Below are 72,089 nucleotides of genomic sequence, written 5' to 3' on the forward strand. Positions count from 1 at the left end.
TAATTAGCCTTTCCGATTTTGTATATGCAATCTTCCACGCGAGGGAGAGGGTAAGTGTCTGTTTTGGTTATCTGATTAACACGTCTGTAGTCGATGCAAAGCCGCTGTGACCCACCTGGCTTAGGGACTAGAGTGACAGGAGAACTCCACTCACTCTGACAGGGCTCAATCATCTTGTGGTCCAACAGGTAGCCAAGCTCCTTCTGGATGAGAGGAACTTTCACTGGGTTCACACGGTATGGAGGCAGTTTAATTGGCTTTGCGTCTCCAACATCGACATCATGCATCAACACAGTGGTTCTTCCTGGAGTGGCATGGAACACTTGCCGTTACTCCTGCAGTAATGCCGAAAACTCCTGCCTTTCCTCAGGAGCTAGATGAGAAAGCTTAGTCTGGAGATCATTCATGATATCAGGATTCTTCCCCAAACTATCACTCAGGCTCATACAGCATGGGAGAACTTCACTTGCAGACTCGGGTGGAACAGCTACAGTGCAGACTTGGTTATTTTCATCCCGCCTATGATATAACTTTAGCATGTTGATGTGACAAAGTTGCTTGTTCTTTCTACAATCTGGTGTGGCGATGACATAGTTGACATCACTGAGTTTCTTCTCCACGAAATAAGGACCACTAAACTTGGCTTGAAGAGGTTGCCCATGCACCGGTAGCAGAATCAAAACCTGATCTCCTGGCTGAAAGTGGCGTAACCTGGACTTCTTATCATACCAAGTCTTCATCTTCTCCTGAGCAGCTCCTAAATTCTCTCTCGCCAGCTGTAAAGCAGTGGACAGCCATTCTTTGAACTTCATCACATACTCCAGCAGGTTGACGTCATCTTCCTCCGACAGCCAGCATTCCTTGAGTAGCTTAAGGGGTCCTCTTACTTCATGGCAAACAGTAGTTCAAAGGGTGAGAAGCCCAGTGATTCATTTGGAGATTCTCTTGCGGCAAATACAACGAATGGAAGACCTTTATCTCAGTCTTTCTGATGTTCCAAACAGTATTTCCTGAGCATCGATTTGAGTGTTTGATGATATCTCTCCAACGCTCCTTGGGTCTGGGGATGATAAGCTGAAGACGTGATCTGTGTGATGCCCAACTCTTTCAGAGACTGCTTGAAAACATTTGACATGAAATTACTTCCCCGGTCTGACTGTACCTCCTTGGGGAGACCAAACTTGGTGAAGAACCCCAGTATTTCCTTAACCACGTTCTTTCCAGAGATATTTCTAAGTGGAATGGCTTCAGGATAACGAGTAGCCATATCAATTAGGGTCAACACATAAGAAAATCCTGAAGAAGTCTTAGGAAGAGGGCCCACAATATCCACCAACACACGGGTGAAAGGCGCCTCAAAAGGAGGAATGGGAACTAGAGGTGCAACCTTTTCGGTCTGATTACACTTCTCCACAACTTGACAGGTGTGACAAGACTTACAATACCAAGAAACATCTCTGAAGATACCTGGCCAGTAGGAGTGTTTCAAAATGCATGCCACAGTCTTCCTCACTCCAAGGTGTCCTGCCAAACTGGAATCATGAGCCACTCTGATGATATCCTGCCTACAAACACGAGGGATGACAACTTGATGTACAACCTTCCATTCACAGTTGGCTGATGCTGTTGGGGGTCTCCACTTCCTCATAAGTACTCCTGACTTTATATAATAACAGGTAGAAGCACCAGCTGACTCTTCCTCACTGCAAGCAGAGTTAGCTAGACCTTTCAACTCAGTGTCAGCAACCTGCAACTCAACCAACTCTTGACGAGACAAATTATCAACACTACGGGGTACTGCCTCATCTGGTGAGTGGTCCAAATTAGCAAGAAAAGTGTCAGCTAGGATAACATCATCATCATCATTATCCTCTAAGTCACCAGTAACCTTAGACTTAGCCCTAGTGACAGCACATGCACAGAACACATCAGGGACATCACAATACTGGGTCGCAGTCACTGGTTCACTAGACAACTGAGGAGCTGGACACACTTGACTTCCACCAATATCATTTCCAAGTAAGAAAGTTACACCTGACATTGGGAGTGTCTCAACCAACCCAACCATAACGGAACCGTTAACAAAACCACACTCTAAATTCACTCCGCACAGAGGGACAGAGAAGTAATTATTCCCTACACCTTGTAAGATTACAGTTTCATCAGAGGAATTAACATTAGAGCCTAGAACACTGGTCAGCATAAGGGATTGGCAAGCACCTGTATCACGATATATTTTAACTGATTTCCTGTCATTACTGTCCAGAGGACTGACAAAACCATCAGACAGGAAATTAGCACATGAACTCTTGAGAGTGTCACCCACGTTACTGCTCAAAAAAGGAGCTTCATCATGAGAATTTAATTTACCCCTCAAAGCAGGTTCAGTTAACTCGGTTAAAGAATTCTGGGAACTCTCAAGGGTGGACACTAGACCAATTGACTGAATATTTAAAGACTCCTTTTTGTTCACATCACGCTGTCTCCTGAAACATTTCTTCGTAGTATGATCAAGCTTACTACAATAAGTACATTTACTTTTCTAAAATCTAGAGGTGAAGCTGGTATTTATTTCCTGAGAAACATCATCTTTATTCTCTTTCCTGTTACCTGTACTCTGAGTAGAGGCAACGTACTTACTCTCAGCTTTCCTTTTTTCTTTAGAATATCTCTTGTGAGTGAGAACATATTCATCAGCTTAAACTGCAGCATCAGACACATTATCAATTCTTTTCTCATCAAGATATAGGCTTACATCTATATTAATACACCTTTTGAAGTCCTTCAGTAAAATCATCTGCTTAAATTTATCAAAATCAGAATTTACATTCTTAGAATTTAACCACTGCTCTAACAGATCTTCTTTGATTTTTGCATACTCAACATGGGATTGCTTATCTTGCTTATAAGTTGTCCTAAAATTAAAACCTGTAGCTACCCTCTCAAACAACTGAAAATACTTTGTTAAATTAGTTTCATTAGAAGGAGGGACAAGTTTAACATTTTTAGCCACATCCAAATCATCAGAGCTAGATGATCCAGTTCCACTTTGTTTCATGCAATACTCATGGTCTGCCTGAATCCTAGCAATTTCAATTTGTGCCTGTGCCTCCTGAATACGAGCCTGAGACTCAGCCTCGCTAGCACGAGCCTCCTGCAGGGCTAGTTGTAACTTAGCTATTTCAATCTGCGTTTGCTCATCTGGAGGAGTTACATTAAACAAGCTTTGATTAATCATGTCAACGATTTGATCTTTAGACTGATGAGAGCGAACAGCAATTCGCAATTGTTGAGCAACAAGCTTAAGTTCATTCTTTGTTCTGTTTTCTACATCACACACTGTTTGCACATTTGACAAAAAATCTTTGGCTTCATCAAGAGTAGTAATAGTAGACATCATGAATAAATCACAGTCACAAAATATCAAGCAATATCCTTATGATAATATCCTGAATATCCTGATAAGAGGTCACCAAATTTATGTTACGGAACAGAGAGAGATAATGAACACTTCAAGTGAGAATACTAAAATCACTACTCTCCCGGAACGGTCCAGGTTCAAAACAAAAGACTTAGGTAAAATTACAAGTTAAAGTTTAATGCTCAAACTAACAACAAAACATTCAGGACTCATAAGGATAATGTAATGGCAAAACAGGTTACATATATAGTTAACTGCAATAGCCTCTATTAACATGAATTTAGCAAGAGCAAATTTATCTAAGTCAGCCCCGATAAATGAGAAAACCGGATAATGCTCAGTTAAAGCAAGATATATTATTACAGATACAAAATATTTTTAATAATGGCTGACATTAAAAACTCTACATGAATCACAAAAAACTTTACCAGGGCTACGAATTAACGCCTTAGGCCATACAGCACAAGAAAAATGGTAACAACACTTATACTCGAATTATACAGCAGCTAGTTGGTTGGAGACTTCCTGAGCACTCACAAATATAATACTACACTATACAGGGGAGAACAGAGATGTGAACAAAATGAGGAGTATATCTAAGTGGCAATTATTACTGCAGAGACTGAGCTCATTATATAGGGGCTGGCAGAGCTTGATACAACTTGTAAGAAGGGCACGCAAATGAAGCCATAGGGGACAAAGAGTTGACAGTCCTGCTCTGAACAACAGAAAGAACGACTTACTCTACTATAAGGGGAGAAGGGGGGAGTGAGGTAGAACATGCAAGCCTGGTCACTATGGAACCCACGAGGCGAATCGTGATCAAACATGCAGCATACTGTATGTTAGAATTATACAAAGGATGATGAAATCATAGGCTATATATATATATATATATATATATATATATATATATATATATATATATATATATATATATATATATATATATATATATATATATATATATATATATATATATATATATATATACACTGCTAGAGGAAGAAGAGGTAGAGGTAGGCCGAGGGAAACCTGGCTGAGGACAATGAAAAAGGAGAGGAGTGTTGATGGGACCTGAAGGAGATGGCAAGAGACAAATATTGGTGGAGAGAGTTCATCGAGGCCCTATGCATTCCGTGGGGTGTCACAGGAAATGATTAATTGATTGTTTGATTGATATCAATCTATCTATCTATCTATATATATATCTATATCTATCTATCTATATATCTATCTATCTACCTATATATATATATATATATATATATATATATATATATATATACATATATATATATATATATATATATATATATATATATATATATATATATATTTTATCCCTTAATTCACGCGACCTTTTTTCACGCGATTTCGGTTATCCACGAATTTTTCGTACAATAATTAAAACAAAATTATAGTATTCAAATAAGTAATTTCAATATAGAAAAGAAATAAATAAAATATAAAAAATGCCTACCTGCTGCCCGTGTGCACACATATATGTATGTGTGTGTGTGTGTATGTGTGTGTGGGAGCCTGGGAGATTGGTCTACCACGCACACCACACAGTCAGTTTGAATCCGACGGTCGAACCATGCATGACTTGCAAATCGTTATTTGTGGCTTATTTTTCTGCCTTCCAGTAACTGCTTGCCTTGTCTGTCAACATGGGGCATAAGCGTAGTGCTAGTGATGCATGTGGTAACACACCAAAACTAACTTGTAAAGTGATGTTGCTGACAGAGAAAGTTAAAGTGTTGGACAAACTTCAGGGAGGAATGTCGGCGACAATTCTCCGTCAGGACGATTCCCTGTCATTTATTTACATACCAGTTTATTTAGCAAGTACAGTACACTAGTTTTTTACTTATATGAGTTATAAAATCCCCCTGAAAATTAGTTATTAAAGTATTAATTAATCAATAATAAGTATATTAATAGAATGACAGGGAATTGTCCATGTTTTGATGGTGAATTGACTTGATGGTGAATTGTCTCAGAACCGTATGTTTGGGGTGAGTCAACTGTTCATACAATAAAGAAGGAGAACGTAGCATACGGAAGACAGTGAGGGCTAGTGCACCAGACTGCTAAAGTGTCTCCACCTACGCCTGTGAATTGTCTTGTAACCGCATGTTTGGGGTGAATGAGTCAACTGTTCATACAATAAAGATGGCAGAAAGTAGCATACGGGAGGCAGTGAGGGCTAGTGCACCAGACTGCTGAAGTGTCTCCACCTACGCCTGTGCTTGTCAGGTTTCAGTTTTAAATGTGTTACATTTTTGTTGTTTTTAATACTTAATGCTAGTTTATAAGGTGTATGTAATGCATAAACAGTATTTTCCAGATGTAATATACGTATAGACATGCGTAATTATGTGCACACAAGGGCAGAACATATACGCGAATTTACCACATACGCGAAGGGTCTGGGAACCTAACCCTCGTGTGAAGTAAGGGATTACCTATATATATATATATATATATATATATATATATATATATATATATATATATATATATATATATATATATATATATATATATATATATATATATATATATATATATATATATATATATATATATATATATATATATATATATATATATATATATACACAATATAGATAGATAGATAGATATAGCTCCAGGTGCAGGATCCTACTGCTACATACAGCATAACCGGGTGGCGGATAGAGGAATGACTTGTAGGAACGTGAGTTACTGTCTTAGACGGCATGGACCATGGTACCCTCTATAGATATATAGGGCTCCGCCGAATATACTGAATATGGTGGCACGAGAATTATATCTAACCAAAGACTCTGGCGGAGAGGTTAGATTATTTGCCACAATCCCCAACCAACCGTGATTTCTACTGGTAATGAATATTCGGACGTTCGTTATTTACGTTACAGGCAGATTATGAAATCAGTCATTTCATGAATTAAGGTAAGTTTAGATTAATTTTGGTTGATCTAGAATAAGGTTAGGTTAGGTTAGGTTAGGTTAAGGTTAGTTTAGGTTTGGTTGTTAGGTTAATTTAAGCTAAACATAGAAGGAAACAGTAACTTCCAGCATGTCACTACATGCATACGACAACAGTGCCGTCCTCTCCCTATGGGCATGTTTCCAAAACTTGTTGGTTTTAAGTAGTACAAACCTGCCCATGACTACGCACACATAGTCAAGGGCATGCCCTTAAGCAATTATTCCCTCCTTCCTCCTCCCATCAGTGTGCAGTACTGGGCATGCCCTCAAGCAATTCCCCCAAACCCCCCTTCCTCCTCCCCCTTGCCCAATACTACACGTGCGTACACACGTCCACCTTGTACTGTAGCTACTTTGTTAATGCCCAAGCAAGGGAGACCAAAATGAGTGGTCTTGCCCAACTTTCATACCCGGGTAGCTTTCACCTAGCGAAATACTCTCTCTCTCTCTCTCTCTCTCTCTCTCTCTCTCTCTCTCTCTCTCTCTCTCTCTCTCTCTCTCTCTCTCTCTCTCTCTCTCAAGGGTTGCAACCGATATGATTCGCCAAACAGATATCTCGTCGATATTTACATTTTTCCGATGTGGAACTGATACGGATATTTACTTTCGACATCGGGATATCGGATATGGATGGAAGAAATCTTAACATGACTTTTGCTGAGGATCTCGTCCCTCTCTCCCTTCCTCTTCCCCTTCCCCCCCCCCTTCCTTCATTCCCATCCTCCACACCTTCCCCATCCTTCATTCCCATCCCCCACATATCCCCTTGCCCAATACTAGGCGTGCGTAGTATTTGGCATGCCCACATGCAAACCACCCAACCCCCACCCTCTCCCCCTCTGATTTTGGGCTACAACCTCCTGCCCATAGCTACGCAGGCCACACCTACCCCGTCCCTAGTCCAAATATACGCAGGCTGAAGATGTTTAATCATGAGAGCACACACGTCCACTTCGAACAGTAGCAACTGGTTAAATGACGAAAGGAAGGAGAGACCAAGGTGAGTGCTTGACCAACTTTCATGCTCGGGTAGCTTTCACCTACCAAAATGAACAACAAACATATTCGTTTCCTGGATGCTTTACCTGACCTTGACCGTGGTAGGATACTTTCACCAAGGCGAGTGTACTGAAAAAAAAAGTAAAGCTTAGTTTCCTCTCTCTCTCTCTCTCTCTCTCCTCTCTCTCTCTCTCTCTCTCTCCATTCTGTTTTCTCCCTAATTTCTTCTTATTCTCTCTGTTACGAGTCACATTCACTCAATAACTACAGTAACTACAATTAACGCCATCACCACTATTACCTGATTTACGAGACGTCTTTTCATACTTATGTAGGACAAATTAAAACAAGATTTTGTTCTGAAGTGTGGGTCGTCACCTTCATTCTAGAAGTTGGGCAGATCAAGAGCAAACGTAAAATACACACACACACACACACACACACACACACACACACACACACACACACACACACAAAATAAACAAATAAACAAAATCATAAACGTGGTCATAAATTCCCTAGTTTTGCGTATCACTGCCTTAAAATGTGGAGAAACACTAAACCTATAAAGTTGGATTTGCGGAGCTTGCAGAAGTGCTTTTGATTAGTGAGTAAAAAGATAAAATAATTTTGTCTTGATTACTTGTTTACAGAGAACTGGTGAAATAGGTCAGAGGTATTTTATTTACACTTTAGTGTCTTGATTAAGTAATGTTTAAAGAGTACTGGTGAGGTAGGTCAGAGGTAGGTTATTTACACTTTAGTGGCTTAATTAGGTTTTGTTCTGAAGTATGGGTCATCACCTTCATTCTAGAACTTGAGCAGATCAAGAGCAAAGGTAAAACACACACACACACACACACACACACACACACACACACACACACACACACACACACACACACACACACACACACACACACACAAATAAACAAACAAACAAATAAACAAAATCATAAACTTGGTCATAAATTCCCTAGTTCTGTGTATCACTGCCTTAAAATGTGGAGAAACACTAAACCTAAAAAGTCGGATTTGCTGAGCTTGCAAAAGTGCTTTTGATTAGTAAAAAGATAAAATAATTTTGTCTTAATTACTAGTTTACAGGGAACTGGTGAGATAGGTCAGAGGTATTTTATTTATACTTTAGTGTCTTGATTACGTAATGTTTAAAGAGTACTGGTGAGATAGGTGAGAGGTAGTTTATTTACACTTAATGGCTTGATTAGGTTACATTTACAGAGAGCTGGTTAGATAGGTCAAAGATGTGTCCAGATATTTCCAAGTGATTTTTTGTATGACTGGCTGTAAAAAGGCAACATGCTATGGATAGGATAAAGGATTGTATGCCGAGTGGCACAGGAGATTTCAGTAACGCCTAGAGATTTATTCATTACACTTCAGTATTGTCTGTCAGTTACTTATGCATACACGGTCGAGATCATAACCATACAGTCAGCGCACAGGAGAATGGTAAGTTGTTATAGCAAAATAGATTGCTGAGAAGATGGTGCAAATCTTCCAGTGCCATCCAGAATAGGGCAGAAAATGATGAGCAGTTCTCAGTAATGATGATGATGATGGCGTTCGAATAAGTAACGTAGATAGTAAAAAAAAAAAATGAGATTGGAGGATATGGAAATGATGATGATGGTAATGATGACAAGTTGTCGAATAGGTTGTGAAATATTGGTGAAGGGAAAGGCGAGAAAGGTAGGGTGATATGGTGCTGATGTGCAGTTAAACTGCGCTGCATTATCAGTCGTTAAAGAAGAAATATGGGAGACGTTCAATATAATGATGATGATGATGCACTTTTAGGTTACGTGATCAGTCGCAGAGAGATGGGAGCAGTTAGGTATGATAAAGATGATGGTGACTTTTTCCGCTTAGTGGTAAATTACTGAAGACGGCCAAAGAAAGGCGAGATGGTGGATGGTAGATGATGGTTTTCTTCGACTGAGTACAACAGTAAATTGATGAAAGGGGGGCATGGAGTAGGTTAACAGTATTTCTCTCTCTCTCTCTCTCTCTCTCTCTCTCTCTCTCTCTCTCTCTCTCTCTCTCTCTCTCTCTCTCTCTCTCTCTCTCTCGTTTTTGCTACCACCTGTAGTGCTGTAACCGATACTATTCGCCGAAACCATATACCGCCGAGTTTTGCATTTTTCCGATTCAGAACCGATACTGATATTTACTGTCGATATCGGGATATTGTGTATGGACGGAAGAAACATTAACATGACTTTTCTTGAGGATTTCGGTTATTTTTTACTTGACTCTGTGTGAAAGAATGTTCTTACCTTGACACTGTTTTGCAGCCTAATAGTCTTACTCAGAATCATTAACGGTTCACAGTAAGTGGGCGAGTGGGAAAGGAGGGAAAAAAAACACTGAAGGCGGAAAGCAGGAAGTTGAGAGTGAGGTATACTGTGTTCGTGTACTGATGGTGTGTGTGATGGCCATGTGGGTTTATGTACTGTACGTAAATAGTGTACACTCGCTGGCGAAATGAGCGCGAAATGCCCGCACCTATTTGCCACTGTATTCTTTATCTAGTAAGTGAATCCTCTCACTGTGGTCTAAATACGAAGATATTTCCTGCATATAAGGAAGAAGGCAATAGATGGTGCCAGTAAGAGGACAGTGACTCTGAGACATGGGATGAACGACATTTGGCAGCTTTGCTGAAGCTCAGCATAAACAATGAAACAATACTTGATGGAAAAAGTTACATATACTGTAGATCTTCCTTAGGGTTCTTCATCACTACTCTTTATAAGTACAGGTTTTGCAATTTGGTACGTGTGTGCGTGTGTGTGTGTACACTGAGAGATAGATGATACCGAATACAAAAAGGAAAGACGGTAAATAGAAGAGTGTGAACGTCTTTTGATGTGCATGTATGGTCGATTCTGTGTAAGCTACTATTGTTTGTGTACGTAAATCATGCCTAGATTCGAGCGTCATCTCAGAACGAATATGTAGCATGGATGAAGTGGTGATCCATAGCGTCGCTCTCTTTAACCACAGAACCCTCAATGCTTAGCTTTTCAAAATAAGATATACATGACTGAATACTGTGTTAAAATCTACAGAAGCATAACATTTTGTATGTGTAATTAGAGCCACTACAGTACCTACGTATGTGGTTGACATACACTGAACTTGGACATTTCCCAGCAAACACACAACGTATGTACAACGTTGTGGAAAAGTTGTCTATAAGCTATATTAGCTATAACTTTGTAACAACGTTATAAAAACGTTTACTCGCAACGTTATCTGGCAACCATGTGGCAACATTATCCTGAAACGTTGTCTAAATGTTGCTGCTACGCGTTCTAAGTAATGTTATGTAAATACGTTGTTCTAACGTTTACATTATATTGATTTATATATGAATATTAAGGTGTGCTCAGAAATATCCCAGCAAACCAGGAAAGGCGGAGCGCTGCAGGCAATAGAGAGGGAGGATCGAGCTGTCATATATAGGGGTAGGGGGCAACCTCTCACGAGCCTGTAACTATCCGCAGGGGACTGGTGCTCGGCGCTCCGTGGCGACGTGTGTTAAGTCTAAATTTGCTTGGAGTTTTCGTCTCTGAGAATTTTCTTGCATTTGTAAATTACGAGTCTAAATATACCATAATAAGCGAAACATTGGAGAGTATATTCCACTATCGACGTTGCAGTAGCAGTTTTCATTTATGCAAAATAATATTAACGCCGAATAGTTTGGTAACGAAATGAGTACACGAAGGTATCATTTGTTCTGTCATTACTGATAATTTTTTGCTGTTCTTTTTGTTGCATGAACTCATAATGTTGTAAAATATCTGTTTGATGTTTTCATGAATATTTTTCTTGCATCGTGACTGTATACTAGGGTATAAATATAATAACCACGTATTCAGTGCCAAACGAGATATGGCATCCATGTGTTTACAAATTCGAACGCCCAACAGCACTGAGCACAGCTACTGGGAGGCAATATTCTGTTGTGTCTAAAGCCCTCCAAATTTCATCGTTTCTCATTGAAAGGCAAGTAAATTTCATTGTTCTCTTACGCCATTTAAGACGTAGTATATTACACATGAAAAGTAAGCAAATTTTTAGGTAAAACGGAGAAATATATCACCCGTAGGAAGGGAAACCAAGGTTTTGAAAGGTGGTAAATATTCACTCATCTACTTGGCTAGTTGTGGTATGTTATGAACGTACATTAATGTTATCAATTGTTATGAACAGTATTTCTATGCAAGATAAAGCTCATATTTTCTGCTTACTTCAGGCACTTTTGGTACTGGCCAAAACCAGAGTGAAGAGAGATGGCAGACAAGGGATGGTGGACCAAATATGAAATCAGGCTACTATCCTATCCAGGTAACTCTCTAGTTCCCTGGACTTTGTGCATTGGATTTTCCAGCAGGGTTTGTGAGTACTGGGTGTTGGAAATTACAAGATTCCTCATGAAAACTTCCTTCATGTTTGAAGTTAGTATTTTTTTTTTTCTTTTTTAGTGCCCAAAACTAACTGGAACTATTTTACAAGCAGTTAGTGTTGAAATGCATGACTAGGCTCCTTGTGCTGCTCATTGATTCACTGGAAAAGAATGAGTTCCCCACTACAGTATATTTGATGTACAATTCCCTAATTGCTATGAGCTAGAATTTTTTTTGGTATAATCTATGACCCATACGACACCAAAAAATTAATGATGTTAACCAGATGTTTTAGCAAATGTAAAGTACAGTTACCTCCACTTCTAACGAGCACAGCGGGTGATGTGTGATGTGTGTGGCACCACTGTTTGTTTACATCGTTGTAATAGTACATGAATGGGCAGACCCGGCAGAGCTTCCCCTCCGCTACAGTATCTAGTACCAACAGAAACAATGTTCTATGAGGTCATACCCTGTCTGCAAATACAAGTGTTTGACACGTATGTATAGTGGAAGCTAGAGAGAAAAACAAATAGTAGCCTAATGCCATTGGCTCCCTTTGTTTCTCTGACAGGACATGACTGTGTGGCGAGGTGGAACAGAGGGGAGGGGGGACAGGTGGTGGGGGCGCATGTATCGAAACTTCATGTTTCGTTTAGAAAAGTGATTGGTGTGATTATACAGATGTTCTGAGGTGATCTGTAACTCCGTATGCAATAATCGTGTATTCAATAAATGTTGGAGTTTTAATATTCGTCATACAATGTGGTGAACAACTGTAGTTGAGCATAAATGTTAGAAGGTGTGTTGTCCGGTGTCTTGAAACGTGATTCATCTGAGTTTAGTGAGTGTGCGACTCAGCTGCTGCAATATATTTGTGGCTGAACCAGGGTGGCCACAAATTATTCATGATTATGCATGTGACACAACGGTCATGCCATGTTGTGCATCATCCAGTCTGTTATAGTGTGAGGAAAAACAATCATTATACTGTATTTGCAAACCATGGCATAAGTAGATATCCTGTTGCATAGGATTATAGCTACGTTGAGTGTTGGACAGCTATTGGCTTGTTGTGCGAAAATGTTGTTCAGTCATCATTCTGATGGATCATGCGGAGGTAATGGGATACTGTCTTTGCATAATGAATGGATATCTTGTGTTAAAATAATTGAAATAACGGTATTTCGGGTGTCCAGTCCACAAATGATGTCGCTTTCTTCGAGGTGCTATTTCATTAGTCTGGATAGTTGTGACACAACATCCGCAAACATTGATCATCGTTTATTATATTCTCCTTAAAACATTCATACATTAGTTCTCATACAAGTATTACGCATTCAGGCCTTCCTTACCTCCAGACGGATTATACTACTTAATTGCGTATATAGTCACACACTGTTCATCCAGAGGGAGCAATATTTCCTTTATCATGCATGTCTGTCCGTTGTCTGCCATTATAACACAAGGTTTTAGTATGTGGTCACGACTACACAACATATGTCGGTGAAGTGATGCTGCTGGTAGAGTGTAAAACTGCGTATAGTCTATGTGTGTTTGTGCAGGGAGTGTGGTAATACACTTCACTGACTTATTCACACTTCTGCCAAGATGGCAGCCAAAGTCGCTGTTTTAGTGACTATAATAACTGACCATTGAACACACTTTCACCTCCCAGCAGTTTGAATGAGGTCTTGTTTTCAACCCATAGACTCATTAAGTAATACAGTGAACAATACAATTTTATATATAAAGTAAGGAATGTTTTATGCACCGTGTCATCATACAGGCTTATACAGTATAACACAACAAAGAATATGCTAGGCCAACGGTTGGATAAAGGCTGAGTGCTGCTGGAGCGTCCAAGCAACATTGGTGCACCAGCACCTGGATGGTTAAACCTAACCACCGCGCTGTAGACAAATGCCCCCGGGTTCTGAAGCTCTCCTCTCTCTCTCTCTCTCTCTCTCTCTCTCTCTCTCTCTCTCTCTCTCTCTCTCACACACACACACACACACACACACACACACACACACAAAATTCCGGCTCTTCCTCGTATAATGTTTAACAAGACCTGATACTGACTTCCTCATCATATAGCATCATTACGACGAGATTGCAGCCTTATCAATGACCCTGTGTATGTCTACTGGATGACGTGGGGTAGCTCCAGAACCCGGAGGTATTTTGCCTAAAGCACCGTGAACCTACCGTAAACCTACTTAACCGTAAACCTACCGTAGTTCCAGCTTATCCTTTATGTGTTATACTGTATAAGCCTGTATGATGACACGGTGCATAAAACACTCCTTACTTTACATATAAAATTGCATTGTTCACTGTATTAATGTTTTTATTGATTGAAAACAGGACCTTATTCAGACTGCTGGGAAGTGAAAGTGTGTTCAATGGTCAGTCACTATAGTCACCAAAACAGTGACTTCGGCTGCTATGTTGGCAGAAGTGTGAGTAAATCTGTGATGTGTATTACCAGACCCCCCGCACAAACACACATAGACTATACGCACTTTTACACTATCCCAGCAGCACCACTCCACAGACATATTTTGTGTAGCCGTGGCCACATACTTAAACCTTATGTTATAATGGCAAACAGGCAGATATGCATAATGTTGCCAGTGTTGCAATTCATTTTATGTCCTTTTTTCACACACACACTTTGCAGACGTCATCTACTGTGTTAAAATGGATCTGGACTGGCCAGTTGCATTACTGGATCCCTGCATAAACGAGGCTAGATTACACAATTTTCCTAGCAACACCACACTACCGAAATGCCTCTGTAACAGTGAATACTGGCCCGATAATATCCTTGCAGTTTCAATTACAGACAATGGACACACATAGTAAATCTATCGTAGGACAAAGGGAAGCAGGACCTAAAATATCATGACGTGTAATGTGTATCGGACACTGTGCTGGTGGTGACTAGACGGGAAGTGAAATGTCGTTATGGTATAGTTGTTTAGTGCCATCATACGAGATTCATAATAACCTGAAGTTCGACAATAGACTTTGATATTACGATTATCTGTGATGCCTTGTCCCATGACGCTGAAAATTGAAAACAATATTCCCAAGGTAATTAGAAATAGAATAGAATATTTGGTAGGTAAGGGGGGACTGGAGGAGAGGTTGGTCAGTGGGACGGAGTATTAAGAGAGCAAGGAAATGCTGCAGGAAAAGAAAGGGTGGGAGGGCTTGACGACCTTGCTTGGTGGCAAGGTGTGTGTGGAAGTGGACTGTTGTGGAGTAGGAGCGAGTGAGGAGGTGGGCACGTGGAAGTAGGGTCATCACCAACATATGTGATATTTGGTGCTGGAAAGGAAAATATCCCTCCCTTTGGATGAACAGTGTGTGAGTGTAAACACACAATTAACAAGTATAATGCGTCTGGAGAGAGAGCGCAGGTGTGTCTCTCTCTCGTTATATATATATATATATATATATATATATATATATATATAAGGAAAGATGGAGAGAGAGAGACCCTCTCTCTCTCTTTATATATATATATATATATATATATATATATATATATATATATATATATATATATATATATAAAGGAAAGAGAGAGAGACCGTCTCTCTGTCTCTGTCTCTGTCTCTCTGTCTCTGTCTCTGTCTCTCTCTCTCTCTCTCTCTCTCTCTCTCTCTCTCAAATAGCCTGTAAACAAAGAGGTTTGTTATGCTTACACTGTCACAGGTGGGTGATATGAGGCAACTGTCACTGTAGAACAGGGGTGGGGAACGTCTGGTCTCCGGGCCGTATAAGGCCCACAAGACCATTTGATCAGGCCTGCGAGGCAATTCATAAATGCAATTTCATACACTCATGAATGAATACATATATATATATATATATATATATATATATATATATATATATATATATATATATATATATTGTTACATAGCCTATGATTTCATCATCCATTGTATAATTCTAACTTATGATACAGTTTTGTTCATGATTGCATCATCCTTTGTATGATCCTAATGTACAGTATGCTGCATGTTTGTTCACGATTCGCCACGTGACTTCCATAGTGACCAGGCTTGCGTGTTCTACCTCACTCCCCCCTTCTCCCCCTTATAGTAGAGTAAGTCGTTCTTTCTGTTGTTCAGAGCAGGATTGTCAACTCTTCGTCCCCTATGCCTTCATTTGCGCGTCCTTCTTACAAGTTGAATCAGGCTCTGCCGGTCCCCTATATAATGAGCTCAGTCTCTGCATTAGTTGCCACTTAGATCTACTCCTCATTCTGTTCACATCTCTGTCCTCCCCTGTACAGTATATTATTATTTTTGTGAGTGCTCAGGAAGTCTCCAGCCATCTCGCTGCTGTATAATTAGAGTATAAGTGTTATTACCATTTTTCTTGTACTGTATAGCCTAAGGCGTTAATTCGTAAGCCTGGTAAAATTTTTATGATTCATATTGGTTCCATACTGTCAGCCAGTATTGGTAATATTTTGTATCTGTAATTATATTATATCTTGCTTTAACTCAGCATTATCCGGTTTTCTCATTTTATCAGGGCTGACTTAGATAAATTTGCTCTTGCTAAATTCGTGTTACTAGAGGCTATTGCAGTTAACCATATATGTAACCTGTTTTGCCATTACATTATCCTTATGAGTACTGAATGATTAGTTGTTAGTTTGAGCATTAAACTTTAACTTGTAATTTTACCTAAGTCTTTTGTTTTGAACCTGGAACTTTGTGGGACAGTAGAGATTTTAGTATTCTCACTTGAAGTGTTCATTATCTCTGTTCCGTAACATTAATTTGGCGACCTCTTATCAGGATATTCAGGATATTATCATAAGGATATTGCTTGATATTTTGTGACTGTGATTTATTCATGATGTCTACTATTACTACTCTTGATGAAGCCAAAGATTTTTTGTCAAATGTGCAAACAGTGTGTTATGTAGCAAACAGAACAAAGAATGAACTTAAGCTTGTTGCTCAACAATAGGAAATTACTGTTCACTCTCATCATTCTAAAGATCAAATTGTTGGCATGATTAATAAAAGCTTGTTTAATGTAACTCCTCCAGATGAGCAAACGCAGATTGAAATAGCTAAGTTTCAGCTAGCCCTGCAGAAGGCTTGTGCTAAGGAGGCTGAGTTTCAGGCTCGTGCTAAGGAGACTGAGTCTCAGGTTCGTATTCAGGAGGCACGGGCACAGGCTCAGGCACAAATTGAACTAGCTAGGATTCAGGCAGACCATGAGTATCGCAAGAAACAAGGTGGAACTGGATCATCTAGCTCTGATGATTTTGATGTGGCTAAAAATGCTAAACTTGTCCCTCCTTTTAATGAATCTGATTTCACAAAGTATTTTCATTTGTTTGAGAGGTTAGCTACAGGTTTTGATTGGTGCAAAAAGTATTGGCCAGTACTCCTTCAGAGTGTTCTCACCGGTAAAGCTCAAGTAACTTATGCATCTTTGCCTCAGGATCAATCTGATAATTATGATGTAGTTAAGAGCTTGATTCTTAAGGCCTATGAGCTTGTTCCTGAAGCCTATAGAGTAAAATTTAGAACAACTTATAAGCAAGATAAGCAATCCCATGTTGAGTATGCAAAAATCAAAGATCTGTTAGAGCAGTGGTTAAATTCTAAGAATGTAAATTCTGTTTTGATAAATTTAAGCAGATGATTTTGCTGGAGGACTTCAAAAGGTGTATTAATAAAGATGTAAGCCTATATCTTGATGAGAAAAGAATAGATAATTTGTCTGATGCTGCAGTTTTAGCTGATGAATATGTTCTCACTCACAAGAGATATTCTAAAGAAAAAAGGAAAGCTGAGAGTAAGTACGTTGCCTCTACTCAGAGTACAGGTAACAGGAAAGAGAATAAAGATGATGTTTCTCAGGAAGTAAATACCAGCTCCACCTCTAGATTTCAGAAATTGTAAATGTACTTATTGTAGTAAGCTTGGTCATACTACGGAGAAATGTTTCAGGAGACAGCGTGATGTGAACAAAAAGGAGTCTTTACATATTCAGTCAATTGGTCTAGTGTCCACCCTTGAGAGTTCCCAGAATTCTTTAACTGACTTAACTGAACCTGCTTTGAGGGGTAAATTAAATTCTCATCATGAAGCTCCTCTTTTGAGCAGTAACGTGGGTGACACTCTCAAGAGTTCATGTGCTAATTTCCTGTCTGATGGGTTTGTCAGTCCTCTGGACAGTAATGACAGGAAATCAGTTAAAATATATCGTGATACAGGTGCTTGCCAATCCCTTATGCTGACCAGTGTTCTAGGCTCTAATGTTAATTCCTCTGATGAAACTGTAATCTTACAAGGTGTAGGGAATAACTTCTTCTCTGTCCCTCTGTGCCGAGTGAATTTAGAGTCTGGTTTTGTTAATGGTTCCGTTGTGGTTGGGTTGGTTGAGACACTCCCAATGTCAGGTGTAACTTTCTTACTTGGAAATGATATTGGTCGAAGTCAAGTGTGTCCAGCTCCTCAGTTGTCTAGTGAACCAGTGACTGCGACCCAGGATTGTGATGTCCCTGATGTGTTCTCTGCATGTGCTGTCACTAGGGCTAAGTCTAAAGTTACTGGTGACTTAGAGGATAATGATGATGATGATGTTATCCTAGCTGACACTTTTCTTGCTAATTTGGACCACTCACCAGATGAGGCAGTAACCCGTAATGTTGATAATTTGTCTCGTCAAGAGTTGGTTGAGTTGCAGGTTGCTGACCCTGAGTTGAAAGGTCTAGCTAACTCTGCAGTGAGGAAGAGTCAGCTGGTGCTTCTACTTGTTATTATATAAAGTCAGGAGTACTTATGAGGAAGTGGAGACCCCCAACAGCATCAGCCGACTGTGAATGGGAGGTTGTACATCAAGTTGTCATCCCTCGTGTTTGTAGACAGGATATCATCAGAGTGGCTCATGATTCCAGTTTGGCAGGACACCTTGGAGTGAGGAAGACTGTGGCACGCATTTTGAAACACTTCTACCGGCCAGGTATCTTCAGAGGTGTTTCCTGGTATTGTAAGTCTTGTCACACCTGTCAAGTTATGGGGAAGTGTAATCAGACCAAAAAGGTTGCACCTCTAGTTCCCATTCCTCCTTTTGAGGCGCCATTCACCCGTGTGTTGGTGGATATTGTGGGCCCTCTTCCTAAGACTTCTTCAGCATCTTCTTATGTGTTGACCATGATTGCTATGGCTACTCGTTATCCTGAAGCCATTTCACTTACAAATATCTCAGCAAAGAATGTGGTTAAGGAAATGCTAGGGTTCTTCACCAAGTTTGGTCTGCCCAAGGAGGTACAGTCAGACCGGGGAAGTAATTTCATGTCAAATGTTTTCAAGCAGTCTCTGAAATAGTTGGGCATCACCCAGATCACGTCTTCAGCTTACCATCCCCAGACCCAAGGAGCGTTGGAGAGATATCATCAAATACTCAAATCGATGCTCAGGAAATACTGTTTGGAACATCAGAAAGATTGGGATAAAGGTCTTCCATTCGTTGTATTTGCCGCAAGAGAATTTCCAAATGAATCACTGGGCTTCTCACCCTTTGAACTACTGTTTGGCCATGAAGTAAGAGGACCCCTTAAGCTACTCAAGGAATGCTGACTGTCGGAGGAAGATGACGTCAACTTGCTGGAGTATGTGATGAAGTTCAAAGAACGGCTGTCCACTGCTTTACAGCTGGCGAGAGAGAATTTAGGAGCTGCTCAGAAGGTGAAGACTTGGTATGATAAGAAGTCCAGGTTACGCCACTTTCAGCCAGGAGATCAGGTTTTGATTCTGCTACCGGTTCATGGGCAACCTCTTCAAGCCAAGTTTAGTGGTCCTTATTTCGTGGAGAAGAAACTCAGTGATGTCAACTATGTCATCGCCACACCAGATCGTAGAAAGAACAAGCAACTTTGTCACATCAACATGATAAAGATATATTACAGGCGGGACGAAAATAACCCAGTCTGCACTGTAGCTGTTCCACCCGAGTCTGCAAGTGAAGCTCTCCCATGCAGTATGAGCCTTAGTGATAGTTTGGGGAAGAATCCTGATATCATGAATGATCTCCAGACTAAGCTTTCTCATCTAGCTCCCGAGAAAAGGCAGGAGTTTTCGACATTACTGCAGGAGTACCCACAAGTGTTCCGTGCCACTCCAGGAAGAACCACTGTGTTGATGCATGATGTCGATATTGGAGACGCAAAGCCAATTAAACTGCCTCCTTACCGTGTGAACCCAGTGAAAGTTCCTCTCATCCAGAAGGAGCTTGGCTACCTGTTGGACCACAAGATGATTGAGTCCTGTCAGAGCAAGTGGAGTTCTCCTGTCACTCTAGTCCCTAAGCCAGGTGGGTCACAGCGGCTTTGCATCGACTACAGACGTGTTAATCAGATAACCAAAACAGACACTTACCCTCTCCCTCGCGTGGAAGATTGCACAGAAAAGATCGGAAAGGCTAGGTACATAAGTAAGTTTGATTTGTTAAAGGGATACTGGCAAGTACCTATGACTGAACGTGGTAGGGAGATCTCATGTTTTTAACACTAGGAAAGGCTTTTGCATGTTCTGTAATGCCATATGGTATGAAGAATGCACCAGCCACTTTTCAGAAGCTCATGAATGTTGTAACAGAGGGTTTGGCAGGGTGTGTTGTTTATATTGATGATGTATTAATCTTCAGTGACAACTGGAAAGATCACCTATGCCATGTCAGTAAATTTCTTGAGCATTTGGTTCAGGCTAATCTTGTAGCTAATTTATCAAAGTGTGAGTTTGGTCAAGCTAAAGTTCAGTACCTTGGGTACGTAATTGGTGATGGACACGCTGCACCACCAGGAGCTAAGGTTCAGGTTATAAGTGATCTTCTCAGACCTAAAAGTAGGAAAGAGCTACAAAGATTTTTGGGAATGGTAGGTTATTACAGGAGATTTGTTCTTAACTTTTCAGTTTTTGTATCACCACTTACAGACCTACTGAAAAAGGGAGTTAAATTTGTCTGGACCGATAACTGTGAATCTTCTTTCAGTAAACTTAAAGCTATCCTATTAAGTCAGCCAGTGCTCGCTACTCCAAATTTTCCTAAGCCTCTTAAGATGGCTGTTGACGCAAGTGATGCAGGAACTGGGGCTGTTTTGCTGCAAGAGGATGATCAGGGTATTGAACACCCTGTATCTTATTACAGTAAGAAGTTCACTCCACCTCAAAAGAACTACTCCACTATTGAAAAAGAGCTTTTGGCCTTGATTTTGGGTTTACAACATTTTTCATTTTATTTGTGTTCTGGTTTTGACCCCATAGTCATTTATACTGATCATAACCCACTGAAATTCCTTAGTAAGTTTAAAAATAAAAATCAGAGATTGACAAGATGGAGTCTACTTCTTCAGGAGTATTCATTAGACATACAACATGTCAAGGGGAAAGAAAATGTTATTACAGATTGCTTATCTAGACTTTAGACAGATTGTTTTAGAGTAATAAGAAATTTCCTTTGTAAATTTCTTTTTCTTTGTGGGGAGGTGTTACATAGCCGTTGATTTCATCATCCCTTGTATAATTCTAACTTATGATACAGTTTTGTTCATGATTGCATCATCCTTTGTATGATTCTAATGTACAGTATGCTGCATGTTTGTTCACGATTCGCCACGTGGCTTCCATAGTGACCAGGCTTGCATGTTCTACCTCACTTCCCCCTTCTCCCCCTTATGATAGAGTAAGTCGTTCTTTCTGTTGTTCAGACCAGGATTGTCAACCCTTCGTCCCCTATGCCTTCATTTGCGCGTCCTTCTTACAAGTTGAATCAAGCTCTGCCGGCCCCCTATATAATGAGCTCAGTCTCTGCATTAGTTGCCATTTAGATCTACTCCTCCTTCGGTTCACATCTCTGTCCTCCCCTGTACAGTATATTATTATTTTTGTGAGTGCTCAGGAAGTCTCCAGCCATCTAGCTGCTGTATAATTTGAGTATAAGTGTTATTACCATTTTTCTTGTACTGTATAGCCTAAGGCGTTAATTCGTAAGCCTGGTAAAGTTTTTATGATTCATATTGGTTCCATACTGTCAGCCAGTATTAGTAATATTTTGTATCTGTAATAATGTTATATCTTGCTTTAACTCAGCATTATCCGGTTTTCTCATTTTATCAGGGCTGACTTAGATAAATTTGCTCTTGCTAAATTCGTGTTACTAGAGGCTATTGCAGTTAACCATATATGTAACCTGTTTTGCCATTACATTATCCTTATGAGTCCTGAATGTTTAGTTGTTAGTTTGAGCATTAAACTTTAACTTGTAATTTTACCTAAGTCTTTTGTTTTGAACCTGGAACTTTGTGGGACAATAGTGATTTTAGTATTCTCATTTGAAGTGTTCATTATCTCTGTTCCGTAGCAATATATAATGTACTGGGCTATAGTTGATTTTAAGTTGATATTTTGTATGGCCCGCGAATGATGTATGGCCCTTAATAGGAGAAAGGGTCCCCAACCCTGCTATAGAAGGACCTTCAGGGAGACAAGGACCACGATATCCTCCCTTGGGTCTATTGTGTCATATTGTAGCGACTTGTAATGACACTATGAATGCACCAGTCTGTCTGTGTGTTTGTTTCTCTCTCTCTCTCTCTCTCTCTCTCTCTCTCAATTCCGGCCCTTCCTCGCATAATGGGTAAAAGACCTGATATTGATTTCTGTATCATATCGCATCACTACGACGAGATTGCAGCCTTATCAGTGACCTTGTGTAAATCTATGGATAACGTGGGGTAGCTCCAGAACTCAGGGGTAATTTGCCTAAAGAGCGGTGGTTTGGTTTTACCATCTAGGTCCTGGTGCACCAATGTTGCATATGTTTACCTGGAAGCTCCAGCACCACTCAACATTTATCCAACCGTTGGCCTAGCTTATCATTGGCTGTGTTATACTGTTGAAGCCTGTATGATGACACGGTGCATAAAACACTCCTTACTTTACATATAAGATTGCATTGTTCACTGTATTATTGTTTCTATTGGTTGAAAACATGACCTCATTCAGAATGCTGGGAGATGAATGCGTGTTCAATGGTCAGTCAGTACAGTCACCAAAACCGCGACTTTGGCTGCCATGTTAGCAGAAGTGTAAGTCGGTGAAGTGTATTACCAGACTCCCTGCACAAACACACACAGACTATACGCAATTTTACACTCGCCCAGCAGCAGCACTCCACCGACATATTTTGTGTAGTTATGGCCACATACTAAAACCTTGTGTTATGATGGCAGACAACGGACAGACATGCATGGTAAAGGAAATATTGCTTCCTCTGGATGAACAATGTCTGTGTTGACACGCGCTTAAATAGTATAATTCGTCTGGAGCTAAGGAAGGCCTGAATGTGTAATACTTATATGAAAACTAATGCATGAATGTTTTAAAGATAATATAATTAACGATGATCAATGTTTGTGGATGTTGTGTCACAACTATCCAGACTAATGAAATAGCACCTCGAAGAAAGCGACATCATTTGTGGACTGGACACCTGTAACACCGTTATTTCAATTATTATAATACAAAATATCCATTCATTATGCAAATACAGTACCGTATCTCATTACCTCTGCTTGATTCACCAGTATGATGACTGCACAACATTTTCACACAACGTCAATAGCTGTCCAACACTCAACGTAGTTATAATCCTATGCAACAGGATATCTACTTATACCATGGTTTGCGAATATAATGATTGTTTTTCCTCACAATAAAACAGAATAGATGATGCACAACATGGCATGACCGTTGTGTCACATGCATAATCATGAATAATTTGTGGCCAAACTGGTTAATGCCACATATATAATACAGCAGCTGAGTCGCACACTCATTTGACTCTGGCGAACCACGTTTCGAGACACCGGACATCACACCTTCTAACATTTATGCTCAACTACAGTTGTTCACCACACTGTATGACGAACATTAAGACTCCTGCATTCATTCAATACACGTTATTCCATACGGAGTTACAGACCACCTCAGAATATCTGTATAATCACACCCTTCACCTTTCTAAACGAAACACGACGAAGTTTCGATACATGCACCCCCACCACTTATCCTACCTCCCCTCTGTTCCACCTCGCCTCACAGTCATCTCATGTCAGAGAAACAACGGAAGCCAATGGCATTACTATATGTTTTTCTCTCTACCTACACTATACATACTGTACGTGTCAAAAACTTGTATTTGCAGACAGAGTACGTCTTGATAGAACATTGTTTCTGTGGGTACTAGATACTGTTGTTGAGGGGAAGCTCTGCCGGGTCCGCCCATTCACATACTATTACTGCGATGTAAACAAACACAGTGGTGCCACATTTCACCACACACATCACCCGCTGTACTTGTTAGAAGTGAAGGTAACTGTACATTATTATATAGATGTTTGTTGTACATTTTACAGAATTAAGTTAGTATAATATCATTTACATATCAATCATATAGGTATGAATTACTCCAGAGTTCATGGACAATGCAACCTTAATGTACCTTGCACATTGTTTCCAGACACCTATGAACAGGCTTTTTGTCGTGCCAAACATGCAGAGGACACTTCTGACACTGAGACGGATGACAATATTCACAAAGAAAGAGGAGGAAACCCCAGAAGTATGAGCAGGAGGACTTCTGCGTGGTGATGGTTAGTATAAACAAAGTGGTTAGGATTACAGCAGCCGTAGTTATACGCATACTCACGGACTATGATTCAAGCACTTACAGAGCTTGTATACATGAATGATAGAGTTGTTAGGTTAGGTTAATACCTCTACAATTCAGTTTAAACCGTTAGAATTTAGCGATTATGTTTGGTGGTATGGTTAGGTTAGAAATAGATTAGGTTACGTTAGGTTAGATTATGGCTGCCGTAATCGTAGTTCGTGAGTTTAGGTTACGGCTGCCATAATCGCAGTCTGTGAGTATATACTTACGACTGCCAAAATCCCAACCATGGCCTAGTATAAATTATGTTGATTGGTGCTATATCCATATTGTATTGCCCAGTTGTCAAAATGCTGCTGTTATATTTTAGACACCTGTCCATAGTTAGATATACAAACCGTGAAACATTTTGAATGCATGATTCGTTATACAGTTCAATTATTCAGCTTTGATACTTGCTTGAGATGAAGACAACGAATGCAAAAGAGAAGAACCTCCAGCAAACTCATCATCCAAGCCTGGAAGACATGGTTTTTCTGGCTATAAGAAGAATGCGTCCATTAACCTTCCAAATCCACTAAATTTCAACACTGCAAACCACACCAATGGTAGGTGATTCATAAATAATATATTCTTACTTCTCTCTGAAAAAGAAAGCAAGATAAATATTTCATGATTTAACTATTGGTCCACCAACTTAAATGGAAAAAATAGTATTGTTCACTTTAAAAGCTTTTCGAGTGTGACACTGAACTTGCTGAGGAACATGACTTCTGCTTTACTAATAAAATGCAATCATTTTCAGCATCTTGTTAATGTATTTTCTCTTCTTCAGATGTAGATGAACCTGGTGAATACAGAACCAACTTTTCCTCAGCCACACCATCCAGGTCATGGCCCCAACTGTCAAGTTTATGCCTTCACCTGAGGGTATGTCATAACAGCAATTACCATAACAACTACCTAATGTAAGTCCTGGGAAAAGTCAAGGATTTCCTTGAAAGTGTATCCCTGTTTAGGCTATTATTCCCAAGTCATTACAGGAATCTAATAAGTCCACACTAAAGACATTTCTTATAGCACTGTGTGCGGCAGAAGTGCCTAATTATGTCCCCAGTTATTTAATTGCACTATTAAGAAGCCATATTTATTGAAAAGAGTTCTGATTTGTGAAATGTTTTAGTTGACTGTTACATTAGCCTAACCAGATTACCAAACTCTTGCAACAGAGGAAATCTTCTTGCATGCCTTTTGTGTTGGCGAGTCAGTATGGAGTTAGACTCTTTGTTTTTCGAACAATCCACTTATTATTTTTATTATTTGCTTTTCTTACAGAAGAGAGAGACTTGATTGACAGGCCCTGTTCATCCACACCAGTTCATACAAAGACCGACGTGCCTAGGGAGTTCCATGAATTGAGGAACTCACAGCCATCTACAGTTGTATGTACAAGCCAAATGTCTCCCGTACTGCCAGTTTTCCTGAGGGAAAGGGCAGGCAGAACCTGTGCCAATAATGATGGTAAGCCACAAAGGTCCAACCAGTAATGGAGGATGTATATATATTGTTAAGAAGAGAGATTTGCCAGTTAGGTAGCCGAGATTTTTCTCGACGTTTCCTGAAGTTTATGGCAGCTAGTTCCGATACTAGTACGAGTCAGAGTTGCCAGTTTGCCTGCTGTTTATGAGTGTAGCTATTTCGTAAGTTGTACATTAATTTTTGTGCTCTTTTTCTCTGTAATGTTTTGTTTAAGTGATTGCTTGTTAAATTATGTAGTTTAAGTTCTTATGGTTAATGATTTAGAGTGTTATGTAATGTAAGACAGCTTTGGCATGTTTTGATATCTCTGAGCTGCCAACTGTTGTTCTCGTAGAATGTAGATGATTCTCGAACAATGCAAGTTTATATAAGGATGGATAAGAGACTAGAACGAGTTCAGTCGGGTTTCAGGACAGTTTGAGGGAAGTGCAGTCGGTTTTCAGTGTAGTGCAGTGCTGTTAGTGAAGTTTGTGAAGAGCTGCTGGCAGGCATTAAGTGTAATTACTGTCATTGAAGATTACTTTCGGTACTTGTGTAATAAGTGAAGTGTTGGCAAACATTAAATTTACTAACAGTAACGTGTTGTCAAGCATTAAGTGTGATAACAGTAGTAAAGTGTGTATAGCTCCAGTGCTTGTGAGAACAGTGAATTGAAGTTGGAAAGCATTAAGTGGAATTACTTGGAAAATAAAGACGGTGAACTTTAAGGAGCTAGTGTTTATTTTCACCTCAGCTGATCTTGTTTACTCTACACCTAAGGCTGACCATAGGAAGAACAACTCACTGGGCAACGTCCTTCCTGTACTGTACTACTGCTGTTGGAGCCTGTGGCAGTGTGGGGTGAGGACGTGACACTGGTGTCAGGAGTGTGGATTATTTAGGGCTGCAGTGAGTCTAACCTTGCAGATGGTGTGGAGACAAGGTCTCGAGCTGGCCAGGAGGAGGAAATTTCCCTGCCGACAATTGTGAAGCAAATACAGGCCCAAAGTGAAGAACAGAAAAGTTCAGGAACAAAATCAAAGAGCTAATACAGACACAAACTAAAGAAATACAAAGAACAATTACAGGTACAAAGTGTACAATTGAAGCCACAGAGTGAACAACAGGAGGCACCAGATGAAGAGCAAAAAGATATGAACAACTTCGAGAGGCATCAGAGGAGCAACAGAGGGAATTGCAACTGGGGATGCAAGGATGGCTAGATGCTTTCATGGGAGAAGTAAAGGAAGAACAGGAACAATTGAAGGAGGAAGTATACGCTGAGCTATGGCAGCAGAAGTGTGAGGTAAACAAGAGAGTGACAGAGTGCAAACAGCATGTAGACGACCAGTTGAAGTCAATTAGTATGGAAATAGTGACAGAGTGCAAACAGCATGTGGACAACCAGCTGAAGATTAGTGAGGGAATAGTGATGGAGTGCAGACAGCATGTAGATAACCAGTTGAAGCATGTAGTTGACCATGTTAAGATAATTAGTGAGAAAATTGAGGCTGTAGAGAAATATTGCACTGCTGAGCCTCAGGTTAGTGTACAGGGAGCTTATGAAGGGAATGGACAGTGTATGGAGAATCTTGACGGATCCCCGGCATCTAAAGGTAGCATTACAGGGTTGGATAATCAGAATGCAGAAGGTTTAAGTCCTGGCCTTGATTATGTTGCCCCGGTTCTTAGGCCCCAAACCAGTGAAGAGCATGGCTATAATGGGGGTCCAGTCAAAAAGAAACCTCAGGAATTTGATAGTAGAGTATCTTGAGAAGCTTACCGTGCACAGTTTGAGTTACTTGCGGATCAGAATGATTGGGATGATAAGAAGAGGGCTGCAGAAGATGCACCACTGAAAAAATGCAGGAGAACCTTGATGAATAGTTATATATATATATATATATATATATATATATATAACAGAACAGAGGAAGGAAAAACAAATGAGTAAAAAAAAAAAATCCATACACCAGATTACTGGTGTCCTCTGTTCATAAAATATCTGCAACAGTTAGACTTGAACAGCTGTGGGTTGAAATTTGGAGGGAAGCAACTCTGGGGAAGCGAATTCCAGAGAGATGCAGTTCGGGGAATGAAAGAATTCTGATAGGCAGAAGTTCTGCAATATAGCTGAGTGACATTCCAGTCATGAGCGCTACCAGATGCCCATGTAGACCGAGGGAAGGCATGGAGAGGTGGCACCATGGACGCAACTTCGTCTGAGCATTTGCCAAAAAAAAAAATCTGTAAAATAATGCAAGGGAGGCAACATTCCTTCTTATTTGCAGGGGAGGTAGGTTATATGTAATGGTAGGGTTGTTAATGATTCTAACAGCTTTGTTCTGAATTTTGTCCAGTTGTTTTAATGCAACCTCTCCACAACCATTCCACAAGGGTGAGCAATATTCAAGCTGAGAGCGCAAGAAGACAGAAAAACAGACAGCAAGGAGTGTGGTAAGAATGGGAATCATAGGAAGAAATGCTGCTGTACTGTGGTGACAGGGCCGGCATCAGATGAGGACCTGGGGAGGATGTGGATGGAGGATGCAGGTTTGCAACCGGTGCTAGAGCGGTGCAGCAGAGTACAGTGCGACCATCATGGGAAGAAATTTTCAGGTTAAGCCCTGCGACCAAGAGCTACTGGAGTCAGTGGGACCTTCTTCATTTGAACAATGGACTACTGGAGCATCAGTGGGAGACAGCCGATGGCCTCAGCAAGTATTGGCAGTTGGTGGTTCCGAAGAAGATGAGGTCCAAGATCTTGGGTGAGTCCCATAACCAGATCACTAGTGGGCACCTGGGAGTGAAGAAAACTCGACAGAGGCTCTACTGGATTGGCATGTGTCAGGATGTTGAAGAGTGGTGTCGGGCCTGTGATGTGTGTTGTGCCAAAAAGGGACCCAAGAAACGTGGTTGCGCCCCTCTCCAGCTGTACCAAGTGGGTGCACTGACGGAAAGAGTCGTGGTGGACATTGCTGGACCTTTGCCACTCGCTGAAAGAGGAAACCGGTATATGTGTGTTGCCATGGACTGCTTCACAAAGTGGTTAGAAGCCTATGCTATCCCCGATCAAGAGGCTGCGACTGTTGCTCAGGTGTTGGTTGTTAAGTTTTTCTGTTGTTTTGGGATGCCACAAGAGCTACATTCAGATCAGGATAGAAACTTCGAGTCTGCTGTGTTCTGTGAGTGCTGCAAGTTATTGGGGATCAAGAAGACCAGGACGACCCCACTAAGGCCACAGTCAGATGGGATGGTGGAGAAACTCAATTGGACACTGGGACAAGAACTGGCTAAGCACTGAATAGAGAGACAAAAAAGAATGGGACCAGAAGTTACCTGCATTGCTGATGGCATATCGGTCTGCATCCCATAAGTCTACCGGCTACACCCCTGCAAAACTGATATTGGGCCACGAGCTATGTTTACCTGTTGACTTGTTAATGGGGAGACCACCTGATGAAGAGCTGCCTACAGACACCACCGGCTATGTGACGCACCTTCAGGAAAGGATGGCTGAGGTACAGTCACGCATACTAATTTCTGCTCAGGGGTTACCCCTTCCTTCCCACCCTCTACCATGGACAGAGAGAAGGGGGGAATCGCGAACAAGTCTACCCCGCCTTCTGCCCCCAACTCCCCCACCCTCCACCTCCAGTTGCCAGTTACTGATTAGACACAAATTTTCTCATGTCCTGTAAACATGACTAAACTGTCGTCGCACACGCTTTCAACGGCCAAGATTTGGACTATATTTTTAGAATAAATTATTACCGTAATGAACTGCATTCTCAAATTGAAAATATTCACCATCATTGTAATCCGGTGTCGTCCGCTGCACAATTCTGGGTTCCGGTGCTTACCTTTTCACTTCCCCCAGCTGTCTCTCTCTCTCTCGCTCTCTCTCTCTCTCTCTCTCTCTCTCTGAATTTACTTTTCCCACTCACTCTTTTTAAATTTATATAACTTTCTCTTTGCTTCTCTCCCCCTTCTCTCTCGTTCTTTGTCTTAAGTCTTCCCCGCCTCTCACCCCTCCCCTTCCCCCACCTTAGGCCTGATCAGCAGTCAGTTATACCGTCACCGCTCCTTCGTATATCGTGTGCAGGCAACATTTATCACACACACTTAGGTCAGATGTATGGAAAGCTATTTTTTATATATATATATATATATATATATATATATATATATATATATAATTGTATTTCTCATTACGTGCCAAGTTCAAATAGAGAACACCAGACCAATATTCGTAATTTTTATTAGAGTGACCGTTCCACTTCGCATAGCTGGGTAGCTGGGCTTATAAACTTCACACACACACACACACACACACCGATCGCTGGTGCAGTGGTAACGTTCCCGCTTGCCAACTGGTGGACGGGAGTTCGCGCCTCGCTCAGGTTGCGAAAAGTTTCATTGACGAAGTGGGTGGTTACTGTCCCCCTTGAGCAAGGGGACGGGTGTGTGCGTGTGTGAAGGTCACAGCCTTGCCCTTAGGTCAGACTATATGAGCTCTCAGCTCCCTTCCGGGAGGGTAAAAGCTGACCATCACGACCGTCAAGTGATCCTGACCGACCCGGTGAATTACACACACACACACACACGACTTAAATTTTGCACTGACAGCGTGACGACTACAAATATAGTCATTCTAACAACTGGATCTGCTGGCTCCAAACCTTCCCTGTCCCAGTCAAACTTCTCACTCAATAACCGGTTATTGAATGAAGTGGAACGGTCAATCTAATAAAAATTACGAATATTGGTCTGGTGTTCTCTATTTGAACTTGGCACGTAATGAGAAATACAATTATATATATATATATATATATATATATATATATATATATATATATATATATATAAATTAGCTATCCATACATCTGACCTAAGTGTGTGTGATAAATGTTGCCTGCACACGATATACGGAGCGGTGACGGTATAACTGACTGCTGATCAGGCCTAAGGTGGGGGGAGGGGAGGGGTGAGAGGCGGGGAAGACTTAAGACAAAGAACGAGAGAGAAGGGGGAGAGAAGCAAAGAGAAAGTTATACAAATTTAAAAAGAAAGAGTGAGTGGGAAAAATAAATTCAGAGAGAGAGAGAGAGAGAGAGAGAGAGAGAGAGACAGCTGGGGGAAGTGAAAAGGTAAGCACTGGAACCCAAAATTGTGCAGCGGACGACACCGGATTACAATGATGGTGAATATTTTCAATTTGAGAATGCACTTCAATATGATAATAATTTATTCTAAAAATATAGTCCAAATCTTGGCCGTTGAAAGCGTGTGCGACGACAGTTTAGTCATGTTTACAGGACGTGAGAAAATTTGCGTCTAATCAGTAACTGGCAGCTGGAGGTGGAGGGTGGGGGAATTGGGGGCAGAAGGCGGGGTAGAATTGTTCGTGATTCCCCCCTTCCCTCTGTCCAGGGTAGAGGGGGGAAGGAAGGGGTAACCCCTGAGTAGAAATTAGTACGCGTGACTGTACATCATCAATTGCAAGGTGGCCTCAGATTTTCAGGAGAGGTGATGAAGTGCAAGTGTGATGCCAAGGCAAGTAAGGTGAGCTTCAAGGGTGGTGACCAAGTTTGGTTATACAATCCTCAGTGAAAGAAGGGACAGTCACCAAAGCTGCAGAGGCCATGGGACGGGCCTTACACTGTGTTGGACTGCCTGTCAGACGTAACATATCAGATTCGGGAAGGCAGGAAGTCTCGCCCAAGGGTGGTACACGTGAACCGTCTGTGGCAGTACCATGGGCCAGGACAGTACAGCTGGAACATCTCTGAGGAACTGTGCTCACCTGCAGCCGAGGATGTTGAGGAGGACCAAGGAGCAGTGCAAGAGGATGGTGACATTTCCCCAAGAGAAGAAGCGAATCAAGAAGAGGACCAAGACCTTCCTGGAGGAGTGGACTGTGTGGAGGAGCAAGGCCATCGTCAGAAGTGGCATAAAAGAAGACCTGATAAGTTGAAGGATTATTTTGTGTATAGTTAGATGTTTCATAAGGATTAAGGTTTATGTTTGTACAGGGTATATTGAGTAGTTTTGTCGGGACAACAAAGAACTAGGGAGGGGGTAGTGTTAAGGAACGAGATTTGCAAGTTAGGTAGCCAAGATTTTTCCCGACGTTTCCTGAAGTTTATGGCAGCTAGTTCCGATACTGGTACGAGTCGGAGTTGCCAGTTTGCCTGCTTTTTGTGAGTGTAGCTGTTTCGTAAGTTGTACATTAATTTTTGTGCTCTTTTTCTCTGTAATGTTTTATTTAAGTGATTTCTTGTTAAATTATGTAGTTTAAGTTCTTATGGTTAATGATTTAGTGTTATGTAATGTAAGACAGCTTTGGCATGTTTTGATATCTCTGAGTTGGCAACTGTTGTTCTCGTAGAATGTAGATGATTCTAGAACAATACAAGTTTATGTAAGGATAGATAAGAGACTAGAACGAGTTCAGTCGGGTTTCAGGACAGTTTGAGGGAAATGCAGTCGGTTTTCAGTGTAGTGCAGTGCTGTTAGTGAAGTTTGTGAAGAGTTGCTGACAGGAATTAAGTGTAATTACTGTCAGTGACGATTATTTTCGGTACTTGTGTAATAAGTGAAGCGTTGGCAAGCATTAAGTGTACTAACAGTAAAGTGTTGTCAAGCATTGTGATAGCAGTAGTAAAGTGTGTATAGCTCCAGTGCTTGTGAGAACAGTGAAGTTGGAAAGCATTAAGTGGAATTACTTGGAAAATAATGAGGGTGAACTTTAAGGAGCCAGTGTTTATTTCCGCCTCAGTTGATCTTGTGTACTGTACACCTAAGGCTGACCATAGGAAGAACAACTCACTGGGCAACGTCCTTCCTGTACTGTACTACTGCTGTTGGAGCCTGTGACAGTGTGGGGTGAGGACGTAACAATATTAAATCGAAGGGTTATACTGATGGAAGGAAACTTTACTTTTGAACAATGTCGCCTTCAGTTGTGAAATGTGTCATATGTAATTTTCATTGCCAGCTTTCTTTTCAGCCAAGTTTTATATACCGTATTTAAAATTAAAGTAACGCAGTTCTTCTTAAAATATGTTTCCAATTAGGTAAACCCAGGAACTAAGAGAAACTCTGCATATTTTATATCTAATTTGTCATGCTTTGCAATTTTGACTTTTTTTTTTTTTTAGAAGACAGAAGCTTGCTTGGAAGACCACAAATGTCTTCAAACACAAGGACTGATGCTCATAGGTCAGACCCAGAGGCAGGATGGCCTCATCTCAGGCTTTAGGAACCAGTCAGCTACCTCAACTGAGGAGAAGTTTACTGAGGGAGACTGCAAACAGAGCTTATGCGGATGAAAGTAAGTCAGTATAGACTGGTTGTATGTTCTGTCATGCATGCCTGTGATATTTATTGTTTAATCATTGGGAAATGGGCCCTTTGAATTCTGCATCATTGTGATCATGTTCATTTAGTGGTATTCTTTTGTTCACAAAAGCTCTTTATTTTTGGACAGTTTGTGGATGTTCTAAATTTGTATGGTGATACCTGTCCAAACAAACATCAGCGAGTGAGGACAGTGTAACTATTTATGTAATATTATTTTTGTTACTGGTATTTCTGACTGAGTTTTGCAACAGAAAGATAATCTTCGGTGTTGGGAGGACCTTGTACATCGTCAAAACACTAACCCTGACCACTGACCTCACAGTAACAAAGTCACTTGTTTAATCATAGAAACAACAACTTCTTGCATCAGAGTTCTGTCAGCCAGTAGAGTGCCCAACTCTTCAAATCCTGCAGTGGACACTTTTCCACAATTCCTAAAAATTTTATCACAACTACTTAATTTGACACACACACACACACACACACACACACACACACACATATATATATATATATATATATATATATATATATATATATATATATATATATATATATATCCCTGTACTGAATTTTACATGTTGTTTCCTTCTATTATCTGTAGTCTTTGGACTGTAACACGATACGTGTCGACATACTGTAATGAGAAGACCAAGTGCTACTTGAGGTTTGGAATTAGTAAATGCTATAACATATGCAACAATGTAGAAAGTTATGTGGAATATAGAAGTACTTCTATGTCATATACGGCAATAGAGTGTAATGTATTAAATAAGTAAAGGCCTTATTTCATATCATTGTACTTTTTGTAACACTTGCGAAAGGTTCATATTATTATCTTTCAAAAACAGTCTGGAAATCGCCTATTCAGAATATGTTATATGTATTAATGTAGGCCATGTTATTATTTTGCTTATCTCTTAAACACACTTTGGACATGTCTATCACGGGGGTAATGTAAAATTCATGAATTAGAAATGCTTAGATATTACTTGAAAGTAGGGACAAGGAAATGACTTGTGAAAATCAAGTAATGAGTTATACTTTATGTTGGCTTACTTCGCCGATTCTCTAAGGACGAGAATTTATAAACTTTCTGAACAGTAGGCTACACAGTACACAGTAATTACTCTCGAGCGCTGATTGTTAGTACTGTTAGCCTCTTGAGAAAGTGACTCCACCCCTGACAATCAATAACTAATACTGTTCATAATGGACAAGTTCTTGCCGGTGCTTAACTCCTGGCTGGCACAACGGATTTAAGTTTGATACAAAAGAACTGGCCTAAATACCAGTCGTGAATAATGCAAGAAGTTTGTGCAAACTAGGAGCGGCAAACTAAAGTAAGCTTAATGTGGCGAAATAATACACGATTTAAATTACATTAAGCTCAAAGAAAGAACTGTAAATTTATTGATTACAATAAAATAAATTTACGTTATATGAGTCTCAAAATGAACTCAAAAGGGGGAATTCATGGTCACTGAGGGACTCATGAATTCAAATAACAAAGGAAATATACTCACTTGCTCATTCAAAAGCTAATCAGACTTAAGCCTAGAAAAAAAAAGGACGGAAATGTTGGTCAGTGGAGGGAATGGAGCCGACAAAAGACTGGGCGTCTGCATGTTGAAACACCAAGCGCTGCTATTCGCTGCAAGCTCACTTCACCAATCACCGTTAGGTGGAGATCCAGGAATTCACTGTACAATGGAGATGCTGCTTTATGCTGGGCACAAACGATCCTACTCTCGAGGTGATCCAAAGCTGACTGAGTTCAAACTGGGAAAGGGAGCAAGAGATGGCCGTGTTCCCCGGAAGTGGGCGTGGCCTAACTTCAACGGTCAACGGAGAGAGGGCGAACGATATACACAGGCAATAAATCACTCAGTGAAAACACTAGTATCGTGCATAAGAATGGTCACTTATGAAACATTGACAAATGTTCTGAAAACTATCCCGATCGAAGTGCATACAGGGACAGTTGAACTGAGTGATGCCCAGTGGGAATTCCACTAGAGTTCGTGGTTTTCTCACCAAAGTACAAAATCACGAATATGTATAAATACACTTGCGCAAATTCGTGACATTACGCCCCATCAAAATCAAATTTTTCTTCAGAAAAATTTTACGATATGCATACATATAAATCTTAACTCAGTCACACAAGATTCACACTGTGGTGTGTGTACTATCCTGCTACAGGAGAAAATCTCTGTCTCCCTTGAGCGTAAAAACCTAGTATTTCCGTTAACAGAAAAGAGCTTGAGGAAAAAAACTCCATGACGACGGTGAAAAAGCCTGTACTCAGGTCAAACTGAGCAAAAAGTTTACTACATTTACATTAACAACTAATTGTTATGCAGCGTGGTGTATGTAATACACGGTGTAGGTGTGACAGTTGTAGTGTAACTGTACCTATGTGTAAAATGATACAAATTAATAGTAAATGGAGACAACGAGGCAGAAGAGAAGAGGCGGCAGCATGTGGCAGAGATGATCAGCTGATCTGCACGGCAAAATGCTACACCTGCCAGCTGTACCTGCGAAATTAATCAAGGTGGAGCATCAAAAGTGTCAGTGCAACAAACAGTTTTTATTAAATTACAATTTCTCTTTCTGCCTAGCAGTCAGTACTTATGCTACAAAAGGTACACAGTTATTTCCTTAATGGACACATTATTAGCCAGGAAACAGTCCTTGGATTGCTCAAATCTCTCAGAACGGCAGTTTACTGGTCAAACCTAACTCTACACTTACAATTAATATCGGCAAGCTGAGAATCCCTACACAATCTTGGGCTGGTCACATTTTAACACCTGACGTGGGTGTGAACACTCATGTGGATAATGTGCATTCTCCGGGAATCCTCAGAGAGATCCACAGGTCGAGACACCACAAGGTAATTCAAACAGCCTCAGATTGCCCCAGCAGGGGTCTCGAACTTTCCCCTTAACCTACAGTAGCTATATATGTACAGACTCTGGACATAATGTGTCTTATGTGACCTACGAGCAAGATATTGGGAGCCAAGCTAGTCTTTGGATTACTCGAATCTCTCAGGACCCCTGTCTCGTGGACCCCAGTGTACAACAGTTGCCCGTTAGTCGTCAGTTAGCAGGCAAGACATCAGGTATGCTCCTACATTGTCACTTCCTTTGATGTATCTCACAACAAAGTTAAACTGCTGCAAATACAGTGTCCAGTGTGTCAATCTTGCATTAGCCGTCTTAGTCGTGCTGAGACTAGTGAGTGGCATATGATCGGTTTCCAGAGTGAATGGTGCTCCGTATAAATAATAGTAACATTTCTTAACACCATCAACCACGGCCAAGAGTTTTTTCTCAACAGTACTGTAATTCCTCTCGGTGGGTTTTAGCTTACAGCTGCGGTATGCCACTGGGAAAATTCCAACTTCCAATTCTTGCACTAATGTGGCACCTACTCCATCTTGTGAAGCATCAGTGCGCAGTATGAAAGGTTTGTTGGAATCAGGCAACTACAAGATAGGCTCCATACACAGCATATTCTTGAGGGGCAAAAGATCTCTCTTGCACTTCTTCCCATTCAGTGGTGTCTGGAGCATGTTTCCGAAGCACCTCGTACAATGGTTGGGCAATGAGAGCAAAGTTGGGGATAAAACTCCTATAATACCCCACTAGGCCAAGGAATGCCCTAACCTGTTTCTTGGTCATGGGTCTCAGGGCTTCCCTAACCTTTCTGATCTTGTCGCCCTGACACCTGCAGCAATTGTTGCCAACAATATGTCCACAGAACTCCACCTCACTGTGTGCAGTTTTACACTTGCTAGGCTTCACAGTCATGTTGAAACCCTGGAGTCTACTGAGGACAATTTCCAAGAGTCTGAGGTGATCCTCCAACGTGGCAGAATGAACAAGGACATCGTCAACGAACGTTTCTACTCCTACAATACCATAGAGCACTTGTCTCATGGCATGATTAAATACTGCTGGGGAATTGGTAAGTCCAAATGGGAGGACCTTATACTGATGCAATCCCCTAGGAGTAGCAAAGGCAGTGAACTGACGGCTCTCAGGGTGAAGGGGAATCTGAAAGAATCCCTTCGTCAGATCGAGCTTCGTGAAATATCGTGACCCTGCCAGCTTGGAGAAGATGGCAATATGGTCACCCTTTGGCTCAGCATCCACTTTGGTGATTGCATTTAGCCTCCTATAGTCACCACAAATCCTGACTCCACCATCCTTCTTGCAGACTACTACCATTGGACTACAGTAAGGAGATGAGGACTTTTCAATAATACCCACAGTCTCCATGTCGGCAATTTCATTGTCTACTGCGTCCAGTAGTTGCATGGTAATCGGATATGGCTTGACCTTTACGGGAGTATTGCTTGTCAACTCAGTTTTGTGACAATCAACCTTTGCGAGTCTAGCTTGGTCAGGGAAGACATCAGCATACCGACAGAGCAGTGACCTTATGGCATTCTGGTCACCTAATGCTAAGTCAGTGTTATGTAAGACATCTCCGACAGTCTCCTCCTGATGGGACTGAACAGTTAAGGGCTCATTACCATGGTCATCAGCTGGGATCACCGCGGCTGCCCCGGTTTCTTCCAGTGGCTGGTCACTGTCATCGGCTACTCGCAGGCCAGTCTCCTTGTGGTTTGACAAATGATAAGCCTTCAACATGTTAACGTGGAACCTTCTGCGAAGATTCTCCATCTGAATTATATAGTTGAGGTCTGAAATGTGCTCAACTACATCATATGGACCCTTCCACTGTGCCAACAACTTGTTCTGGGCAGTGGGGAGTAACACCAAGCATTTATCACCTGGACTGAACTTATGAAGCTTTGCCTTCTTATCATAATAAGCTTTTTGAACTTCGCACGCCTTGATCAATTCTTCCTTAGCTAATTTGCACGTCGACTGGAGGCGGTCAGCTAAATCAGGGATGTAGGTGTACGTGGTCTTGACTTCAGGGTCGGGTTCTTCATCGTCCCATAACTCGCGAAGGACTTGAAGTGGTCCATGGACCAACCTTCTATACACCAGTTCAAAAGGTGAGAACTTCAAAGAATGCTGTGGGGCTTTTCGGTAAGCAAATAAGAGAGGACCAATGAACCACGGCCATTCCTTTGGCTGTTCAGCGGCCATGAGCTTTAACATCTTGAGGGTCCCATTGAACCTCTCACACAACCCGTTACACATGGGATGTAGGGCGTAGTTCGCAAGCCTCAGGTGGACAACAACCTGAATGCTTCGTTCATCATTGCAGAGGTGAACTGCAAACCCCGGTCACTTAAAACCTCCTTGGGGATATCTACACGACGAACACTTCAATCAGTGCCTCAGCAACAGTGACAGCCTCTATATTCTTAAAGGCCAAGGCTTCAGGTCACCATGTGCTTAAATCAACGATAGTGAGGATATACTTTGATCCATCACTAGCTCTAGGAGAAATTGGCACAACAATGTCAACTGCTACTCTCTCGAATGGTTCAGAGATTATAGGCACTGGTTTCAATGGCGCAGGATAGACGCGTCCCCAGTCGGTGGTACGCTGACACACATCACAGGAATGCACAAGCCTAGTCATTTCCTGTCCCATTCCTGGCCAGAAAAAGTCAGCATGGATACGGTCAGAGGTTTTCTTTTGGCCCTTGTGACCTCCCATCACTGAACAATGACCTAATTCAGACACTGCTCGGCAATACTTCACGGGAACAACAAACTGCAGTTGAACCTCACCCTGGGGTGTGTGTGACTCACGGTACGCCGTCCTCGGTTACGAAGGAACCTGGCTTGACCTTCCTGTGAATACTTAATCACATTACCCTCCAGCTTCTTACACACTGAGGCAAGTGTCGGGTCAGACTGTTGTTCTTGGACAACATCTTGACCACGAATCAGATCTTGCACCGTTGCGACGGTCAATGGGTTGACACAGGTTGGAGCCTTGGCCATGGCTCGTGTTACTGCAACAGCCGAAGTCTGAGTAGCAACATCTACGGCGCAACTATTTTTGATGCCTGGTATGTTACCAATAATAAGGTCAAACAAAGGTTCTGGCATGACAACAGCAGCTGTCAAGCCAGTGTTGAAAGGAGATGCCACCTGGATACGTGCCTCAGGGAACAATCTCACTGATCCATCAATAAGTCTAACTTGGATCTGCTTACGTGTGTACTCGTTGGGCCAAAATAAACTCTGCTTGACAGAGTAACCTGAGGAACCATTATCTCTCAGAACATTTACGGAAACGCCTCCCACAAACCTTGGCTGAACAAGAAAGGCAGTGTTGCTGGTGGAAGGGTCTGGGGAGGTAGCAGCCAGTCATTGATGAAACCACGGAACGAACGATGCAGCAAATGTGGTTCCCTGAGAACTAGATGCCTGAGGGGTCATGCTCACCATCTGAGGAGTTGGAGCATTGACCACCTGTGACAAAGAGTTCACTGTCGCTGGGGGACTAGTGAACTGTGGAGAAGTACCTGTACTGGTGGGGATGGCACCACTGTGCACTTGTTGTGGATGGAGGCTGCATTTGCATCCTGCCTCCAATACACTAAAGTCGATTGTCCTGACTGAGGGTTACATGGTTTCTCCTTGCTCTGCTGCTGCTTGAAATACTGCTGCTGGTTAGGGTTCTGCTTGTCGTACTGCTTCCACTCAGGTTTCTGGGTATTTTGTCCCTGGTCCTTCTGCGGTTTGTTTGGACCTTGGCCATTATTCAGAGAATGGCTTTGATGCTGGGGTCCAGTCTGAGATGATTTCCCAGATTTGTCAGCTTTCCTGTTCCAGGTGTGTTGCTTACGAGTTTGGTACCCATACGCAGTGAAGAATGCATCAGCCTTCTCCACCATTTGGCTGGCAACCCTTACCTGGCAGATTTTAAGCTGAGCCGTAAGCTCAGCAGGCCACGACTTTTCTAGCTGCATGCACAGCATAAGGTCGATTATCCCCTCTCACGTGCAAGGGGTCTCATCTTTCTCCATGCACTCATCTAAGTAAGCAGTAAGCCGATCGGGGAACTGAACAGCAGTCTCCTTTTCTTGTAGACCTGCCCTCATGAACTGACTCCTGGAGTCATCAGCTGTGAGACCATACTCTTTGATAAGTGCAGCCTTCATCATCTCGTACGTGAGAGTGTCTTCTTGAATTCTGTGGAGAATATCGAGGGCAGGGCCCTCAAACAAGCTAAGAAACTGGAGCCACTTAGCTGCCTCATCCAGCTGGTACAGCTGTGCCTTGTCTTCAAAATGAGCTATGAATGGCTCGATTCACTCACCTTCCTTATATGAAGGAAGCTTGAGGCGTGGGGTTGCCAGAACATGTGCTGGGAGGGTGCTCGTGGAGCTTGGGTTAGCCACACCAGATGTGTTTGAAGCCAAAGAGTCTTGCTTGAGCTTCAGCATCTCGAGTTCATGTTTCTCACGTGCCTCACGTTCGGCATGCTCGTGTTCACGTTCTCTCTCGTTGTTCTCGCTTGTGTTCATACTCTCTATCACGTTCCTCACACTGCTCTCGCTTGTATTCGCGCTGAATTCTATGCTCTTCATGGGCATCACTTTCGCGTTGCTGATCATAAGTGTACCGTGAGAGCACATAATCTTTAATTTCCTTGGGGTCTGTAAGCCCAATATCTTTGGCTTCCTGTACATATATATTAGTAGCCATGATGCTAACTCAACTAAGGCTGAGTGGACTAAAGACTGAATACTGACTGTTATTTTGCAGAGAAATGCTAATAATCAAAAGTAAAGAATATAGGCACAGGTTGGTGGTGACCAGTTTTATCTAGTTAAACTGCTAAAGAAAATAAGAAAAAAAAATGCAGCTGACTTGGAAAACTATTACGTAAAATTAATAGATATAAATCAATAACCACCAGCAAGATAGTGCCTCTAGACTTTAATGATAACAAGTACCAAGGTGTGAGTGAGTGAGTATTATTTTGTTAATAACTTTAGAACTAGGAGTTAATATCTTTGCAAGCTCGCCAGATCGCAGGGGGGGGAGGGGAATGTAAAATTCATGAATTAGAAATGCTTAGATATTACTTGAAAGTAGGGACAAGGAATTGACTTGTGAAAATAAAGTAGTGAGTTTTACTGGCTTACTTCACCGATTCTCTAAGGACGAGAATTTATAAACTCTCTCAACAATAGGCTACACAGCAGAGAGTAATTACTCACGACCACTGATTGTTAGTACTGATAGCCTCTTGAGAAAGTGACTCCACCCCTGACAATCAATAACTAATACTATTCATAATGGACAAGTTCTTGCCGGTGCTTAACTCCTGGCTGGCACAACGGATTTAAGTTTGATACAAAAGAACTGGCATAAATATCAGTCGTGAATAATGCAAGGAGTTTGTGCAAACTAGGAGCGGCAAACTAAAGTAAGCTTAATGTGGCGAAATAAAACACGATTCTTATTACATTAAGCTCAAAGAAAAGAACTGTAAATTTATTGATTACAATAAAATAAATTTACGTTATATGAGTCTCAAAATGAACTCAAAAAGGGGAATTCACGGTCACTGAGGGACTCATGAATTCAAATAACAAAGGAAGTATACTCACTCGCTCATTCAAAAGCTAATCAGACTTAAGCCTAGAAAAAAAACGAACGGAAATGCTGGTCAGTGGAGGGAATGGAGCTGACTAAAGACTGGGTGTCTGCGTGTTGAAACACCAAGTGCTGCTATTCGCTGCAAGCTCACTTCACCAGTCACCGTTAGGTGGAGATCCAGGAATTCGCTGTACAACGAAGACGCTGCTCTACACTGGGCACAAACGATCCTACTCTCGAGGTGATCCAGAGCTGACTAAGTTCAAACTGGGAAAGGGGGCAAGAGATGGCCACGTTCGCCGGAAGTAGGCGTGGCCTAACTTCAACAGTCAACGGAGAGAGGGCAAACAATATACACACAAAATAAATCACTCAGTGAAAGCACTAATGTCGTGCATAAGAATGGTCACTTGTGAAACAGTGACAAATGTTTGAAAACCATCCCGATCGAAGTGCATACAGGGACGGTTGAACTGAGTGATGTCCAATGGGAATTCCACTAGAGTTCGTGGTTTTCTCACCAAAGTACAATGTCACGAATTTGTATAAATACATTCGCGCAAATTCGTGACAAGGTCCATCCTGTGGGATGCGTCCAGGTCAGTGCTGTATTATCCTATGCTTAACAGCATGGACTCCCATCCTCTCCAACAGTCACTACAAAACCTTACAAACCATACAAAACACTGCCTTGTGAATTGCCACTGGCAGCACCAAAACCACCCCTTAGCTCACCTATACTTTGAAATTAAAGTCCTACCAGAGATGCTCTTGACGTGAGAGGCACAAAGTTCTGTGCAACAGCCTGTGAATCTCTTGCACACACCTTCCTCTTCTCCTATCTGCTCCAAATCATATTTATGCAATCGCTCTCCACTTCTCTCCTATATTCTACCATTTTTCCATCCTGTTGCAACCTTTCTGTCCTCCTTGTATGTACCGGTACCAGTATTTATGTATGTATATAATAATTGTTATTATACTAGACACTTCACAGTCAGTGTTAGTTTTAAGTCTGTTACCAATAAACTAATATTTTTTATTTATATTTTGTAGCAACCGTGCCTCAGTGGGATAAAGCGCTCCGCTCTGGCCGAAGACTCGGAGGTTCGAGTCGACCTAGGGGTCATTGGTAGACATCAGGAAGGGCAACCACCCATAAAGTGCTACTCGCTCCAAACCTAAGTGCTCAGGGGCAACACCATAGCCCTTATCAACAAAAGGGGACAGTGGAAAAAAAAAATATGCTCGCAAATTATTTTGATTTAAGCTAAGATTACCTCTAGAATAACACTAACTGCTCACCTTTGCCCCCGGCTAATCCTGCTCCCAAAAGGACCCCAAATGGAAATATGCTGCGGAGGCCTTATTGGGTTATCCTTTGTTGGTTTCAAGCATGGCTGGTACTTATAACCACTTGTTCGATGTTTAATGTGCTACTGTGTGTAACTCCTAGACCTATTATTATTATTATTATTATTATTATTATTATTACTATTATTCATGAACCAGCGCTTGCAACTGCGTGAGTACAGCAGCTTACCAAGCGAGCCATTTAGGCACCTTTCCCACCCTAGGGCAGGGTGAGGAGTAGCAATTTCCAGACAGCCAAAACTTGCCCAATCCATGGGCCACGCTTCCATTTACTCACCATTCAAGCCCTCGGAATCCTGGCGTTATCTGATACGCAAAAAACATTCACCACATTCTGTAGCTTCACATAAATGTATCCGGTAGTCAGTTCGGACTCTTTCATGTTAAAAAACGGTGCCAAATCTCTGATCATGTTCTTCTTCTTACAACATTCATCCAGCAGCTCGATCTCTTGTCAGTTCCCTAGCCTCACCAACTTCCAAATCTCTCTTCCTCACACACTTATCCACTATATCCCTCCATCTTCTTGGCCTACCTCGCCTGCTCCCTCCTTCAAATTCGCTTATATAATTATACCTTTTTCACCACTCTCTTGTTACCCATTCCCTCCACATGACCATACCATCTCAGTACTTTCTTCGATTCTGGTGTCCATAGACTTCCTCGCAACACATCTTTCACGAATCACATTATTTTGTATCCTATCCACTCTCTGTTCTCCACATATATTCCTCAGTAGCCCCATCTCCACAGCTCTCGCTTTTCATTTTCATGCCACATCATTGTCTCATATCCATATGTTAAAACTGGCACTAACACTTCTTTGCCTCATGCAGCTGCAACACTCAAGCCACTGTTTCTTATCAAGGTCTTCATTGCACCTGCTACTTTCCTTCCTTGTGTCACTCTAGGCTACATTCCACTTCTTTTGCACATTTTCCTCTCTTTTCTTTCACTGTACCCAGGTATCTGAACTCCCACCAATTCCAGTCTCTCTCCATTCACTGTAACATCACACTGGGAGTCACCTTCTCTCTAAGTAACCATCACTTTACTCTTTTCTACATTTACTCTCAAAGTACGACGCTCACAGACAACAGCAAAACTCTGCACTAGTCTGTCAAGTTTTTGTCCGGTATTTGCAAGTAATAGCCTACTGCATGATCAGCAAACAACAAATATGAGATATTTCATCCGTCACCATTTATTACCAACGCCATCCCCCTCTCCGTTACTCGTGTTTTTAGTTCTATCATCACCCCACTCATATAGCCTATATATTGAACAACCATGGGGACATCACACAACCTTGTCGCACGCCCACACCAATCGTGAACCATTCACTTAGATGCCCGTTAACCTTTACACATGCTTCGCTACCATCGTTAAAACTCTTGACAGCACTTAGCAGCTTACCACCTACACCGAACATGCGCAAAACCTTCTGCAATCCTTCTCTGTCTACTTTGTTGTATGCTTTTTCCAGATCTATGAATGCCATAAACACCTTGTAGTTCTACTTACAAGCCTTCTCCACCATCTCACTGCAAATATTTGATCCACACATCCTCTGCCACTCCTAAAGCCACCTTCTTCATCACTCACTAGGACTTCTGATATCTCTCTTACTTTCTCTATAATAATTCTTCCATATACCTTCCCTACCACACTAAGTAAACTTATGCCACGAAAATTCTTGCACTCACTTCGCTCACCTTTGTTTTTATACAGGAGTACAATCACAATTCTTTTTCACTCTGCTGGCACGGTTTCACTCATCCATGCCTTCTTACATATCTCCAACAAGCACTTCATTCTGCTCTCTCCACGACACTTAATCATCTCTGCACACACCTCATCGACCACTGCTGCTTTCCCATTTTTCAGCCGCTTCACGGCACTCTTCACCTGTGCGAGTGTCATGTTTCCTGGCACTGTAATCCTTCTCTGCATAGGCTATCCCCCATACCAATCATGTTTACAGTGACTCTGCTCTCTCTATTCCCATTCATCAAGCTTTCAAAATATTCTTTCCATCTGGTCGTTACTTCATCCCCATGGGTTAATAATAATCACCTACATCCTTCACACCTTGAGAACTCTCAGCATTCAATTCTTCATTTCCGCATCTCTTTCCAGAATAACTTCGTATTTTCAGAGTAGTTTGCATTCATTTTTCTTCCTAGATCGTCATTTACCTCCTTTTTCCTCTTCACTTGTTTCTTTACGTGCACTGTCAATATACTGAGTTCTTATTTCAGTTGAATCCCTGTCCTGTAACCACTCAGCCACTTCTTCCTCTTTTCCTCCACTGCCTTCTTAACCTCTTCATCCCACCATAATAATAATAATAATAATAATAATTATTATTATTATTATTATTATTATTATTATTATGAAAACCTGACAAGCCTGTATAAACATTGAATGTACTCACTGCCAGTTGTATTTTTGAGAAATTTGTAGAAAGAACTGTCTTTGCTTATTCCTTTTCACAGATACACAAATGTGTTGGTTTTGGTAAGTTTCATAAAGGTTGCTGCTTTGTGACATAAAGTTGTGGCTATGTTGCCTGAAAGTTGCAAAAAACTTTATTCTGCAACTTTGTGACAACTTTAAGAAAACCATACAAGATTACGTTGTCACAACGTAGTGCAACATAAACACAACGTTGTGGTAACGTTGTTGCAACGTAATATTGTTTGCTGGGTTATGCTTTATTTCATGGAAAACGGTTTTATTCGGGATATATATGAGGATCAATCTTTGACTACTAGTGTGTTAAATCCAATCTCAGCAGGGAAAGCAGGTGAGTTTTTTCCACTGTGTGTAGATCAGATATTTGTTGTAAGATGTATAGTGGAGAAGTATCTAGAGAAGGGAAGGAAAATGTATGCTGCCTTCATGGACTTGGAGAAAGCATATGACAGAATAGATAGGCAAGGTATGTGGAAGGTATTAAGAATATATGGAGTGGAGGGGAAATTGTTGAGTGCTGTGAAAGAGTATGTACGAGGGAGCTAGGGCTGTGGTGCGAGTGGATGGTGAGCTGAGTGAGTTCTTTGATCTCAATGTGGGACTGAAACAGGGTTGTGTGATGTCTCCATGGCTGTTTAATATATACATGGACGGGGTTGTAAAGGAGGTGCAGGGTAGGGCAGTGGATGTGGGGGTGGCTCTAATGAATGAGGGTGAGATTTGGAAGCTTCCGATGTTGCTGTTTGCTGATGATACAGTACTGTTGAGTGAAGATGAATGGGAGTTGCAAGGTTTGTTGAATGAATTTGGGACAGTGTGTAGGAGGAGGAATCTGAAAGTTAATGTAAACAAAAGTAAAGTTATGGTGTTTGAGAGGAATGAAGTCACAGAGTGTGCAGTGAGGTTGGATGGTGAGGATATGGAGAATGTGAGTGCATTTAAGTACTTGGGTAGTGTGATGAGTAGGGATGGAACTTTGGGGGATGAAGTGCGTGAAATGGTGCAGCAGGGAAGGAAGGTTGTTGGTACACTGAAAGCAGTGATGAGAAATAGCAAGGTGAGTATGGAAGTTAAGAAGTCACTGCATGATAGTATTGTTATCCCTACCCTGACGTATGGAAGCGAGGCATGGACCTTGCAAGAGGGGAACAAGTCAAGAGTGAGAGCAGTGGAAATGAGTTACTTGAGAGGAGCATGTGGAGTGACGTGGAGGGACAGGTTGACGAATGAAGAAGTGAAGGATCGCTGTGGGGTGGATGTGGATGTGGTTGAGAAGATCAGGAGAAATACACTGAGGTGGTTTGGACATGTGAAGAGAATGGAGAAAGAAAGACTGACTAACAGGGTGTATGTAGGTGAGGTGGAGGGAGGGAGAGGGAGAGGTAGACCGAGGATGAGGTGGAGGGATGGAGTTGAGAGGTATATGAGGGAGGGGGGGGTGAGTTTGGGGGAGGGTAGTCAAATGGTGGGTGACAGAGTGACTTGGAAGCGTTTTGTCTGCGGCCACCCTTTGCGGGATTAGGGCGTCGGGCTATAGATAGATAGATAGATAAAGTTGGTCTGGCCTGAAAAAGCTAATGATCAAAATGTTTCGTACTGTGGGTCACAACTACGGTTGCCATATATGAACAGTCAAAATACCGAACGCCACCCCTGAAAGCCATCCTTCCCCCCCCCAACACAAACTTTGGGTTTTTGGCATTATAAAACCTTTATATATACTCGTGTGTGTGTATATATATATATATATATATATATATATATATATATATATATATATATATATATATATATATATATGTGTATATATATATATATATATATATATATATATATATATATATATATATATATATATATATATATATATATATATATATATATCAGTGCTACTGTACTGCATCCATCTATCCATCCATCCATCCATGATCCATCATCCTGACATTTAAGATGAGAGTGACCAGCCTCACTCGTCCCTGAGTGGCATTACGTGAGCAGTAAACCCCAACCATCCCTTGGATATAAACCTGCACAGGCTCAATCCGATTGGAGCGCCTTCTTTAATCTTTTTACAATATATTGGAAAACAGGCAAAGTACAGAATTGGCAAGATTATGACTGTAAAATGCAACAACGCCTTAGATGCAGGATAAGATCATAAGAATAACAAATGCTACAGTATAAAAATGAAAACTAAGCCAATAAGTGTGTGCACACTATTTTTTTTATGGCTATACCAGCACTAAATAAGAAAAAAAAAATCGTGGATGAACAAAAGGAGAAAGCAGGACATTTTTGCTAGCTGCTAGCACCAAACCAGCCAAATTGGCAACATTTACCATTGACGAAAACAACCAAGGCCTCTCTCTCTCTCTCTCTCTCGTCATTAGGGTTTAATAGTATATTAAATTTCTCTAGAAAAAGTGATGAAAACTGAAATTCTGGACTTTTGGGAGAAATTTTAAAATTCCTCCCGGAGGAAGATTTTGACACTTAAATGCAGGACATGTCCGGGAAAATCCGGACGCATGGCAACCTTAGTCACAACAATATCGGTGCCTAAGGGTCCAATGCCTACCGTAAACATTCAAATGACTGCTTACATTGCCAACGTCACATTTTGTACGAACAGTGTTTATATATAATACCACTTGCATGAGGATATTGTTAGTTGGCGATATATGACAACTTCCAGCGTGTGGTAGGTCGGACACTAATATTTCACTGACCTTCGTTCTTTGGTCCAAAAAGTTTCACGCATATTATGCACCGATACCTTTGTGACCCACAGCTCGTTCAATATACAAAATAATGTTCATCTCTATGGCTTATGGCCGGTGGGCCAAGATTTTACATACGATACGGAACTTTGAAGTATTTTCTTAAACACACACACACAACGTTATTATTATGTCGCATCCTTCACCATTCTCCTTCGACCGTTTTACTACAAGCATTTTTTCAGCAATACTAAAACCATCATCATCATCATCATGATCATCAACCGCTTCCACAATTTCATCTCTTCAGTTTACAATCCTTGTGAGAATAAATGGCCATCACAAATAACCTCAACCACTTCACTCAATGATTCTCTTACTGCTTCCGTCAAACGATTTTGTAAACTATGGACATATTTTTCGACCTGGAAGAGTTGACTGTAGTGTTGAGCAACCTTTCCGCTTAGAGGTTTGTTAAAAGTTAAATCAGTCGGTGGTTAGTGCTATAAATCGGCAGGCCAAAGTCGATTAATATCGGATTCGGTATCGGCACGGAAAAATTATCTGGTAATCGGATTCGTATCCTAATCGGCTGAAAAACGAAGGAAAATACATAAATTTTTATTTTACCTAAAGACCCTAGACTGTAGCTCTTATTTTTCTATCACTGTAGCTGTGAAATAACTGTTAATGATTATTATTCAGAGATACGGTCGTATCCCACATTCTACTGACAGTTTTAAATGATAAAATGCTTAAGTAAAACATACGCCTGGAAGGAAGGTAGAGTCCCGGAGGATTGGAAGTCAGGTATAATTATTCCCTTGTACAAAGGAAAAAGGGAAAAAGAAGTGTGTGGTAATCATAGCGGCATCTGCCTTCTTAGTATAATAGGAAAAGTGTATGGTACAATACTTACTGACAGAGTTAGAGAAAGAACAGAGGAATTAGTTGGAGAAGAACAGGGAGGCTTCAGGAAGGGAAGAGGTTGTGTAGATCAGATATTTATTCTTAGATCTTTAGTGGAAAAGTTCCTAGAGAAGGGAAAGAAGTTGTATGCGGCTTTCATGGATTTGGAGAAAGCATATGACATGGTGGATAGACAAAGATTGTGGAAGGTATTAAGAATATATGAAGTAGATGGGAAGTTGCTGAATGCTGTGAAGAGTATGTATGCTATTGCTAAGGCTGCAGTGCGTGTGGATAGTGAACTGAGTGAATTTTTCTCTTCGAAGGTTGGGTTGAAACAGGGATGTGTCATGTCTCCATGGTTGTTCAATCTGTACATGGATGGGGTAATAAAAGAGGTACAAGGTAGGGTAGTGGATGTTGGAGTGGCCCTAGTGAGAGAGGGTAGTGTTTGGAAACTCCCTGTATTGTTGTTTGCAGATGATACTGTGTTGTTGAGTGAAGACGAAGGAGAGCTGCAAGGCTTGGTGGATGAGTTTGGGAGAGTGTGTAAGAAACAAAATCTAAAGGTGAATGTAGGGAAGAGGAAAGTGAAGGTCTTTCAGAGAGGTGGTCAGTGAATGTACAGCGAGCTTGGATGTTGAGGAATTGGAAAATGTGAGTACGTTTAAGTACTTGGGTAGTGTGATGAGAAAGGATGGAGGTTTGGAGGGTGAAGTTTTTGAAAGGGTACAGCAGGGAAGAAAGGTTGCTGGTTCCTTGAAAGCAATGATAGGAAGCAGGGAAGTGAGCATTGAAGTGAAAGTTTTTTTTTTTTTTTTTTTTTGCGAGGAACAAGGAACCAAAGGCCAAGAGCCCGCAGTAATAGTTCCCTCCAAAAGAAAAACAAAATACAATAGAGAGCCAAAATCATGATCCGATTATTTTGAGATGCCTGGACACACTGCGTTTGAAAGACTGGAGATCATAGGCAGCAGGAAATACAGGCAGAAGGAGACAGTTCCAGAGCTGACCTGTTGCATAAATGAAATACTGAGAGTAACGGTTAACTCTTGCATTAGGGAGTTGGACAGAAAAGGGATGAGAGTTTGCTGCCAGACGGGTGCTACGCGCCCGTTGTAGAGGTGGAGGAATGCAAGCAGACAGTTCAGAGGAGCAGTGACCATTAAAGTGGCGATAGAAAAGAGATTAAGATGCAACAGTGTGGCGAAGAGACAGAGGTTGAAGGGAGTCAGTAACAGAAGGAGAGTTAATGAGACCAAAAGCCTTTGACTCCACCCTATTGAGAAGAGCTGTATGTGGGGAGCCTCCCCACACGTGAGAGTTGTACTCCACACAGGGGCGGATAAAACCCCCGTATAGAGTCAACAACTGTGCAGGGGCAAAGAAAGAGTAGAGTCGGCTTAGCACACCCAATCTCTTGGAAGCAGATTTTACAAGAGATGTAATATGATCTTTCCAAGATAAGTCCCGAGTAAATGAAACCCCAAGCATGTTCAAGGATGATGCAGGATTAAGCTGCATATTATTAAACATTAGTGGGTAAACCTGTGGAAGAGTTTTGTCGGGTTGATAGGTGTAAGAACTGAGTCTTAGATGCATTAAAAACAACCATATTATTTTTACCCCCTGTCAGAGATATGAGCCAAGTCAGACATTAGGTGTGCCATAGCCTCATGCCTTGTTTGTTGAAGTAACTGTTGAGATGGGCGTTGCGGGAAGCGAATGGAAAGGTGAAGGGTGGAGTCATCAGCGTATGAGTGGGTAGGGTTAGATGTACAGCTTAGAAATCATTGATGAATAAAAGGAAGAGAGTTGGTGATAGGACAGAGCCCTGAGGAACACCACTGTTGATAGATCTAGGAGAAGATCGATGGCCGTCTACAACAGCGGCTATAGAACGACCAGAAAGGAAGCTAGCGATGAAGGCACAGATAGAAGGATAGAAACCGTAGGAGGGCAGTTTGGAAATTCAAGATTTATGCCAGACTCGATCGAAAGCCTTTGAGATGTCAAGTGCAATGACAAAGCTTTCGCCAAAGTCCCGAAAGGAGGATGACCAGGAGTCTGAAAGGTAGGTGAGAAGATCGCTAGTGGAGCGTCCCTGACGGAACCCATACTGACCATCGGAAAGAAGGTTGTGATAGGATAGATGCCTTAAAATTTTTCTATTGAGAATTGACTCGAAAACTTTTGAAATACAGGACGTTAAAGCAATTGGACGATAGTTGGAGGGTTGGGAGTGGTCACCCTTCTTTGGGACTGGCTGAATGAGAGCAAACTTGCAGCAAGAAGGAAAGGTACAAGTTGACAGACAGAGGCGAAAGAGTTTGCCTAGGCAGGTTGTAAGCACAGAAGCACAGTTCTTGAGAACAACAGGAGGCATCCCTTCAGGTCCATATGCCTTGTTAGTACTGAGGCCAGTGATGGCAGAAAATACATCATCTGAAGAAATTTTAATGTCAGCCATAAGGAAGTCAGAGGGGGGAAGTGATGGAGGAACAGCACCGGAATCGTCTAAGGTGGAATTGGAGGAGAAACTCTGTGCGAAGAGATCTGCTTTATCAGTGGAAGAAATAGCTACAGAACCATCAGAGTAGAAAAGAGAAGGGAAGGATGATGAGGTAAAGTTGTTAGAAAGATTTTTGGCAAGGTGCCAGAAGGAGCGGGAAGAATTCGAGTTGGAGAGTTGAGAGCATTTAGTATGGATGAAATTAGTTTTAGTAGAGCGAAGAACAGACTTAGCACGATTCCGGACAGAAACGTAAAGATGATGTGATTCAGGGGTGGGTTGGCTCCGGTACCTTTTGTAGGCCCTCTCCTTGTTGCGGACAGCATTAGAACAAGCGTGATGAAACCAAGGCTTTCTTGCGTTAGTCAAAGGATATGAGAAAGGAACGTATGCTTCCATACCCGAGAGAATAACCTCCGTAATGAGCAAGACACACTCAGATGGCTCCCGGCCATGGAAGCAATAATCATTCCAGGGAAAATCAAAGAAGTACTGCCTGAGGGCCTCCCAGTCCGCTCCTCCAAAATGCCACAGACGACGTTTCCTTGGAGGGTCCACAGGCCGTACCGGAGTGATAGGACAGGATAAGGTAATAAGGTTGTGATCGGAGGAGCCCAACGGAGAGAAAAGATTAACAGAGTAAGCAGAAGGATTAGTTGTGAGGAAGAGGTCAAGTATGTTGGAGCTCTCTCCAAGGCGGTCAGGGATACGGGTAGGGTGCTGTACAAGCTGCTCTAGGTCATTAAGGATAGAAAAGATGTAGGCTTGTTCACCAGGTGGATCCGTGAAAGGAGAGGAGAGCCAAAGGTGGTGGTGAACATTGAAATCTCCTAGAATGGAGATTTCAGAGAAAGGAGAAATGGATAGAATGTGTTCCATCGTAGAAGAATTTTTGATAGTCAGTAGAATTAGGGGATAAGTAAACAGCACAGATATATTTAGTCAGAGAATGACAGGAAAGCCGAAGCCAGAGTGTAGAGAATTCAGAAGAATCGAGTTCAGGAACACGAGAGCAAGATAAGTCGTTGCGTATATATACACAACAGCCACCTTCGGCTTTGAAATGAGTATAGAGAAAGTAGGAGGATACAGAAAAGGGTTTGCTGTCAGTTGCCTCAGACAGCTGAGTCTCCGTTAGAAAAAGAAGGTGAGGTTTAGAGGAGGAGAGGTGGTGCTCAACAGAGCGAAAGTTAGAGGAAAGGCCGCGAATGTTGCAGAAATGAAGAAGAAGAGAGTCAGACAGTGGTTCCAGGCACCTCGAGTCGTCATCGGGAGACCGACGGATGGTGGGGGCATTTATGGTCCCCCCCCCTGGGGACTCCGAGGCTTGATGAAGAGACGCCATTTGTGTTGAATTTTGAAGAGGAAGTGTAGTGTGTACTGTGCATGTAGTTTGGTGTAGGTAGTTAGAGAAATTAGTACTGGAGAGCATGCTGGCCTACTCTCTGTGTAACTGAGACACTGAAAAAGTTCATCAAAGGGGGATGGTCAGGAACTAGTCCTGAGGGCTGATGAAACGGGAGCTCCAGCACTCCCTGTCATCAGCTTTCCATCCACCTCGCGAGTACTGCCCTGCTCGACTGGTGTTACAGTCTATTCCTCTGACAGTATTGTGATACCAACTCTAACGTATGGAAGTGAAGCTTGGACGTTGCTGGAAGGACACAAGTCAAGAGTGAGTGAAGTGGAAATGAGTTATTTAAGAGGAGCCTGTGGAGTCCTATGGAGAGACAGGCTGACAAATGAGGATATAAAGGAGCGTTGTGGTGTGGATGTGGATGTGATAGGAAGCGTTAAGAGGAATACACTGAGGTGGTTTGGCCATGTGGAGAGGATGGAGGGCGAAAGACTGACGAAGAGAGTGTATGTGAGTGAGGTGGAGGGGGTAAGAGGGAGGGGGAGGCCGAGGATGAGATGGAGGGATGAGGTGGAGAGGTATATGAGAGAGGGGGGTGTGAGTTGGGAGCGGGGCAGTGAAATGACGGGGGACAGGGCGACGTGGAGGCGATTTGTTTGTGGCCACCCCGAACGGGATTGAGGCGTCTGGCAATAGACAGATAGATAGAAAACATACGAAATATTTAAATCATATTATATCACTTGTTAGAATGAAGCTCGACACAAATACATAGAACACGATCCTCTCTCAAGAAGCTGTGGTATAATAGGAAAAGTGTATGGTACAATACTTACTGACAGAGTTAGAGAAAGAACAGAGGAATTAGTTGGAGAAGAACAGGGAGGCTTCAGGAAGGGAAGAGGTTGTGTAGATCAGATATTTATTCTTAGATCTTTAGTGGAAAAGTTCCTAGAGAAGGGAAAGAAGTTGTATGCGGCTTTCATGGATTTGGAGAAAGCATATGACATGGTGGATAGACAAAGATTGTGGAAGGTATTAAGAATATATGAAGTAGATGGGAAGTTGCTGAATGCTGTGAAGAGTATGTATGCTATTGCTAAGGCTGCAGTGCGTGTGGATAGTGAACTGAGTGAATTTTTCTCTTCGAAGGTTGGGTTGAAACAGGGATGTGTCATGTCTCCATGGTTGTTCAATCTGTACATGGATGGGGTAATAAAAGAGGTACAAGGTAGGGTAGTGGATGTTGGAGTCCCCCTAGTGAGAGAGGGTAGTGTTTGGAAACTCCCTGTATTGTTGTTTGCAGATGATACTGTGTTGTTGAGTGAAGACGAAGGAGAGCTGCAAGGCTTGGTGGATGAGTTTGGGAGAGTGTGTAAGAAACAAAATCTAAAGGTGAATGTAGGGAAGAGGAAAGTGAAGGTCTTTGAGAGAGGTGAAGTCAGTGAATGTACAGCGAGCTTGGATGTTGAGGAATTGGAAAATGTGAGTACGTTTAAGTACTTGGATAGTGTGATGAGTAAGGATGGAGGTTTGGAGGGTGAAGTGTTTGAAAGGGTACAGCAGGGAAGAAAGGTTGCTGGTTCCTTGAAAGCAGTGATAAGAAGCAGGGAAGTGAACATTGAAGTGAAAAAGTTATTTTCTTTTTTTTTTATGCGAGGAACAAGGAACCAAAGGCCAAGAGCCCGCAGTAATAGTTCCCTCCAAAAGAAAAACAAAATACAATAGAGAGCCAAAATCATGATCCGATTATTTTGAGATGCCTGGACACACTGCGTTTGAAAGACTGGAGATCATAGGCAGCAGGAAATACAGACAGAGAGAGACAGTTCCAGAGCTGACCTGTTGCATAAATGAAATACTGAGAGTAACGGTTAACTCTTGTATTAGGGAGTTGGACAGAAAAGGGATGAGAGTTTGCTGCCAGACGGGTGCTACGCGCCCGTTGTAGAGGTGGAGGAATGCAAGCAGACAGTTCAGAGGAGCAGTGACCATTAAAGTGGCGATAGAAAAGAGATTAAGATGCAACAGTGTGGCGAAGAGACAGAGGTTGAAGGGAGTCAGTAACAGGAGGAGAGTTAATGAGACCAAAAGCCTTTGACTCCACCCTATTGAGAAGAGCTGTATGTGGGAAGCCTCCCCACACGTGAGAGTTGTACTCCACACAGGGGCGGATAAAACCCCCGTATAGAGTCAACAACTGTGCAGGGGCAAAGAAAGAGCAGAGTCGGCTTAGCACACCCAATCTCTTGGAAGCAGATTTTACAAGAGATGTAATATGATCTTTCCAAGATAAGTCCCGAGTAAATGAAACCCCAAGCATGTTCAAGGATGATGCAGGATTAAGCTGCATATTATTAAACATTAGTGGGTAAACCTGTGGAAGAGTTTTGTCGGGTTGATAGGTGTAAGAACTGAGTCTTAGATGCATTAAAAACAACCATATTATTTTTACCCCCTGTCAGAGATATGAGCCAAGTCAGACATTAGGTGTGCCATAGCCTCATGCCTTGTTTGTTGAAGTAACTGTTGAGATGGGCGTTGCGGGAAGCGAATGGAAAGGTGAAGGGTGGAGTCATCAGCGTATGAGTGGGTAGGGTTAGATGTACAGCTTAGAAATCATTGATGAATAAAAGGAAGAGAGTTGGTGATAGGACAGAGCCCTGAGGAACACCACTGTTGATAGATCTAGGAGAAGATCGATGGCCGTCTACAACAGCGGCTATAGAACGACCAGAAAGGAAGCTAGCGATGAAGGCACAGATAGAAGGATAGAAACCGTAGGAGGGCAGTTTGGAAATTCAAGATTTATGCCAGACTCGATCGAAAGCCTTTGAGATGTCAAGTGCAATGACAAAGCTTTCGCCAAAGTCCCGAAAGGAGGATGACCAGGAGTCTGAAAGGTAGGTGAGAAGATCGCTAGTGGAGCGTCCCTGACGGAACCCATACTGACCATCGGAAAGAAGGTTGTGATAGGATAGATGCCTTAAAATTTTTCTATTGAGAATTGACTCGAAAACTTTTGAAATACAGGACGTTAAAGCAATTGGACGATAGTTGGAGGGTTGGGAGTGGTCACCCTTCTTTGGGACTGGCTGAATGAGAGCAAACTTGCAGCAAGAAGGAAAGGTACAAGTTGACAGACAGAGGCGAAAGAGTTTGCCTAGGCAGGTTGTAAGCACAGAAGCACAGTTCTTGAGAACAACAGGAGGCATCCCTTCAGGTCCATATGCCTTGTTAGTACTGAGGCCAGTGATGGCAGAAAATACATCATCTGAAGAAATTTTAATGTCAGCCATAAGGAAGTCAGAGGGGGGAAGTGATGGAGGAACAGCACCGGAATCGTCTAAGGTGGAATTGGAGGAGAAACTCTGTGCGAAGAGATCTGCTTTATCAGTGGAAGAAATAGCTACAGAACCATCAGAGTAGAAAAGAGAAGGGAAGGATGATGAGGTAAAGTTGTTAGAAAGATTTTTGGCAAGGTGCCAGAAGGAGCGGGAAGAATTCGAGTTGGAGAGTTGAGAGCATTTAGTATGGATGAAATTAGTTTTAGTAGAGCGAAGAACAGACTTAGCACGATTCCGGACAGAAACGTAAAGATGATGTGATTCAGGGGTGGGTTGGCTCCGGTACCTTTTGTAGGCCCTCTCCTTGTTGCGGACAGCATTAGAACAAGCGTGATGAAACCAAGGCTTTCTTGCGTTAGTCAAAGGATATGAGAAAGGAACGTATGCTTCCATACCCGAGAGAATAACCTCCGTAATGAGCAAGACACACTCAGATGGCTCCCGGCCATGGAAGCAATAATCATTCCAGGGAAAATCAAAGAAGTACTGCCTGAGGGCCTCCCAGTCCGCTCCTCCAAAATGCCACAGACGACGTTTCCTTGGAGGGTCCACAGGCCGTACCGGAGTGATAGGACAGGATAAGGTAATAAGGTTGTGATCGGAGGAGCCCAACGGAGAGAAAAGATTAACAGAGTAAGCAGAAGGATTAGTTGTGAGGAAGAGGTCAAGTATGTTGGAGCTCTCTCCAAGGCGGTCAGGGATACGGGTAGGGTGCTGTACAAGCTGCTCTAGGTCATTAAGGATGGAAAAGATGTAGGCTTGTTCACCAGGTGGATCCGTGAAAGGAGAGGAGAGCCAAAGGTGGTGGTGAACATTGAAATCTCCTAGAATGGAGATTTCTGGGAAAGGAGAAATGGATAGAATGTATTCCATCGTAGAAGAATTTTTGATAGTCAGTAGAATTAGGGGATAAGTAAACAGCACAGATATATTTAGTCAGAGAATGATAGGAAAGCCGAAGCCAGAGTGTAGAGAATTCAGAAGAATCGAGTTCAGGAACACGAGAGCAAGATAAGTCGTTGCGTATATATACACAACAGCCACCTTCGGCTTTGAAATGAGTATAGAGAAAGTAGGAGGATACAGAAAAGGGTTTGCTGTCAGTTGCCTCAGACAGCTGAGTCTCCGTTAGAAAAAGAAGGTGAGGTTTAGAGGAGGAGAGGTGGTGCTCAACAGAGCGAAAGTTAGAGGAAAGGCCGTGAATGTTGCAGAAATGAAGAAGAAGAGAGTCAGACAGTGGTTCCAGGCACTTCGAGTCGTCATCGGGAGACCGACGGATGGTGGGGGCATTTATGGTCCCCCTCCCCCCGGGGACTCCGAGGCTTGATGAAGAGACGCCATTTTTGTTGAATTTTGAAGAGGAAGTGTAGTGTGTACTGTGCATGTAGTTTGGTGTAGATAGTTAGAGAAATTTGTACTGGAGAGCATGCTAGCCTACTCTCTGTGTAACTGAGACACTGAAAAAGTTCAGCAAAGGGGGGATGGTCAGGAACTAGTCCTGAGGGCTGATGAAACGGGAGCTCCAGCACTCCCTGTCATCAGCTTTCCATCCACCTCGGGAGTACTGCCCTGCTCGACTGGTGCTACAGTCTGCTCCTCTGACAGTATTGTGATACCAACTCTAACGTATGGAAGTGAAGCTTGGACGTTGCTGGAAGGACGCAAGTCAAGAGTGAGTGAAGTTGAAATGAGTTATTTAAGAGGAGCCTGTGGAGTCCTGTGGAGAGACAGGCTGACAAATGAGGATATAAAGGAGCGTTGTGATGTGGATGTGGATGTGATAGGAAGCGTTAAGAGGAATACACTGAGGTGGTTTGGCCATGTGGAGAGGATGGAGGGCGAAAGACTGACGAAGAGAGTGTATGTGAGTGAGGTGGAGGGGGTAAGAGGGAGGGGGAGGCCGAGGATGAGATGGAGGGATGAGGTGGAGAGGTATTTGAGAGAGGGGGGTGTGAGTTGGGAGCGGGACAGTGAAATGACGGGGGACAGGGCGACGTGGAGGCGATTTGTTTGTGGCCACCCCGAACGGGATTGAGGCGTCTGGCAATAGACAGATAGATAGAAAACATACGAAATATTTAAATCATATTATATCACTTGTTAGAATGAAGCTCGACACAAATACATAGAAAACGATCCTCTCTCAAGAAGCTGTGGTATAATAGGAAAAGTGTATGATACAATACTTACTGACAGAGTTAGAGAAAGAACAGAGGAATTAGTTGGAGAAGAACAGGGAGGCTTCAGGAAGGGAAGAGGTTGTGTAGATCAGATATTTATTCTTAGATATTTAGTGGAAAAGTTCCTAGAGAAGGGAAAGAAGTTGTATGCGGCTTTCATGGATTTGGAGAAAGCATATGACATGGTGGATAGACAAAGATTGTGGAAGGTATTAAGAATATATGAAGTAGATGGGAAGTTGCTGAATGCTGTGAAGAGTATGTATGCTATTGCTAAGGCTGCAGTGCGTGTGGATAGTGAACTGAGTGAATTTTTCTCTTCGAAGGTTGGGTTGAAACAGGGATGTGTCATGTCTCCATGGTTGTTCAATCTGTACATGGATGGGGTAATAAAAGAGGTACAAGGTAGGGTAGTGGATGTTGGAGTCCCCCTAGTGAGAGAGGGTAGTGTTTGGAAACTCCCTGTATTGTTGTTTGCAGATGATACTGTGTTGTTGAGTGAAGACAAAGGAGAGCTGCAAGGCTTGGTGGATGAGTTTGGGAGAGTAAGAAACAAAATCTAAAGGTGAATGTAGGGAAGAGGAAAGTGAAGGTCTTTCAGAGAGGTGAAGTCAGTGAATGTACAGCGAGCTTGGATGTTGAGGAATTGGAAAATGTGAGTACGTTTAAGTTCTTGGGTAGTGTGATGAGAAAGGATGGAGGTTTGGAGGGTGAAGTTTTTGAAAGGGTACAGCAGGGAAGAAAGGTTGCTGGTTCCTTGAAAGCAATGATAAGAAGCAGGGAAGTGAGCATTGAAGTGAAAAAGTTACATTTTTTCTTTTTTTATGCGAGGAACAAGGAACCAAAGGCCAAGAGCCCGCAGTAATAGTTCCCTCCAAAAGAAAAACAAAATACAATAGAGAGCCAAAATCATGATCCGATTATTTTGAGATGCCTGGACACACTGCGTTTGAAAGACTGGAGATCAGAGGCAGCAGGAAATACAGACAGAGGGAGACAGTTCCAGAGCTGACCTGTTGCATAAATGAAAGACTGGGAGTAACGGTTAACTCTTGTATTAGAGAGTTGGACAGATAAGGGATGAGAGTTTGCTGCCAGACGGGTGCTACGCGCCCGTTGTAGAGGTGGAGGAATGCAAGCAGACAGTTCAGAGGAGCAGTGACCATTAAAGTGGCGATAGAAAAGAGATTAAGATGCAACAGTGTGGCGAAGAGACAGAGGTTGAAGGGAGTCAGTAACAGAAGGAGAGTTAATGAGACCAAAAGCCTTTGACTCCACCCTATTGAGAAGAGCTGTATGTGGGGAGCCTCCCCACACGTGAGAGTTGTACTCCACACAGGGGCGGATAAAACCCCCGTATAGAGTCAACAACTGTGCAGGGGCAAAGAAAGAGTAGAGTCGGCTTAGCACACCCAATCTCTTGGAAGCAGATTTTACAAGAGATGTAATATGATCTTTCCAAGATAAGTCCCGAGTAAATGAATCCCCAAGCATGTTCAAGGATGATGCAGGATTAATCTGCATATTATTAAACATTAGAGGGTAAACCTGTGGAAGAGTTTTGTCGGGTTGATAGGTGTAAGAACTGAGTCTTAGATGCATTAATAACAACCATATTATTTTTATCCCCTGTCAGAGATATGAGCCAAGTCAGACATTAGGTGTGCCATAGCCTCATGCCTTGTTTGTTGAAGTAACTGTTGAGATGGGCGTTGCGGGAAGCGAATGGAAAGGTGAAGGGTGGAGTCATCAGCGTATGAGTGGGTAGGGTTAGATGTACAGCTTAGAAATCATTGATGAATAAAAGGAAGAGAGTTGGTGATAGGACAGAGCCCTGAGGAACACCACTGTTGATAGATCTAGGAGAAGATCGATGGCCGTCTACAACAGCGGCTATAGAACGACCAGAAAGGAAGCTAGCGATGAAGGCACAGATAGAAGGATAGAAACCGTAGGAGGGCAGTTTGGAAATTCAAGATTTATGCCAGACTCGATCGAAAGCCTTTGAGATGTCAAGTGCAATGACAAAGCTTTCGCCAAAGTCCCGAAAGGAGGATGACCAGGAGTCTGAAAGGTAGGTGAGAAGATCGCCAGTGGAGCGTCCCTGACGGAACCCATACTGACCATCGGAAAGAAGGTTGTGATAGGATAGATGCCTTAAAATTTTTCTATTGAGAATTGACTCGAAAACTTTTGAAATACAGGACGTTAAAGCAATTGGACGATAGTTGGAGGGTTGGGAGTGGTCACCCTTCTTTGGGACTGGCTGAATGAGAGCAAACTTGCAGCAAGAAGGAAAGGTACAAGTTGACAGACAGAGGCGAAAGAGTTTGCCTAGGCAGGTTGTAAGCACAGAAGCACAGTTCTTGAGAACAACAGGAGGCATCCCTTCAGGTCCATATGCCTTGTTAGTACTGAGGCCAGTGATGGCAGAAAATACATCATCTGAAGAAATTTTAATGTCAGCCATAAGGAAGTCAGAGGGGGGAAGTGATGGAGGAACAGCACCGGAATCGTCTAAGGTGGAATTGGAGGAGAAACTCTGTGCGAAGAGATCTGCTTTATCAGTGGAAGAAATAGCTACAGAACCATCAGAGTAGAAAAGAGAAGGGAAGGATGATGAGGTAAAGTTGTTAGAAAGATTTTTGGCAAGGTGCCAGAAGGAGCGGGAAGAATTCGAGTTGGAGAGTTGAGAGCATTTAGTATGGATGAAATTAGTTTTAGTAGAGCGAAGAACAGACTTAGCACGATTCCGGACAGAAACGTAAAGATGATGTGATTCAGGGGTGGGTTGGCTCCGGTACCTTTTGTAGGCCCTCTCCTTGTTGCGGACAGCATTAGAACAAGCGTGATGAAACCAAGGCTTTCTTGCGTTAGTCAAAGGATATGAGAAAGGAACGTATGCTTCCATACCCGAGAGAATAACCTCCGTAATGAGCAAGACACACTCAGATGGCTCCCGGCCATGGAAGCAATAATCATTCCAGGGAAAATCAAAGAAGTACTGCCTGAGGGCCTCCCAGTCCGCTCCTCCAAAATGCCACAGACGACGTTTCCTTGGAGGGTCCACAGGCCGTACCGGAGTGATAGGACAGGATAAGGTAATAAGGTTGTGATCGGAGGAGCCCAACGGAGAGAAAAGATTAACAGAGTAAGCAGAAGGATTAGTTGTGAGGAAGAGGTCAAGTATGTTGGAGCTCTCTCCAAGGCGGTCAGGGATACGGGTAGGGTGCTGTACAAGCTGCTCTAGGTCATTAAGGATGGAAAAGATGTAGGCTTGTTCACCAGGTGGATCCGTGAAAGGAGAGGAGAGCCAAAGGTGGTGGTGAACATTGAAATCTCCTAGAATGGAGATCTCAGAGAAAGGAGAAATGGATAGAATGTATTCCATCGTAGAAGAATTTTTGATAGTCAGTAGAATTAGGGGATAAGTAAACAGCACAGATATATTTAGTCAGAGAATGATAGGAAAGCCGAAGCCAGAGTGTAGAGAATTCAGAAGAATCGAGTTCAGGAACACGAGAGCAAGATAAGTCGTTGCGTATATATACACAACAGCCACCTTCGGCTTTGAAATGAGTATAGATAAAGTAGGAGGATACAGAAAAGGGTTTGCTGTCAGTTGCCTCAGACAGCTGAGTCTCCGTTAGAAAAAGAAGGTGAGGTTTAGAGGAGGAGAGGTGGTGCTCAACAGAGCGAAAGTTAGAGGAAAGGCCGTGAATGTTGCAGAAATGAAGAAGAAGAGAGTCAGACAGTGGTTCCAGGCACCTCGAGTCGTCATCGAGAGACCGACGGATGGTGGGGGCATTTATGGTCCCCCCCCCCCGGGGGACTCCGAGGCTTGATGAAGAGACGCCATTTTTGTTGAATTTTGAAGAGGAAGTGTAGTGTGTACTGTGCATGTAGTTTGGTGTAGATAGTTAGAGAAATTTGTACTGGAGAGCATGCTAGCCTACTCTCTGTGTAACTGAGACACTGAAAAAGTTCAGCAAAGGGGGATGGTCAGGAACTAGTCCTGAGGGCTGATGAAACGGGAGCTCCAGCACTCCCTGTCATCAGCTTTCCATCCACCTCGGGAGTACTGCCCTGCTCGACTGGTGCTACAGTCTGCTCCTCTGACAGTATTGTGATACCAACTCTAACGTATGGAAGTGAAGCTTGGACGTTGCTGGAAGGACGCAAGTCAAGAGTGAGTGAAGTTGAAATGAGTTATTTAAGAGGAGCCTGTGGAGTCCTGTGGAGAGACAGGCTGACAAATGAGGATATAAAGGAGCGTTGTGATGTGGATGTGGATGTGATAGGAAGCGTTAAGAGGAATACACTGAGGTGGTTTGGCCATGTGGAGAGGATGGAGGGCGAAAGACTGACGAAGAGAGTGTATGTGAGTGAGGTGGAGGGGGTAAGAGGGAGGGGGAGGCCGAGGATGAGATGGAGGGATGAGGTGGAGAGGTATATGAGAGAGGGGGGTGTGAGTTGGGAGCGGGGCAGTGAAATGACGGGGGACAGGGCGACGTGGAGGCGATTTGTTTGTGGCCACCCCGAACGGGATTGAGGCGTCTGGCAATAGACAGATAGATAGAAAACATACGAAATATTTAAATCATATTATATCACTTGTTAGAATGAAGCTCGACACAAATACATAGAACACGATCCTCTCTCAAGAAGCTGTGGTATAATAGGAAAAGTGTATGGTACAATACTTACTGACAGAGTTAGAGAAAGAACAGAGGAATTAGTTGGAGAAGAACAGGGAGGCTTCAGGAAGGGAAGAGGTTGTGTAGATCAGATATTTATTCTTAGATCTTTAGTGGAAAAGTTCCTAGAGAAGGGAAAGAAGTTGTATGCGGCTTTCATGGATTTGGAGAAAGCATATGACATGGTGGATAGACAAAGATTGTGGAAGGTATTAAGAATATATGAAGTAGATGGGAAGTTGCTGAATGCTGTGAAGAGTATGTATGCTATTGCTAAGGCTGCAGTGCGTGTGGATAGTGAACTGAGTGAATTTTTCTCTTCGAAGGTTGGGTTGAAACAGGGATGTGTCATGTCTCCATGGTTGTTCAATCTGTACATGGATGGGGTAATAAAAGAGGTACAAGGTAGGGTAGTGGATGTTGGAGTCCCCCTAGTGAGAGAGGGTAGTGTTTGGAAACTCCCTGTATTGTTGTTTGCAGATGATACTGTGTTGTTGAGTGAAGACGAAGGAGAGCTGCAAGGCTTGGTGGATGAGTTTGGGAGAGTGTGTAAGAAACAAAATCTAAAGGTGAATGTAGGGAAGAGGAAAGTGAAGGTCTTTCAGAGAGGTGAAGTCAGTGAATGTACAGCGAGCTTGGATGTTGAGGAATTGGAAAATGTGAGTACGTTTAAGTTCTTGGGTAGTGTGATGAGAAAGGATGGAGGTTTGGAGGGTGAAGTTTTTGAAAGGGTACAGCAGGGAAGAAAGGTTGCTGGTTCCTTGAAAGCAATGATAAGAAGCAGGGAAGTGAGCATTGAAGTGAAAAAGTTATTATTTTTTTTTTTTATGCGAGGAACAAGGAACCAAAGGCCAAGAGCCCGCAGTAATAGTTCCCTCCAAAAGAAAAACAAAATACAATAGAGAGCCAAAATCATGATCCGATTATTTTGAGATGCCTGGACACACTGCGTTTGAAAGACTGGAGATCAGAGGCAGCAGGAAATACAGACAGAGGGAGACAGTTCCAGAGCTGACCTGTTGCATAAATGAAAGACTGGGAGTAACGGTTAACTCTTGTATTAGAGAGTTGGACAGATAAGGGATGAGAGTTTGCTGCCAGACGGGTGCTACGCGCCCGTTGTAGAGGTGGAGGAATGCAAGCAGACAGTTCAGAGGAGCAGTGACCATTAAAGATAAAGATGCAACAGTGTGGCGAAGAGACAGAGGTTGAAGGGAGTCAGTAACAGGAGGAGAGTTAATGAGACCAAAAGCCTTTGACTCCACCCTATTGAGAAGAGCTGTATGTGGGAAGCCTCCCCACACGTGAGAGTTGTACTCCACACAGGGGCGGATAAAACCCCCGTATAGAGTCAACAACTGTGCAGGGGCAAAGAAAGAGTAGAGTCGGCTTAGCACACCCAATCTCTTGGAAGCAGATTTTACAAGAGATGTAATATGATCTTTCCAAGATAAGTCCCGAGTAAATGAATCCCCAAGCATGTTCAAGGATGATGCAGGATTAAGCTGCATATTATTAAACATTAGAGGGTAAACCTGTGGAAGAGTTTTGTCGGGTTGATAGGTGTAAGAACTGAGTCTTAGATGCATTAATAACAACCATATTATTTTTACCCCTATCAGAGATATGAGCCAAGTCAGACATTAGGTGTGCCATAGCCTCATGCCTTGTTTGTTGAAGTAACTGTTGAGATGGGCGTTGCGGGAAGCGAATGGAAAGGTGAAGGGTGGAGTCATCAGCGTATGAGTGGGTAGGGTTAGATGTACAGCTTAGAAATCATTGATGAATAAAAGGAAGAGAGTTGGTGATAGGACAGAGCCCTGAGGAACACCACTGTTGATAGATCTAGGAGAAGATCGATGGCCGTCTACAACAGCGGCTATAGAACGACCAGAAAGGAAGCTAGCGATGAAGGCACAGATAGAAGGATAGAAACCGTAGGAGGGCAGTTTGGAAATTCAAGATTTATGCCAGACTCGATCGAAAGCCTTTGAGATGTCAAGTGCAATGACAAAGCTTTCGCCAAAGTCCCGAAAGGAGGATGACCAGGAGTCTGAAAGGTAGGTGAGAAGATCGCTAGTGGAGCGTCCCTGACGGAACCCATACTGACCATCGGAAAGAAGGTTGTGATAGGATAGATGCCTTAAAATTTTTCTATTGAGAATTGACTCGAAAACTTTTGAAATACAGGACGTTAAAGCAATTGGACGATAGTTGGAGGGTTGGGAGTGGTCACCCTTCTTTGGGACTGGCTGAATGAGAGCAAACTTGCAGCAAGAAGGAAAGGTACAAGTTGACAGACAGAGGCGAAAGAGTTTCCCTAGGCAGGTTGTAAGCACAGAAGCACAGTTCTTGAGAACAACAGGAGGCATCCCTTCAGGTCCATATGCCTTGTTAGTACTGAGGCCAGTGATGGCAGAAAATACATCATCTGAAGAAATTTTAATGTCAGCCATAAGGAAGTCAGAGGGGGGAAGTGATGGAGGAACAGCACCGGAATCGTCTAAGGTGGAATTGGAGGAGAAACTCTGTGCGAAGAGATCTGCTTTATCAGTGGAAGAAATAGCTACAGAACCATCAGAGTAGAAAAGAGAAGGGAAGGATGATGAGGTAAAGTTGTTAGAAAGATTTTTGGCAAGGTGCCAGAAGGAGCGGGAAGAATTCGAGTTGGAGAGTTGAGAGCATTTAGTATGGATGAAATTAGTTTTAGTAGAGCGAAGAACAGACTTAGCACGATTCCGGACAGAAACGTAAAGATGATGTGATTCAGGGGTGGGTTGGCTCCGGTACCTTTTGTAGGCCCTCTCCTTGTTGCGGACAGCATTAGAACAAGCGTGATGAAACCAAGGCTTTCTTGTGTTAGTCAAAGGATATGAGAAAGGAACGTATGCTTCCATACCCGAGAGAATAACCTCCGTAATGAGCAAGACACACTCAGATGGCTCCCGGCCATGGAAGCAATAATCATTCCAGGGAAAATCAAAGAAGTACTGCCTGAGGGCCTCCCAGTCCGCTCCTCCAAAATGCCACAGACGACGTTTCCTTGGAGGGTCCACAGGCCGTACCGGAGTGATAGGACAGGATAAGGTAATAAGGTTGTGATCGGAGGAGCCCAACGGAGAGAAAAGATTAACAGAGTAAGCAGAAGGATTAGTTATGAGGAAGAGGTCAAGTATGTTGGAGCTCTCTCCAAGGCGGTCAGGGATACGGGTAGGGTGCTGTACAAGCTGCTCTAGGTCATTAAGGATGGAAAAGATGTAGGCTTGTTCACCAGGTGGATCCGTGAAAGGAGAGGAGAGCCAAAGGTGGTGGTGAACATTGAAATCTCCTAGAATGGAGATCTCAGAGAAAGGAGAAATGGATAGAATGTATTCCATCGTAGAAGAATTTTTGATAGTCAGTAGAATTAGGGGATAAGTAAACAGCACAGATATATTTAGTCAGAGAATGACAGGAAAGCCGAAGCCAGAGTGTAGAGAATTCAGAAGAATCGAGTTCAGGAACACGAGAGCAAGATAAGTCGTTGCGTATATATACACAACAGCCACCTTCGGCTTTGAAATGAGTATAGAGAAAGTAGGAGGATACAGAAAAGGGTTTGCTGTCAGTTGCCTCAGACAGCTGAGTCTCCGTTAGAAAAAGAAGGTGAGGTTTAGAGGAGGAGAGGTGGTGCTCAACAGAGCGAAAGTTAGAGGAAAGGCCGCGAATGTTGCAGAAATGAAGAAGAAGAGAGTCAGACAGTGGTTCCAGGCCCCTCGAGTCGTCATCGGGAGAGGGACGGATGGTGGGAACATTTATGGTTCCCCCCCACTGGGGACTCCGAGGCTTGATGAAGAGACGCCATTTTTGTTGAATTTTGAATAGGAAGTGTAGTGTGTACTGTGCATGTAGTTTGGTGTAGATAGTTAGAGAAATTTGTACTGGAGAGCATGCTAGCCTACTCTCTGTGTAACTGAGACACTGAAAAAGTTCAGCAAAGGGGGATGGTCAGGAACTAGTCCTGAGGGCTGATGAAACGGGAGCTCCAGCACTCCCTGTCATCAGCTTTCCATCCACCTCGGGAGTACTGCCCTGCTCGACTGGTGCTACAGTCTGCTCCTCTGACAGTATTGTGATACCAACTCTAACGTATGGAAGTGAAGCTTGGACGTTGCTGGAAGGACGCAAGTCAAGAGTGAGTGAAGTGGAAATGAGTTATTTAAGAGGAGCCTGTGGAGTCCTATGGAGAGACAGGCTGACAAATGAGGATATAAAGGAGCGTTGTGGTGTGGATGTGGATGTGATAGGAAGCGTTAAGAGGAATACACTGAGGTGGTTTGGCCATGTGGAGAGGATGGAGGGCGAAAGACTGACGAAGAGAGTGTATGTGAGTGAGGTGGAGGGGGGAAGAGGGAGGGGGAGGCCGAGGATGAGATGGAGGGATGAGGTGGAGAGGTATATGAGAGAGGGGGGTGTGAGTTGGGAGCGGGGCAGTGAAATGACGGGGGACAGGGCGACGTGGAGGCGATTTGTTTGTGGCCACCCCGAACGGGATTGAGGCGTCTGGCAATAGACAGATAGATAGAAAACATACGAAATATTTAAATCATATTATATCACTTGTTAGAATGAAGCTCGACACAAATACATAGAAAACGATCTTCTCTCAAGAAGCTGTGGTATAATAGGAAAAGTGTATGGTACAATACTTACTGACAGAGTTAGAGAAAGAACAGAGGAATTAGTTGGAGAAGAACAGGGAGGCTTCAGGAAGGGAAGAGGTTGTGTAGATCAGATATTTATTCTTAGATCTTTAGTGGAAAAGTTCCTAGAGAAGGGAAAGAAGTTGTATGCGGCTTTCATGGATTTGGAGAAAGCATATGACATGGTGGATAGACAAAGATTGTGGAAGGTATTAAGAATATATGAAGTAGATGGGAAGTTGCTGAATGCTGTGAAGAGTATGTATGCTATTGCTAAGGCTGCAGTGCGTGTGGATAGTGAACTGAGTGAATTTTTCTCTTCGAAGGTTGGGTTGAAACAGGGATGTGTCATGTCTCCATGGTTGTTCAATCTGTACATGGATGGGGTAATAAAAGAGGTACAAGGTAGGGTAGTGGATGTTGGAGTCCCCCTAGTGAGAGAGGGTAGTGTTTGGAAACTCCCTGTATTGTTGTTTGCAGATGATACTGTGTTGTTGAGTGAAGACGAAGGAGAGCTGCAAGGCTTGGTGGATGAGTTTGGGAGAGTGTGTAAGAAACAAAATCTAAAGGTGAATGTAGGGAAGAGGAAAGTGAAGGTCTTTCAGAGAGGTGGTCAGTGAATGTACAGCGAGCTTGGATGTTGAGGAATTGGAAAATGTGAGTACGTTTAAGTACTTGGGTAGTGTGATGAGAAAGGATGGAGGTTTGGAGGGTGAAGTGTTTGAAAGGGTACAGTAGGGAAGAAAGGTTGCTGGTTCCTTGAAAGCAATGATAAGAAGCAGGGAAGTGAGCAATGAAGTGAAATTTTTTTTTTTTTATGCGAGGAACAAGGAACCAAAGGCCAAGAGCCCGCAGTAATAGTTCCCTCCAAAAGAAAAACAAAATACAATAGAGAGCCAAAATCATGATCCGATTATTTTGAGATGCCTGGACACACTGCGTTTGAAAGACTGGAGATCATAGGCAGCAGGAAATACAGGCAGAAGGAGACAGTTCCAGAGCTGACCTGTTGCATAAATGAAATACTGAGAGTAACGGTTAACTCTTGCATTAGGGAGTTGGACAGAAAAGGGATGAGAGTTTGCTGCCAGACGGGTGCTACGCGCCCGTTGTAGAGGTGGAGGAATGGAAGCAGGCAGTTCAGAGGAGCAGTGACCATTAAAGATAAAGATGCAACAGTGTGGCGAAGAGACAGAGGTTGAAGGGAGTCAGTAACAGGAGGAGAGTTAATGAGACCAAAAGCCTTTGACTCCACCCTATTGAGAAGAGCTGTATGTGGGAAGCCTCCCCACACGTGAGAGTTGTACTCCACACAGGGGCGGATAAAACCCCCGTATAGAGTCAACAACTGTGCAGGGGCAAAGAAAGAGTAGAGTCGGCTTAGCACACCCAATCTCTTGGAAGCAGATTTTACAAGAGATGTAATATGATCTTTCCAAGATAAGTCCCGAGTAAATGAATCCCCAAGCATGTTCAAGGATGATGCAGGATTAAGCTGCATATTATTAAACATTAGAGGGTAAACCTGTGGAAGAGTTTTGTCGGGTTGATAGGTGTAAGAACTGAGTCTTAGATGCATTAATAACAACCATATTATTTTTATCCCCTGTCAGAGATATGAGCCAAGTCAGACATTAGGTGTGCCATAGCCTCATGCCTTGTTTGTTGAAGTAACTGTTGAGATGGGCGTTGCGGGAAGCGAATGGAAAGGTGAAGGGTGGAGTCATCAGCGTATGAGTGGGTAGGGTTAGATGTACAGCTTAGAAATCATTGATGAATAAAAGGAAGAGAGTTGGTGATAGGACAGAGCCCTGAGGAACACCACTGTTGATAGATCTAGGAGAAGATCGATGGCCGTCTACAACAGCGGCTATAGAACGACCAGAAAGGAAGCTAGCGATGAAGGCACAGATAGAAGGATAGAAACCGTAGGAGGGCAGTTTGGAAATTCAAGATTTATGCCAGACTCGATCGAAAGCCTTTGAGATGTCAAGTGCAATGACAAAGCTTTCGCCAAAGTCCCGAAAGGAGGATGACCAGGAGTCTGAAAGGTAGGTGAGAAGATCGCTAGTGGAGCGTCCCTGACGGAACCCATACTGACCATCGGAAAGAAGGTTGTGATAGGATAGATGCCTTAAAATTTTTCTATTGAGAATTGACTCGAAAACTTTTGAAATACAGGACGTTAAAGCAATTGGACGATAGTTGGAGGGTTGGGAGTGGTCACCCTTCTTTGGGACTGGCTGAATGAGAGCAAACTTGCAGCAAGAAGGAAAGGTACAAGTTGACAGACAGAGGCGAAAGAGTTTCCCTAGGTAGGTTGTAAGCACAGAAGCACAGTTCTTGAGAACAACAGGAGGCATCCCTTCAGGTCCATATGCCTTGTTAGTACTGAGGCCAGTGATGGCAGAAAATACATCATCTGAAGAAATTTTAATGTCAGCCATAAGGAAGTCAGAGGGGGGAAGTGATGGAGGAACAGCACCGGAATCGTCTAAGGTGGAATTGGAGGAGAAACTCTGTGCGAAGAGATCTGCTTTATCAGTGGAAGAAATAGCTACAGAACCATCAGAGTAGAAAAGAGAAGGGAAGGATGATGAGGTAAAGTTGTTAGAAAGATTTTTGGCAAGGTGCCAGAAGGAGCGGGAAGAATTCGAGTTGGAGAGTTGAGAGCATTTAGTATGGATGAAATTAGTTTTAGTAGAGCGAAGAACAGACTTAGCACGATTCCGGACAGAAACGTAAAGATGATGTGATTCAGGGGTGGGTTGGCTCCGGTACCTTTTGTAGGCCCTCTCCTTGTTGCGGACAGCATTAGAACAAGCGTGATGAAACCAAGGCTTTCTTGCGTTAGTCAAAGGATATGAGAAAGGAACGTATGCTTCCATGCCCGAGAGAATAACCTCCGTAATGAGCAAGACACACTCAGATGGCTCCCGGCCATGGAAGCAATAATCATTCCAGGGAAAATCAAAGAAGTACTGCCTGAGGGCCTCCCAGTCCGCTCCTCCAAAATGCCACAGACGACGTTTCCTTGGAGGGTCCACAGGCCGTACCGGAGTGATAGGACAGGATAAGGTAATAAGGTTGTGATCGGAGGAGCCCAACGGAGAGAAAAGATTAACAGGGTAAGCAGAAGGATTAGTTGTGAGGAAGAGGTCAAGTATGTTGGAGCTCTCTCCAAGGCGGTCAGGGATACGGGTAGGCTGCTGTACAAGCTGCTCTAGGTCATTAAGGATAGAAAAGATGTAGGCTTGTTCACCAGGTGGATCCGTGAAAGGAGAGGAGAGCCAAATGTGGTGGTGAACATTGAAATCTCCTAGAATGGAGATTTCAGAGAAAGGAGAAATGGATAGAATGTGTTCCATCGTAGAAGAATTTTTGATAGTCAGTAGAATTAGGGGATAAGTAAACAGCACAGATATATTTAGTCAGAGAATGACAGGAAAGCCGAAGCCAGAGTGTAGAGAATTCAGAAGAATCGAGTTCAGGAACACGAGAGCAAGATAAGTCGTTGCGTATATATACACAACAGCCACCTTCGGCTTTGAAATGAGTATAGAGAAAGTAGGAGGATACAGATAAGGTTTGCTGTCAGTTGCCCCCACATTTTTCTGGCGAGATTTCAGATATTGTAATTAGTGTGTATGAGCCAATATGGTGATAAAAATTTATATTTTCCACTAGCTATTTAAAGTGCTGAGTCGGTAAATGACTGCTAATTTGCTGTTTCGTTGCACTGCCTTTGAATTGATTCAGCGCCTTTGTAAAGCTGTGCAGAATTGCATTTTTGAATATGAAGAGGAT

Source organism: Coenobita brevimanus, chromosome 42 (assembly GCF_032717465.1).
Source record: "Coenobita brevimanus isolate Jiangsu-jjx chromosome 42, ASM3271746v2, whole genome shotgun sequence".
NCBI classification, from domain to species: domain Eukaryota; kingdom Metazoa; phylum Arthropoda; class Malacostraca; order Decapoda; family Coenobitidae; genus Coenobita; species Coenobita brevimanus.